Source organism: Mercenaria mercenaria, unplaced genomic scaffold, assembly GCF_021730395.1.
Source record: "Mercenaria mercenaria strain notata unplaced genomic scaffold, MADL_Memer_1 contig_802, whole genome shotgun sequence".
In the NCBI taxonomy this organism is placed as follows: Eukaryota; Metazoa; Mollusca; class Bivalvia; order Venerida; family Veneridae; genus Mercenaria; species Mercenaria mercenaria.
In genome coordinates, this window is record NW_026463707.1 from 1 (window position 1) to 72,089 (window position 72,089).

A 72,089-nucleotide genomic window follows, 5' to 3' on the forward strand; every position below is an offset into this window, starting at 1 on the left:
ATGGTGAATAATACTATGTGTGTGTGCAAAGGTCATTTGCTAAATAATCTTGTGAGGTTTGGTGATTCTAGCTGAAATACATTGTGAATTATAATCATTTTCTCAATTTTAGACGTATAGACGGACGCACGGACGGAAGGAACGAACGCACGTACGCAAACATGCACGTACGGACATCTGGACGTACAACGCCGAAACAATATCCCTCCGCCTTTGGCATGAGGGTAACAAACGAGAACACGTAACTTCCTATATTTTGGAAATCAATGAAGCCGTAAAATCAGCCGAGTTTCTGTTTGTCAAAACGTTTTATCCACTCAATATCAAGTTACACTTAAGTAATAATGTCACGTCATTCTTTTGAAATTCGTTTACATTTACATCCTTGTGTAGCTGTAGATAACCATTTTGGTACACAGATCCAGGAAGATAATATAGTTTCTCTTATTTTTAAACTTTAAGTTAGGTGTTAAATTGTTATAAGAGGAACGTTCTTGGATGTATTTACATCATATTTTTTTTCTTATAATAGCTTTCAAAGGTAAGTTTGTAGCATTTCATGAAACGGCTTTACATGACATACTTAAGGATAATGCAACCGAAAAAAAAGTCATTCACTCTGTTTGATCATGATGAAAAAGCTACAGTTATGCCATCACTATAGCGGAAAAAGTGGATAAGTCCTTCTTTAAGTCAATGCAGTTATCCACTTCTTTTGTTGAGGTGACGAGTTACGTGTTATAGTTTATACAGATCATCATGTTTAGCGTGATCATGTCATTGATTTTGTCATATTTATAGGGGCGTTAAAAGATTGATTAGTGGTAGAAGAAATTTTAAAAAATCGAAATTAAGGTTGATTTTCTCTTTTTATATAAATATATTGTGGAGATTTATTATTGTTAATTACAAGCATTTTAGCATTATAAACAGATATTTGAAATGGCGAGATTACTAAATAAGATACCATCGGCACAGAACTATATTTGAACGAGGAAAAATACATACAAACACAATTTTATAGTTAATAAAAAATTTTAGTGCATATTTGTTACCTTAAAAAAGTTTTTTTTACATTTCTTTCATTCACAAAAATAATACTCATGTTATTTAATAATTTTATGAGCTATTTTCTTTCACTTTTGTGTAGCTGTCATTGACACTACGTTATTTAAAATTGGCTGCGGAAACAAAAGCCATACTCATATATATTGGGTTTATATTCTATGCACGAGAAACAAAATGCAACAGCAAGATTTTAATTTACTCGGTTTACGGTCATTTTAGTCTTATCAAAGCCGGTCTCTGCTAACATCCAATCTTCTAGAGCGCCGTAGCTCTTTCTTGACTGGTTGTGACAGCCCCCGTCCTTTTAAATGCTAATCTTTTTTGATTTTCTCCCACCTATATCTATCTGCAACCCACTGCAGATACTAAGCCCGATCAATGCACTGTTTAAGTATGAACAGGTTGTGTATTTATTCAGTATTTTTTTTTGTGATAAAGGCTAAATATTATACATTCATTTCCAGTAGCTAACAAACTATACTAGATTTTATTCCCTCTTTAGTTTCAACAACATTTGGAAGTTACTATGTGTCTTTAACTGTTTCATCTTGGACAGAAAAGGACAGCATTTGCTCAGTTGCCGTACCTCCAATACTGTATACATCTGCTGGAATCACAGTTGATATTAATGAGACTTCTATAGACAGGGACGGAGCCTGGGTGGGATATGTTCAAACTCTTACTGCTTTTGATTATATAGGTGAATAAATTAAATTATTTGGACCAAATAATTTTAACAGTAAATGCTCTACAATAGTTTCTCATAGTAATGTCAAGTATATAGGTTAATCTATTTACATTTATTGTAGCGAAACCATAACGTGTTCTTTGAACACTCTCACGAGTCTCTTCCCATTTCAAAGTTTGAAGTCTGAAACTTTGACTTCTGAAAGTGGAATATCAATATGATTTAAACTTGGAAAATATAGCAGTTCCAAATCTAAGACTTAAAATTGCTGAATAAGGAATAATTACAGTTGTATAATATCGTATTTTTTTCATTTTTGTTGTTGTTGTTGTTTATGTTTATTTTGTTGTGATTTTTGTTGTTGTATTCCCGATAGCACACAATCAAAAGCTGGAAAGTCGCCAAATGATCTATAATAGTGTTAGTGTAAAGTTACCACTCCACTCCCCTCCCACTCCAAAAAAAAATATGGCCAATTCATACTTCACTGATAGTATAATTTTCTTTTATGAATGGAATATAGAAATACCTTAAAGTAATTTTAACAAAAAGGATTTCAATTTCTTCACATTTTTTCTCAATTTTGAATGACTCAAATTTTTTTAATTGTTTGAAGATGTCGTTGTTTAATGGTTAGACACAGTTTAGATATGTAAATTAAAGTGTTTATTTTTGTTCAGGATGTCTAAAGAATGTCACTGTTCATAGTTCCGGTATGATCCTGTCCCAGACAAGCAGAATTGGTAGTCCTGGACAATGCTTCGATGCATGGTTTTGGATCATTCATCGGAATTTCTGAAAATGAGGTACGACTCAATATAGTCATGGTATTCAGATTTACCGCATATGTTTTCAGTAGGTACCAATACATAGACATATACACAGTAATGTGCAAAGTTGATGTCAGCCTCAAACTAAGTGGGTTGTTAACCCGTTTTTTTTTTCGTTTTTTTTTTTTTGTTTTTGTTTTTTCTTTTGATAATGTTAACTCTTAAGTCTTTCGCGGCACTTGTAGGAAAGTTTTATATGGTTTAGATAAATTCCGAGATATATGAATGAGTTCAATAGTGTTATTATGCGACTGTAGGAGTGCATCGGTACTCTGTGTAAGAACGGGTGCACATTTTTAGATACAAAGCTAATTATAATTTGGGTCATTCCCATAAAATGCGAATGAACATTGAGTTCAACAGAGAGTTCTGCTCTGTGTAGATTGCGTCAAATCTGCGTGATACAGATACTAAACAGCGACATTTTGCATAACTCATTTAGCTCATGGAAACCTTATTTGTTAGCCTTGTTGTCTGTGAAAACAAATCTAAGCAGAGTTTAATATTTCAGCTGAAAACTATACGCCGCTTTTCAGTGAATTGCACTCTGTGTATCATTGAAGGTTCCATGTCCACCGCCATATGAATACATCAGTGGTTGTCTCTAATTTTTATTCTGGTATTTATCACATTTGTAAAAGTCGAGTTCTGCTAAACCCGGGGCTAGAGGGCATGGGCGGTATCCTATATTGCACCACCGTCTACGAACAGGCTCGATCAAACTTAGTCTGCAGCATTTTTATTTATGTCGTGTTGCGCGACCTGTGGTTTTCCACGTTTTTATTTCAAAAGAAAAGAACGGGTTGTTTTTCTTTCGGACTGTTTAAATAATCAAAACCTTTTTCGTGTTTACTTTCTTTACTAATCTTGTTAGATGTGAAAGACAATAGTAAGATAGTATGTTAAAGCCAGATCACGTTTTGCATGAACATCGTCCAAGCTTTATTAAGCTTAAATGTCATCTGTTTCCATGCCAGCAGATTAGAACAGAAGTCCCAACATATAGTTCTTATGCATTAACGTTTTTAAACTGAGAATAATTAACAACAATATTTGCCATCCTCGGATAGTTTTACCATGGATTCGACAGATTCAGCCTTTCAGTTGCGCTCAGTGCACTGCGATAACACTTATTCTGTAGCTGTATTTTTAAAACATCATACTAATTTACACTGATCGAAATTGTAATTTGTCAAATGGCTTCATTAATGCATCATAACGTAAACATTTGCTTCTCCATGTGATGGGCTTGTTTTTCTGTTAGAATGAACATATTTGAATATAGTCCTTGCCAAATTGAGTTCTTTTATCTTTACGAACAATAACTTTACGTATTAATTTATAATAAGGATGAAAGAAGTTTATACAAATAAACGTTTTACTGTCTAATATGTTTTCAATCATTTTTATAGTTTATTTCCAGACAAATACCAAAATTAAGCAATAAATTATTATATGATCAATACATATTTTTATCTTTCACAACTAGTTCATCGTAATAATTGTCTCTAATTCTACCTTCTAGGATTTTTATAGTCAAGTGATTAAGTACGTTATATTCGTGAATTCAAAATTATATTATATAACATGAAATATGTTTGCATATTTACAATATATAGGAGCATACAACAATATGAAAGAGAAAAATAATATAAGCTTTCTAGAACACATGTATGCCCTACTTTTATGAGGAGATACTTTACTCTAACTATAATATTGTACTTCAAAAATGATCACCTTATAAAACTGAAACAATATTAGTAATTTTACGACACTCCGGTTCCGTTGTAAGTAACGAATATGTTATAACTTCTGTATTAGAACCTATTTCATGTTATTTGTTCGCACTACTTTCATGTATAGGCATAGAAATGAATTAAAATTTTATGACCTCTCAATTTGGTTTTTTATTTAGTGTTTGTGCTTAAAAGAAGGTCGTACTTTGAACAGTCTGCGATCAAACTATACGGAGTGCACCGCAGATTGTGATCATCAACCAGGAGTTACATGTGGAGGACTAACAGAAAATGGAACTCGTTATATACCGGTATATAATTTGAATCCTAAAGGTATGCCTTAAACTAAATTTGTACTTCATAAAATCCTTCAGAATAAAGCACTCTTTCTTAAGTCATTATTTATTGTGACATGTTACTGGTTTGTTTCTTATCAGCACTTGGCCAAAATGCAATAATTATTAGTTCAATTTACTGTTTTTAAAACAGTTCATTATTGCTTGCCATACAGAAACAAAGGACAAAAATAATTTGGTATGCATGTATGTTGATAGAATCGACAGGTAAAAGTGATCAAACTTTGGTAGAATATTATATTTTTCGTAGCGCAAATATGTACATTGTATAAGGTAGAGATATAGCAGAAAGTTTCGGGTGCAGATCTAAACATTTATCATTATTATTACGCCACAATTTTCTTTGTTTATACAGTTCAATATTTTGCGGTTATCCATCTCTTGGACACTCAGTGAGTATAGAAGGAGAAAACCTACTTTTCAAATCCTCTGTCAGTGAATATCTATCTTCCAGCACCGCAAATAATAGAATTGTTCACGCAGTCATGAACATCTTTGGTTTTGATAGAATTTTGATTAAGAAAATATAAATGACGTTGGACTAAATAGGCTACAATATCATGTAATTGTTTCTATTCAGTGACAAACCATACCGATAACAGTGAAACAGAAATGTCCTGTCTAGAACTTGAACCGGTCAAACAGCAATTTATATGGGAAAACTGTTCAACAAATCTTCTCGTTGTGTGTGGTTTTTGTAAGTTGAAAAAATTAGATCCACAATAACAAGCATGTTAAGATTTTTATTTCATTTTATTGGTATATTTGTAATGTACATATATGTTGGTAAATTAAGGATACCATTGACAAGTGCCAACTTGAATTCAACGTTGCCGTTTGATATACCACTTTTCACACATCGCAAATAAATTCACCGCTTAAAACACCTTATTTTGAATTTTTTCAAGATTGGTCTGTTAAAAATGTGCAAATGAAGATACATTGTTGTTTATTGCCTTGCAGACGAGAAATATATGCAAACATCTTCAAACGGAGAGAATAGAACCTGGATTAGGAATGCAAACAAATGTTTTTCTCATGGAGGCTTTCCGATTCGTTTCCGAAACTACAGTGATGCTGAATTTGGTCTTGTATCCATGACTCAAATGTGGACCAATGTACTCAGAAGTGCTGTTATCAGTTCTGAAAAGCAAAGCATTAAACTAAAAGCGTTAGGTATGTGTGAATTTGAGGTATCCTTCTGAAGACAAGCGAACAGAGAAAAAAAATGTTTCTCGTAACTTTCATTTGGTGTAAAATAACTTTTTATCGGACGGAATTTCAAAGAATATATACTCAGATGGTAGCAGTTTGAACTTCTTATACTTTTAAATATCTCAATGAATTTCGTAATCATCATGAAAACGATTGGGATATGGATTAACATTCAACTATACGCTTTGGCTAAACAGGCATTTTATTAAATTTTGTTAGAAACCTAAAAACACGTTTGTAAAGAGGTTTTGCTGTTGTAACTTTGCGTTGACTGCATTTAATGCCTTTCTTAAATGTACAGCATTCCACGGTTGTTTTACTTGCAATGTACTTATCGAATATACCAATATATGTTTGTTGCGCTAAGAAATCAGAGATCGATGCTTGTCAGATATAAACTGAATTTGCCGGTGACGGCAAAAATGTATGCATAAAAAGAATAGACAGAATACAAAACAACACACTTTGTAGTTCTACTTTCATTTAAATTCTTTCAAGCCCTTTTCCTGCATAGAAAGTTTAAGCATTATTTTTACAGTATATTCACAAATCTTGTTATATAGATATTGATTGCGACAAAATGTTTCAGGTGATGTCAGAATGCGTTATGGATTTGTACGGAAGCAAAATGAGTACATAGTACTTGACTTTGCCATAAACAATTTTGAGCGTAAAAGAGTTGTCTGTGACAGTGACGAAGATCAAGACAAATCCCAAGAAAATCAAAGTAAATCTTCATGTATGTGTCGTTTATTTTAGTTATATTTTACCAGTATATAGTTAGGAAAACAATGTATCAGCATATTTGCCGTGTTTGCACTTAAAAGCAAACAGATGAGAAACTATAAGCATTTATATATAACATATCGTATCAAATTAAACAACTGAACGGTTCTGAACACTCGAATCATTTTGAGATTCTGCTATTTAAATATACCTAGTATGAAAAATATTACGATAACTTTTAGATCGAAGTCATATATACATCAATTGGACAAAAAGAAAGATAAGTAGACAATAATCCAGTTTGAAAGCCGTGTAGTGATAATGTCGTTTCGACATAAAATAATTTCTCCATGCTTAATGTAACTGGAAATTTAAGCAATAAATTAAACCTTAGCAAAGTCTTTCGTCAATACAATAGGGTTATTATAACAGTAGCTTGATCTGGGATGCAGTATTCGGCTCGAGTGGATTTTGCCAGATCGGATCCGACCTTGCAAAATCCACGAGAGCCGAATACAAAGTCCCAGATCTAGCTACTGTTATAATGACCCTTTTATTATATATACCTTTGCCATTTTGATTCTTGTTTTGTTCTTGCACGAAATCTTCAATGTTTATCGATATTAAATGGAACTTAGTGAAGTTTTTATGTGCGCTATTTATAGAAATGTGTCGGGTCATGCATATTAATGAAAATAGTCCGGCCGCATACAATACGGAAGGTACAATACGAAATTTAAAAGGTACAATACGGAATGTTTGTCTGTCTGTTATTTATACATATTAAACTGTGAAATACAAGCCGATTTTTACAGAATTTATATAAGTATATAATAAATATGTGTCTCTGACATTCTTTCAAAATATTTTTCTTCTTTTTTTGTAATCTGGATGTTCGGTTAGTTTCAGATATCATTGTGCCTGTAGGTGTTTCTTCTGCTGCGGTTTTGGTGACTGCTGCAGTTGTGATTTTCTTTGTTTTTCACAGGCGGAGGTAAACATGTTCTCCTGTCAAAAAAGCATTGTTGAGCAAGGTGTTTGCAAAACGTGCAATTCAAAATAAGCTTTAAAGTTCAAAGATAGATATTTTTATATATTACATAACATATACTTATAAATGCAAGGATTCCATTGTCACTATATGTTTGTGAACGTTTGAATGATATCATGTGTTTGATTTCCATAATTCTATAGTAATTCAATTTTCTATGATTAAAACATTTACTTCAGTGGCAAAATAATTAATTTCTGACGAATCCGTGCAATGAACGTTTAAAACACATTTCGTGAAATTAGTTATAAAAATATGTTTCATCAAGCTAGATTATCATTTGTGAGAAATGACAGAATACAATAAATGTATTAAAAAAGTATCTTTATTATATAAAAACTTGAAGGTAATTTACCTTCAAATAATGCAGTTGAAACTCAGCATCTCGAATTTTAAGGGATCAAGCGCTTAATTTCCAGATAAGCGAAAATCGGCACAAAAATTTATTTTGTGCACATAAATTTTAGAACGGGACTTGAAAATGTTTTCAAAATAGCCGGAATTCTGAGATGAGCGAGTTTTAGATATCCTGTTTCAACTGTGTATGTTTTCAGGGGGACAGCTATAGCACTATGCAGACGTAAGAACGTGAGGAAGAGCTCGGGTCATGATCATTCTTATAGTCAGACATTTGAACCTTCTGGACGACTTGAAACCGACAATCATGCATACGATAGCATTGACGAAATAGTTCGTCATAAAGAGTCCGAACAGAATGCTGCAAACGAAACAAGTAATAGCAATTACATACACAATTACTTTGTGCTGGAGAAACGCGAAAAGGAATCTAAAGTTTCAGCATATGACACAACTAGGTCTGATCAAGAAAATTCTTCCGCAAAAGGTACCAATGTCTATAACAGGTTAAACTCTGACAAAACATATGGCCATGTGTTTACAGCGAAACGTAATGTGATGACTACCTACGATAACCCATATAACACAACAGAGAAAGCTGCTGTACGGCATTCATCTAAGAGTATCAGTGATAAACAAGCAAATGACAACAGCATGAAGGATGAAGATAGCTCAATTGTACAGAGAGCGAGTCGGAAAATACTTTGGCAGTACCAGTTGTTATTCAACGAAATTTTCTGCCTGAATAGCAATCTTGGTCTGTACTGCCTGCAAAAGCAGAAGCATTTGCCGCCAGCAGGCTAAAGGTTGTTTAAAGCATGTATTAAGCGAAATGATAAGTTTGAATATGAAAGAATGTATATTTCTGCATCTTGAAATGTGTTATCGCTCTAAAATAGAACCTTCAACCGAAATTAAATGGCATACTTACGAACAACAGACACTCAAACTTATCCAGATGAAGCCGCAGAAAATGTAGATGTTGCAAAGTAGTTGATTGATAGGCTATGAGTTATGTGTAAATCTAGTTCAGAAATACAACTGATAGCTCACCAGTATATACAACAATAAAAATCCTCCATTGCACTCGTTTCCTGATTGTCTTTAAGCATTATTATTGTAGAGAAGTTACGTAAACACAAATTATTGAGGGATGATAAATTTATGACAAAATCTTAGTTCAACATTCAGGAGAATAGAAATACTTCCAAATGTCGAAGCAATTACGACACTTTTATCAGGTCCTAACATAGCGGTAACAGAACCTTCGCCGGTAGCAGAATCTTCTTCAAAAAGATTAATTATGTTGACCGATAGAATAGTATTACTCCAGGAATCTGTATGTCAAATTATCAAAATATTCAAAACAATATATTGTTATACCAAAATGAACAGTATCTTATGCGTAAGCTAAATAATAGTAAACTAAATTCCTACCATAATATCAGCACCACAACTAGAGTTAAGAGCTCCTGTGTCTAATTTACAGACTCTATATGTGTTTTATATATAACGGCATACTTCCAAAAATATTCATATATACTTATATTACAAGTGAAATAACATTACATTTGAAAAAAGTCATAAAGCTGAAGGCTTTGCATCATATTTCTTCAAGTTAATTGATCAAACAATTATAATTATAGTAAAAGTGCCTTTCTAAAATTAACACGTCTTGGGGAATAAAAGAGCCAGTCTAACGAACATTTACAACAGTGAAGACCATTTCAAATTATAAATCCATAGTGGTTGATTTGTACAGAGTACTTGATTTTGTGGTTAGAATATCAATTCCCAATTTATACATGCACCAATTGAAGAAGGAAGCATCATAATCGTACATGTTTATAATATTGATGTTCAACTCCTTCGCTCCTATGTGAATTTAGTCATCAGATAAAAGGACAGAATATTTGGCCATACCTGATGACATACATGAGGTTTCACTTTTGATGAACATTTCAGTCCCTTTAGTTCTCATTTTGGCTTGTTCAGTTCTTGCATAATCTGTCATTTGCGTTTACACATTGTGCACTAAACATAAATAAATAAAATACTTTCATTGGCAGTTGCGCGCGTCACAAAACTGAACAAAATGTACAGAAGAAAATATCTGAGCAACTTGCAAAGGAGTAGAACTGAAATATATGCATGGTATTCTGAATTGGAGCATTGGTTCGTTGTAAAAAGATTCATTTTGGATTTCGGATCCACATTTACAATATTGTTTTCCCATGACTGTTGAGTATAGCTTAATACAAATTATTTCATATCATCCGTGATTGGGAGTTGAAAGAACTAAAGACCATAGAAAAGTTCTGTGTTTAAGAAATTATTGGACACCATTTCAACTTGTATGTGAATTCAGCTTTCACACAAAACATTTATATATTGAAAATTAATTGAATCAGAGGGTTTCGTAGCTTCAGTGACATTCCTCATATACGGTAGAAACATGCACAAAAGTCATTACTTTATAATATCGTGTTTGTTGTTGCTATAATCCGTGAAGCGTTTACAATTCTTTAAATTGTGAAATTCGTTTCGTCTTGTAAAACACATAATCTATATCTCAACATAGGTATTTTTCAGATGGATATTTCAGTACCATGCAGACGTAAGGAATGGGGGAAGAAATTTTATTACGATCATCCATACAATCCGTTTTCCGATATCTTAATTGGAAGAATTGAAACCAACAATCATATATATGACAACTTGATGATATTATTCATTGGACGAAAGCCGATCGGAATAGTACAAACCAGACAAGCGAAAGCAACAGCGTACTCAAATTTTTGTTATGGTAAGATGAGGAAAACTCATCCTGGAAAAGTACCGCTGTCTGTAACAAATTAAATCTCACAAAATATAACCATTAACTCAAGCGCAAAAGAATATGATGAATACGTGTGACAACGCATATAACAAAATAGAGGAAGCTGATGTGCGATAGAATAACGACAAGATAAACAACGAGCAAAGGGGAACAACAAGATAGCAAAAGATCCGCTCACTAATGCAGACCGTAAGCCATTTACCCTTTAGACAATTTCTTTAATTTCCTTTCTTCTTAGATATACCTGTAATGAATATACTCATGTTACGACTAAATAGATTCCCTATCCTGTGTAAATAATGGTTTAGCTATAAAGCTTAATGGGAAAAGACACATTGTTCTCTTCAATTACCGAAACAGGACGTACAAGTCCTCTTTTCTGAACATAGTAAAGACACAAAAACGTTTAGCACGATCTTTATAAGACAGCACATAAGTATTTCTCAGTTTCGTGAAAAATCATACTACAAATAAAACGTGTTCATACATAAGGTTCATAAACAGGCATGATCAAACCATGTCTCCTATTATTTTTGTTTTGTTTTATTCTATGCTTCAAGAGCATCTTATGAATTTCATTCACTTAAGATTAAATCAAAAGATGGTTTGGTTTCTCACCATGGTCGTGTCAATAATTTCTTACACTTACTGTAGCTTCAATACACAAAGATTCACTTGAAGTGAATTTAAAGTATTATATCTTAATACTTCCTGAATTAAAGGATTTCATATCATTTTATTTGTACTTATTACTTAGAATTTGAATATAATACATGTCCCTTTTGCACATAAAACTACTTTGTACATTGCTCATTTCAAACACAATCTGGTCTTTTTTGTTTGATATTGTATTTTCCTCTTGTACATATCTTGAAATATGTCAAACCTAACAAAGCATTTACTTAAACAACATTATACACATTTAAATCATTTCAACAAGGTAAAGTCAGGCTACACTATACCAAATGTCGCTGAGCTGCTAAATAGAGGTTTTCTTTGGGTAACTTGTAGGGGGTGGGAGTGCGAGTTTCTCAAATGACGACGTGAGGTATGTAAACAGTCGTAACACAGCAAGCGTTGTGACCTCTGGAATGCTCCGCTTTCGGCACAAAATGATTTATAGGAATTTGTATTGGTATATAGCTTGTATTGTAAGTAGGAAAAGTTCGAAGGAAGGTACAAAAGAAGTTCATCTTTATCATCATTACATCCATTTTTACTTTTGCGTGTCTATTCGTGTATTTTTTTTTATATGACGCTTTCTGAAACTACAATGCTTGCGCCTAGTGATACTCGTATGGATATTGATGTTAGCGTACTTTCATTTATTTGATCATAAACACATGTACCTTTTATCCTTAATTAATAATATTAATATATTATCAGCAATAATAATTATTTTAAACATTATCCCTGTACATAGATGAGCAGGTATATAGGCAATGCTCAAAGACATAGATATATCAAAGGTACGGTGTTCCGTTAGGGCCAGCGCCTCCCCTGTGAACGCCAAGCGCCAAGGTGCGACGATACGATGGCGAAGCGCGGTAGTACGATGTTGATATCACGATAGTACGATGACGAAACGCAACAGTACAATGGCGACAGTCCGTCGTACTGTCGTGCTTTGCCATCATACTGTCGTGCTTCACCGTCGTTATGTCACGCTTCGTCATTCCACTGTCGAGCTTCACCATCGTAGTGTTACCATCGTACTGTCGCGCTTCGTCATCGCACCTTCCCGTTTCTCCATCGTACTGTCGCCTTCCTGTCAAGCATACAATTTTTTCCAATATGTTTCTTAGATTAAAACTTAAGAGTAAATGGTAAAAATCTAGGGTCGGTCGGGTAAGCGGACACAAACAACTGTATTCTAGACTTAATGTTATTTCAAACTGACAATGTTTACTTTTAACGTTTCATGGCTTCAAATTTAAGAGCTGATTAAAAAACATTTTCTCACAAAACAATTAATTACATGTAAATACATTATTATTTATTTTTCTACAGAGAGGTTAACTTTGAACCTTTGATATTCTGTTCATAAAAGCACTTGGTCGGGTGATATTCGTTTAAACAACACCCTACCGGTTGATATTCATTCTTATTATCCCTCATGTAAACAACATTAAATAACCATAGACCAAGGAGACAATTTTTAAATAGTACATTTCAAACAATATTTAGGTATGATATTTTTTATTTCATCATGCCAGATGATATTCATTAAAGTGAAACTCTGCCGGAGGGTTTTCATTTGAACAACACCCGAGCGATATTCATTTGAATAACAACTGCCGAATGATATTCATTTCAATAATACCCTTGCCGAAAAGCGTTGCAAATATTTGATCATTGAACAGAAATGACAATACTATACATTTCAGAGTTTAATTAAAGTCGGACCATACGTTAACAGAGAAAAGATAATGAAGCGCGAAATACGATGGCGAAGCGCAACAGTACGATAGTGACACTACGATGGCGAAGCGCGACAGTACGATGGCGAAGCGCGCGACAGTACGATGGTGTTGCGCGACAGTGCGATGGCGAAGCACAACTCTGCGATGCTCTAGCGCAACAGTACGATGGCGCAGCATGACAGTACGGCGGACTGCCACCATTGTACTGTTGCGCATCACCATCGTACTGTCGTGTTATCACCTTTGTACTGTTGCGCTTCGTCATCTTACTGTCGCGCTTCGCCATAGTACTGTCGTATATTTGCGCTTTGCGTTCACATGGAGAAGGCGCTGGCGCGAGCCGAACACCATACAAAAGTTTTCTTTGTTTTGTTTTGTAGTACTAAACAGATTTTTTTATGTGATCTGAGATAAACGCAGAGAAGTATATGGACATTTAACGCCACAAGTAAGCAAGGTTAGAAACATATAATGCAAGCATTATTAATTTAAAGCAGTGTGTAAAAACGCAGTGTATCAATGTAATTAATTCAATAAAATCCGCGTTTACTAAATGCAAACCGAAATAAAGCTATGTATAAAAGTATTGACATTCCAGGCCGAAACTGATAATTTAGATATATGTTAATTAAGATACGTTCATTGAATAGATAAGAAGATTCGCACTACCCTAAGTATTTAACATATTCCCAAAGTAAGTATTTCAAGTTCCCCAAAAACGCAACGACCGTACTGTGACTACTGGAGAAAGACATATTGATTAAAAGGAATAACTTTCATGTCGATATTGAAACTTCCAGTTATTTCACGCTGATAACATAAAACACTGATAAAAACCTATATCAAAATGTTAGCTCACGCGAAGAAGTCAAATTTTACAGTCAAATGAAGCGAAAAAAACAGTCTAAATGGATAATAATGCTTTAAGCATCACCAAACGTATAGCGCATAGCTCGCCCTACTTGAATTGATAAGCATAATAATATATATTTATATTAATCAGACTTGTTGTGCGTTAAGCTTTGATACTTTACTTAAAACTGCCCAATTACTACAACAGTGATAAATTGATTGGTCTTTATTTAATTTAATACCTTTTTGTTACATTTGTTTATTTTGTTTTATTGTTTCAACTAACAATGAATTATTAGACTGTGTTTCAAATTAATCAAGTTATGTGTCGCTTCAAACCGACTTTAATTCAGTGTCCCCGCATAATCATTCATAGTTTTGTTCGAGTCTCAATTGAATTTATCGGGACTAGATCAAATTAAAGAAATCCATACATCATTTTTTAGTCTGTATTACCTATACTCACATTCTATGACATTGAGATAATCTTTCTTTGCTTTGATTCAAAATGCATTGAATTAATTGATATTGCATTAAACCGATCAAATTGCTTTATTAAAGTATGCACAGTGTTAAATTGAGCTAAATCAGTCATAGCTTTTTTTTTTGAATGCATTATTTAAACTTGCATTGTATTGAAATATTTCGTTTGAAACACTGTGTTGATTTAATTTCCTTTTTATCAATCGTGCATGATTTAGATTGTATCTAATGTTACAGATTTTGTCGTCTGGCTGCCAAAACAAGAGAGAACAATACCCTGAGTTCAGACAAGAATGGGATATTGGAAGGGCAGTACAGCTCACAAAGCCAAGCTCCATGCAAGGTCTGCTCCTGTAGTTCTATAAAACATATCTTTAATTTGGTTTAAAACTTTTAATTTTTAAGTTTGCCTTACTTGTATATGCAATCAAATTACATCCTATGCAAGTTACATGGGGGTATATCTACATAAATACCTTATACGCAATATGAGAATTCGGACTTTTCCAGAAGTGCCCTGCTCATTTTAAGAATACCAATAATGTCCATCAATGTTGGAATTCAAGAATAGTTCGTGCACATTTAAGAAGTTAGAATTGCCTCTGATACAGTGAAATAGGAAAACTGTTTATATACAGTAGACGTGGAGTCAACATGACCGATTGGATAAGGCCGCCGGACTCGAATCACTTGCCCTTCACCGATGTATCGTTGAATTCTTCATGTCAGGAGGCCATCCTGTTGACTGACGGAAGGTCGGTGGTTCTACCCAGGTTGCCGCTCATAATGAAATAATGCGCGGAGGGGCACCTGGGTCTTCCCCCAACATCAAAGCTGGAAAGTCGCCATATGACCTGTAATATTGTGTTGATGCAACGTTAATAACCAACAAAAAGAAGATATGACTGGACGTAATCATAATAACTGGTAGAAATAACTGTATGCTAGCTGGCGTCCATTTTCTAAATATAACTTTTTGCATTTGGTTTGTAATGGTAATTGATTACAAATACAACCAACTGATTGTGTTGAACCGGTATTTTGATAAATAAATGACTGCCATATTTATGTTGCACAACATGATATTTTTGTTAATCTTAATCTAATGTTTTCTTGTAAATTATTTGCACGGTAAAACAATGGTGTTGTATATGTTCTAAATAAGACAATTTTCGACTGTTTATTGAAGTAACAGGAAGTAAATATTCCGAAAACAGTGCATGTTTATATCTCATTGTAATTTCAATTTACCAATACAGAGAAGTGTAATGCATTAAATGGTCTTATCTCAGATACTTCAAATACGTGTATTTACATTCGTTTGTAACTAAATAAGTTAAAATTTATATCAGTATGACTCCCATTTGCTATCGATAAACGATATTTGATACAGAAGATCAAAAATGTTTCTACTTATTTGGGATATTTTCTTGATTTTTTGTCAGTTTCAAGAGATCAAAGGTTTGCAAGGTAAGTACAAGTTATTCACAAAAAAAAAACGCATTCATTTAAATTTCAAAAGAGTCCATTTAAAATTAAAAGAAAACTAGTGCCTATATTCCAAAGACTCCATTTTCAATAAAGAGAAATCTAGTCTAAATATGTGTCTATTTTCTTTATATAAATCCTTTTCACTTGAATATTCTCAACATAAAAAAATATCAAATTGAGTTGTTCTTATTTAATAGGCATTTTCAGTCTATCCCGATGACGAGTTGTATACCGGATTAAGGACGTATTTACCTGTTTACCTGTGTAAGGGGACATCTCAAAATACCCAAGTGATATAGCATTAATGCCACGACTTTATTTATTATTTCATACCATTCTGGTGGTTAATATCTTATTCTGGGTATGTCATCGCTTAGGTTTTTTTAACGTTTTATAGTGAAGCTGTACACGTATATGAATTTCCCGTCAGGAAGTCGTTTTGAATCAAGACTTTTGTAACCATGTTTTCAATAAAGATAATTGTAAAAAAATCAAACATACATGTAAAATAATGGATAAACGTAGAATAAATAGATAAACTATAGAATTTTAGGCGTACTGAAAAGGCTACATTGTACGAAACGAAAGAGCATTAATGCCAGCTACGTGCTATTTGATAAAGTATGTAACGCTTAATTTCGAGTTACGTACCTTTCTAGCCCTATATTTTTAATGTTTTATATACCTTACTAGAAATTTCGATTTACTACATTGACATTTCGAATTAAATAACAAAATTCTAAACCAATGCAAAGCCCAAAAACGTCCATAATTCAACCAAAATACTTGCCAGCTTGACAGTGAAAAAAGGGCAAAATTCATGAAATATTGGTGTATGAGTTATGAACCTTGTGTTGTATGACGTTGGTGATGATGTAGATTAATTTCTTCTTTTTTTTAGACTGAATCAAATCCATTTAGTAATTACAAAGACTGAGTGGAAATGCATCAAAACTTTATTTGATAAAAAAAAAATGGAAAAATTGGATTTTCTAATACCTAATACTCCAAATTTCGACTTAGTATCTCGAGATTTCGTCTAAACAATTCTATGATAAAACTGAATTGCGATAGCAAGCATTGCAAGTTCCATCTCCAGATTTCGCACTGTCCACGCAAAATGCCACTTACGTAGCCATATGGTGGCCGCACGATACTTTGGTCGTAGTATTTTTTGAAAGCCATATGGCTGATCGACCGACAGTCTGTATTTTGATTTTATGGAAGTCACATGACAGGCCGATCGAGCGACATTCGCAAATTATATAGCTCCAACCCATGCTAAATATTTCGTATCACGCGATGACCGCATATCCGTATCCGCACATAAGAAAATTGGAATCACTGTATCACAGTATATCACTGTATTTTCTGCTACCATTCTTTTTGTATGGTGTTTGCTCTGTCGCAGCAACATAACAACAAACGGCGCCATGCCAAAGATCGCCCCGCAGAACATCGTTATGGCGCACAGTCTAATGTCGCCTCTCCGAACGTCTCGTCCCGCCAAATATGCCCCGCTGAATGTTCCACTACAGACCGTCGCCCCGCCTTACGTCACCTGGCTAAACATCGTTATAGCGCCCCGTCGACTGTAACCCCGCCGAATGACCCACTGCCGAAAGTCGCCCTACTAAACGTCGCCCGCCTTGACTTCAGTGCCTTTGTTTTGCATAGCACTAGCGTATCATTGAGGAAGTAATACAGATTTCAGTATTAAAGTTACTGCTCGAATAATACTTGCCATAATTTTTGCTACACCCACCCACTCAATCAAGTGTAGCATTGACCTTTCGGAGAGGGGCCTGGTGCTTGCACGACAATTCATCTGGCTGAGGTAAGAGTAAGGTGCATTTACGATGTTAGACAATTTTATAATCTGAATAAAGATAACACGGTCGGACGGACGCACGCACGCATGTACGTGCGAAAATTGCCCTTTATCTATATTTCAAGAAAATTCGGGTAATTTAAGATTGTAGGGTGAGAAAGTTAACGCAGGGGAATGGTGGTGAGATTGAGCAATATTCTTTGGTAACACTTCATAAAGTCTCAATGTACAAGTCTTCAGCAAAAAGTAAGTTGCGCCCTTATGAAAGTATGTCGTTATATCATTGATATATATTTAATTTAATATGGACAGCTAAAAACGAGAAGTACTACACTACAAATCAATAAACGGGCATATTTTGAGGATTTCAGGAGTTCTGATATCATATTACTTTCTAGCTCGGCTCTTATTGTATTAAAAAATGAATTGTCGAATTTGGTAACATTTGTAGATTATAAACTCGAAAATTATCTTGAATAAGAAATAGTATGTCGTCCTTAAATCTTTATATCCACTACCTGAGGATGTTCATTATTGCTATAAATTTATCAGTTTTTGAAGTAGCTGGAGTATCATTTCTCTGCGGTATTGATATTTCATAGATCTAAGCGGTGTTTATTCACGTATTATAATAAGATGATAGTGTCACATATGATGTAACAAAAGTATTATACAAAGTCGTCTGTAATACCAGGAAATCACGCTCTCGTTTTGATCTCGCGAGATATAGGTTGGTGGTGCTGTGCGAACTTACTGATTTGTAAAGTATATCATAATACTTTGTCTTGTATTCTACGATTTAGAATAAATTTAAAATGCTTGAGAAGGCCATTAGTAATTCAAAATACCGTATCAGTATTATATATATATTAAACTAGTATATATATCAAATTGTCACTTATATTTCGGTATAGAAAAGCGTATGCATTTTAAGATATTTGAATAATGTACTATTTTATCATGCTGCACGTATGAAAAAAAAGACATACATAAACTATTTGACTTTAATTATCTAATTTAATAAGGACGAAGTGCAGCAAGCTAAAACATTTCTTTTCAGCTAAGCAACTTTATCACCATGAATGAGTTGTCATACTGGATGCATTCTTTTTTCTCCGTATCAAATTTTAAGTCCATTTATCCTCTTTTTGAAAGAGTTTATTAGAAACGGTGTAAATAGCGCATTGTAATGATTAAAATGTTCGAGCCTTGTTCCGGGCTTAGCTAAAAAATGCGTTTTCATTTTCTTTTTTCTTTTTTCGAATAAATAAGTTTTGAAAGCTATGGTTCGAGAATGTATGACTGCAATCAAGGACGTTAATAAATACGCCAATTTTTGTCTTTGCGATTTTGTTATATCCCACAAAGTAATAAAAAGGTATCGTTCAAAAAACCAAACCAGTTCCTTTATTAACCTTTTAACATAGTCATGAATATTATTGTGTGATCGAATCTTGCTATATAGTTAATATAATGTTGGAAAACGGCGTTCAACTCCAAACAATGATGTGATAAATATGTTGCAGCAAATATGGCATATATTTTACACATAGATAACTATTCAATAAATCATATTTTCGCTTTTGTTTAGTATATTAACATAAAAAAATATTCAACATACATTGCACAATTTGCATACAATGTGAAGTCAGACCCCTGCCATGATCAGTGGGCCAGAACCGTCTCTAACTTGTCATTTGTCTAAATGTTTAAAGGGCGGGTACTAACCCCCAGTATCCTATAAGAATATTGATTTTCTATAGTGGGCGGGCTTAAGAGCTACCAATATTTATCGATTTGCGTATAATTTATCAGATATTAGAGGTACCGAAATAGTTTCAATTGTCATAGTTTTAATCGCTATATTTTTAAATAAGATCAATCTTAAGGATATATTTCTGTTTAGAAATATTTTACGGCTTTTATATACGTTATATACTGTAACGAAAATTCATAATTTATGTATTAAATTAACTTCTAAGTTCTCTTTTAACATTTTTAATAATAATAGTAACTAATATTACTAGTAGTAGTAGTAGTAGTAGTAGTAGTAGTAATGATGATGATGATGATGATGATAATAATAATAATAATGATAATAATAATAATAATAATAATAAAATAATAATAACAATCACAATAATAATAATAATAATAATAATAATAATAATAATAATTATCATCATCATAATATCTTTATTTATAGATGGTAGCACATGAAGATATAAATAAGTACAAAGTACAAATCATACATCTTATTTTTAAATATGGCCGTCTGAATAATGACAACAACCCAATACAATTTATATATCACATAACCTAATTAAAATCACATTCATTCTTAGATAAATACCGCTTAAACTAGATATTGCCTTTAAGTATCCATTTATGCAATTTCCATTTATGCAATCAATAAGTCAGGCATAATTATATTATAATGGCCTAGTTATAATTCAGCTGATATTAACATAGAGGTTCTTTTGACGGTCAACTGTAAAATATACTTTTCATATCTATTTTCTAATGTTGGAGTGAATTACATTTGATATCTAATTCAAAATGTGTATTATTGTTTTACATGGTTTTCAGATGCGATCTTAAAGTTGCACACCGAAATGTCTGCATGGTACTGCCTACTGTTACCAGACTCTCAAGATTCCGGACGACAATGATATTATTTTTGCATTTTAAAATGTGATTCAAATGCAAGTTCAAAGGAGCGAACCCACTGGGAATTCTACGGACTAATACACTATCAGTAAAAATGTTTTTCTGAGTCAATGTTTTAAAAACATATCAATACTGAACATTTTTATACGTACCATTTTGGTATGTAGAGAGTCATATAGGAAAATAAAATATCTGTGTCAATTCGCTGAACTATTAAGAAAGAAAAAACATGTAAAATGACAGGTTTATATACAGCTGATGTGACGATAGTTTAGCATTTCAGATACTGAAATAGACTGCTATGGTATTGATGTAAAGGGTAGCTGTAAACGTTAATTTACTTTTTATAGCTTGAAAATTAAGAATATATTTATCGATTATCGACCTGCAGTTACATAAGTATCACTCAAAATGAATACGATGTACTACCACACATGCTGGGAATCAAATACTGACACTAAAACGTTAAGGAAAGACTCATTTTATAGGATGCTTTCCAGGTCCGGTTCTAGGAAAATTAAGGGCGCCAGCATATCATCGGCGTGATATGGAAGGGTACCCCAACGGCCAACTCCCTCCTGAATTTATTTGAAATTAAGTATGAAATGGTTGCTTCTGGTGCATCTGGATCTCAATTTTAAGTGCAACACTAATGATTATACTTACATCCCAAAACGACTGGGTAAGTGGGAGGACACGAGCCTTCTGGGACCGGCCCTGGATCCGAATCTGTTTTCAATGATTGCCATTTTTCATAAACTCGGCTCATTACTTTTTACGTCTATGCCTTTTCTCAAATCTCTTTAGAATGTCATTCTGTAGATCTAAATGACATTATATAAATATCATATGGCAGCGTGTGTGACATTAATATTGTCAAACCGAGGGCAGAATGTCACCCGAGGCGAAAGCCGAGTGGTGACATTCTGTTTCGAGTGTTGACAATATTAATGTCACACACGCTGTCATATGATATCTATTTTATTATACCAAACAAAATTAAGCGCATAAAAAGTTTTAAAAATGTATTTAATTCATTTAATTAAACAGTTTCATCTTAAGCGCGGTAATCGCCTGTGTACACATTAAGACCAATTCTCTGTAAGAACCAAAAAAAGTTGGAAACTCATAGTCACAGATTTCCTTTAAACCGATTTTTTCTTGAAGAGGGTGCAAAATTAAGAAAATCCTGTTTTTCATTTTTTCAATATATGTCCCGGTTACCATGGAAACGAGGATGCAAATCCCCAACTTGCTTAATTTTCAAAAAAATAGGGGTGCATGCCTATTTTGTCATCTGGAAAGTACTAGAAAGTGTCTTTTATTTTAGTACTTGCAAATTTTAAAGGCAAATGAACAAAGTTTCATACCAAACTAATATTTCCAAATATTTATTTGATTCTTGTATGATCTAGACTTTTATCTGCAAGAAAAAATATATTTATGGAGCAAAACATATGTTTATATTGTGCTCTACATCTTGAAAAGTGCACAGGTCTCAGCAGAAAAGTATATTTGTTTGTATAAAGGGAAGATGATATTTCAAAAAGAAACATAAATCGTAGTGGGTCATTCAGACACATTCTTGTAGATTTGGGCCAAAGTTTATGATTTGGGGCATTTTTTCCTATTTTTATTACCTCCCCTTGATGCTCTTCATTTAGGAAACCACAAAGAGCTTATCTAAGTTTACTTCCTGGATTATGCTGAATTCAGATTTCTGTTTGGATTTTGCAAATTTTTAGTATATAGATACAATGACAGTCAGAGATTTTATGCTAAATGGGCATGTGATGCTTGGATATGTCCCTTCAAACCAAGTCCACGTTTAAAATTTGCTGAATAGCGACATTGTTTGGGAAAAATACTCTGACAGAAAAGAGTCTAAACTGTGGATAGACATCCAAGTCTGTCATCTGTCTGTTTATCTCCATAAGTGAAGTTTGTATCAACTGACAGAAGGACCAGTGTTAAAGGATAACACTACAATACAGGTGAGTCTCATAATATTTTATGTTTGAATATGACATGTAAAAATTTCAAGCTGTGCAAAATATGTGCTTACTTCCTTCAACAGATTCAACATTTCAAAGACCATACAGAGGTTATTTTCTTAAATATTAGACAGACATTTCTTATTATTTTACCAAGATAACACTTTCAGGCATTTTTTCATCATTTTGGGAATACCATGCACCAACACCAGTGGAATCGGGAAAATGCTCTCAGAAATTGTCTAAATTTGGAAATTTTCCAAATTAGAATCTACCAAAATCTATGTAAAGATATTTTTTGTGTAAAATATTAATGGATTACATTTCAGTAATTAAGCAACACTATAAATGTTGTTGTTATAACCTAAATATAGATATATACAAATTTTCAAAACCATTTTAAAACATCAAACACCCATATAAGGTAACACATTTGGGAATTTCATATTCAGACTTGGGAAGAAACATACTTTCTTTGGGATTACCTCCTTTTATTAGAGGTAGATTTATAATGGAAAAATCCCTGATTTTAGTTGTAAATGATCATTAGCATGCTTTTTATGTTATTTGTAAAAAGCAGATAAAGACATATATTTTCATTTCAAAATGTATGTATTTTTGTAAATTTATTTGTTTTGTTTTTCAGCTGTGAGTTGTTTCTTTTGAAAATGACTGCTTGATGATAAAGTTCCAAACAACTATGAAGTGAGTGGATGTTCTAGAGAGGTTATCATAATAAATTTAGACATTTGCAACAGTGTATGTGTTAGCCAAAGTACCTGTAGAAATATGGACTTACTGAAGTAAAAACTCACTGAATGCTGAAAAATAAAAACATTTAATTGCATCCATTGCTTAGGTCAGCATGTTTTATTCTGCACATGCCTGTTTTACTGTTTTACAAGTACATACTGAATGTAAATGGTTTGTGTCAAAGTTGATATGTTTTTTATATATATATTTACACATCAGAGGCCTACATGTATTTAAATAAAGAATAAGCTCCCCCCCCCCCCCACATGCCCATATTCATACATGTATGAAATCTTGACCTCACAATCTATGATACAAGAATAGCTAGTAGGACTTCATAAAACTTAAATTGACATACATTTGTATTGTAACTATAAATATTGATAAGTTTTTGAAATTTTAAAATATACCCTTTTTCAGAAAGGACCCTCTTCACATGTATGAGAAACAGATTTTACCTTTAAAGTGGTCCATATAATGCTGAAAAGGATGACATTCTGTATCTGTCAAAATGTAACAACAGTAACAACCATTTTAGTTTGATTTGTGTTTATTCCAGACTAATTCTTCAAAGAATGAATGATCATCATCATCCTTATATTGGAATACAAGGAAGGAAGGTATCTACATTTTATTTATAGTTTGTCTTAGTGTCTGATCAGGTCTGATTTCAGATCTTTATAAATGCTTGATTGAATGTTATTTTTTGACAAATATTTATGAACTTTGTTTAGAATTTCATGTATCTTAAATTTAATCAAAGTGTAGCAAAATCAAAAGTATTTAATGTATTTCATACAATTGTTCCTTTTAAAATCATTTCAAGGATGGGGAGGTCTATGTGATAAATTATTTTCATTAAAAGAATAAAGGAAAGATGTATATATTATACATTTACTTATACAAAATTTATTAAATGATTGAAATAGTGTATGTAAATTTTATTCATTTACAAATTTGTGAGAGGAAACCCTCCAGCTGGCTTGTAGAAGATCAGTAGTTCTACCCAGTAACATAATGTCACAAATATTTAACTGGAGAGCCCATCCCCATCCCACCACCACCCAAAGGCAAATAAAAGACATTCAGATTGTTATTCTCTCACATCTGTACTTTTCAGTGACAGCTACATGGTAAAAGTAAATGCAGTCAGAAGACCTCTGATATCACCTGAAGAGCCAGCCTTCTCAAGATTCTGTATCAAATAAAAATGTGCAGTCTGTGACATAACTGTCTGATCCAGGTAGTTTAGTGTTGACAAGATGACATTTCATCTCTATAGTAGAGGACACAAGTTTGAAATGCAGTATGTCATTGTGAAGGCAAAATGTTAATGAAAATAGTGTGTGTGTTTTCCAAATAGAGAGGCTGAAAGTGGGGAATCATCAATTAGTGTTTTTGAAATAAGTTATGGACATCTGAATAGTGAAGATCTGTCCATTTTTTGGATTGCCACAGACCAAAATAATGATTGGTGCCTTTGACACAAATAGAAGAACTCACACTGGACACCCTGAAGATGGACTCATGTTGTTTGCATTAATGTTTCTTTTTCAGATTTATGGAAAAGAATTAGAATGTCATTTCCTAAAAATGTTGATAGTTGTTTAACCAAAGGCCCTGTAATTGAAAAAAATCTTTATTCTTGACTTTACATTAAAATTAAAAAAATCTGATATTGTTTGATTACTTTTGCATGTATAACATTAAATTTGTTATATTTAAATTTGATAAAATTTAATGTATTTTGAAAAAGATGCACTTGAACATATCTAAATGGAATAAACGCATGACAGTATTTGAATATTTGTAAAAAAAAGCACATGTTTTGCAGTTCTCATCAGATTTGGATACCAATTTTCAGCATAATAATACATGAAGGCTTATTACTCAAACATATGCAAATCTAATTGTTTATTTTCTACCATAGATAATTTTATTTCATATAGATTTTTTAAATCTTTAAAAAATACTGAGAAAGTATAGCAAAACAATGATTGAATTAGTATACTTGATTTTGTGAGACTGTTGAAATATTACAATTCTTTTTCCCTCTTAGGCCTGTATCATAAAATCATATTTTCTGATGAAATTTATTTTTTAAGAACGCCTGCAATGCAGATTTTGATGAAAATTCATACATTTGTAAAGTTACCTATATTGTATTAGGTAAATAATTAAGCCCATATATACTAATTGGCCAATGATTAAAGAGAACATCTGAGTTTCTAGCTGACTTTCTGACTAATTTAAGACCTCATTCATGTAACAACATCTATTTATCTTCAGAAATCCAATAAAATTGTCATCTGTAAAACAGGTTTCATTCTAAGATATACAAGGCATATATCATCCTATTTTACCATCATGTATTTACTTTAATAAATAAAGTAGATTTAGTTGTGTATTTTGATATATTTTGGAAAAAGCATTAGGAGATATGTCTGCAACTGCAGTTTGTATTAACTGAGTATTTACTGGCCCTGGAATGTGCATGATCAGGGGTTTTCTGAATAAACTTAGTAAAGTCTTAAATCTACATTATCTATAGCTATCCGTAAAAAGTCTGGCCATTGTCTTGATAGTTTGAAAGAATTAAATACATTTGAGCCGCGCCATGAGAAAACCAAAATAGTGGCTTTGCGACCAGCATAGATCCAGAGCAGCCCGCGCAGTCTGGTCAGGATCCATCCTGTTCGCTTTCAAAGCATATTACAATTAGAGAAACTGATGCACAGGCTGGTATGGATCCATGCTGGTCGCAAACGCACTATGTTGGTTTTCTCATGGCGTGGCTCATTTAAAGTTGTATCTAGCAAAATATTGACTAAACTGTTCTGTAGATCATTTGATTTAATTTGATTGTTAAATAAAGAATGTGCATCATGATTGTTGTTACATGAACATACTGTATATTTTTAAATATCATATTTTTCAGTCTTGGATTATACACTGTTATTTGTTCATAATTTTGAATTGTATTTAAAATGTATATATTAAATCAAATGGCGAAGTAGACATGATATTGCTTTTACTGCTATTTGTTTCCATGGCAACAAAATGATTTCCAAAGGTGAAAGGACACTGTCTTTACACAAACACACATAGATATTTTTGTTATTTTATCCAAAAATGTCATTTAATATTAATGGCTTTATAGTAACTGCAGCAAAAGAATAACTATGAGTTAAAGTTCTTTTTTAATGCAAAATGAATGTTGTAACCATGGCAACTTGAAAAAAATATTGGACAATCATGATAAGTAATACCTTAAAGACCAGTATCAGTTGGTTATGAGTATTTCCAACTGCTTTGAAACTCAAAATTAGTTTACCCAAAAGAAAGAAAAGTGCATACAAGGTTGTTGAGAACTGATCTTGTGACAATGCTTTAAGTTTCAAAGATCATTATTATGGTTGTATCCTTCTTAATTCTGCCCAGAATGTGCTTCAGGTGCGTTAGATGCATTGACAGTTTGCAGATGAACTTTTCTTGTTTCATAGAATACAAAATTGATACAGAAAGTGCTTTAAAAAGGTCTGAATTATAATTTTCTTGTACGTAGCCATGGTAACGGAACATTCTCCTTAATTTCTAGACAAAGTGTTGGACAGTATAACTTTGTAAGATGATTTTACATGAAAAACTTATGTTTTGCTATAATTCTGTATCTCTCAATGTATTATTATTTCAGGTTATTCTGTAATTTAGGCATAAATGAGTTTGCTGAAAACTCATTTTTTGTCAATTTACAAAATTCTGTATAAAGCTCAAATATGAATGACCCACTAAAATTCCTCCTTAAATTGAAATGGGTATCATAGCTCTGCTGAATCCATACAAGTATTATATTCAGATGCGTGCACTTTTTTTTCTATTAGAAGTTAAAAAATATACATGCAGACCAATTTTTAAAGATAATGTAAAATCTTAAAAGGGGGTATTTATAAAATTGTTGCTTCTAAAACTGTGAAAATGTTGAAAGGCAATATTTGCTTTAAATAATCACTTCAGGTATGTATTTCAGGCAAATATGAAAATTAGTGCTTTATTTCAGACATAGAGCCCACTATGTGTGAAGAAAATTGTAACATTTTAGTAAAATTTGACTCTCAGAAATTGCCATTTTTCGCAAAAAGTATAATGTACCCGTTTCCATGGTAACCAGAGCTGATTCATATCTTTTCGCCCTTGATTCTTCATATATGGCTTGAATACTAAAAAGGGTACAAATATGAAGTAATTCTGAGACTATGAGTTTCCGACCCCTTCTTTAATTTTTTGGTTCTTACAGAGAATTGGTCTTAAATAGTGACGTCATTACTATATGACATTGTGTACAAGGGAGGCAATCATTTGGCTAAAAACCTGAAGCAGTTATTTGCCCTTATATGACATTCAAAATATCAGTGTGGTCACATGACCTGACAGTGACTTCGGCTTGGTCACGTGTCAAAAATGTTGAAAATGTTTCTGATAGTCAATATAGCTCTTTTTCGGGTAATGGGATTTTACCAATGTAGACAAAACTGAGGTATAATAATATCACTTGCCTCTCGCATCTGTCACGTTCATTAACCTTATGAAAGTGTTATCTGAGTGTTGTTAGAAGAGATTAATACTCACTCATTGGACGTACACATGCATTAAATGCACACTACAAAGTTAGCTTAAACAGAACCCTAACCTTATTCACAGTAGAATATATATCAGGATCTTACATTCGTGCCTTTGTAAGACGGGGTAATGCTCGGTTTTCCATTCCACACTGTCCCGAAGGTTGGGAAAACAGCTATCTTACGAAAACAGACATGTTAGATCATTTTTCTTGCCTTTCATGTTAACTGATATTATTTATATAGCTAATGACGTCATAATCGTGCCAGTGCTATGTGACGTCACCAAAGTGCACGCTATTTTAGACAAGGTGTTTCACTAGGGAAAGACAGGAATAGAATCTATCTATCCCTGGCACGTGCTTGAACAAATATATACTTTCCCTGCTAGGAAGGCAAGAATATAAGAATCTTACATGTCCATCTGTGTAAGACGGGGTTTTCACTACCCGAGGGACAGTGTGGAATGGAAAACCGAGCGTTAGCGAGGTTTTTTATCCAAGCTGTCCCGAAGGTTGGGGAAACAGCTGTCTTATACAGGCAACATGTTAGATCATTTTTCTTGCCTATCACGTTCAAAATAGATCGTGGAGACAAGTGGATTTGGATATTTTCTGATAGCTTTCATTTATATAGTTTTGTGACGTCACAATATTAATAATATAAACTGATATTTTTTATATAGCTTATGACGTCATAATAGTGCCAGTGCTATGTGACGTCACCCTAGTGCACGCTATTTCAGACAAGATTTTTCCCTAGGGAAAGACAGGAATATCTGTCCCCGGCGCGTGCCCGGACAAATTCCCCTCTAGGTAGGCAAGAACACACATTTTATGCGTGCGTACTTACCGTGGTATGTTTAAGATATGTATTTATTTTGTTTATAAATTTAAGCATCGTCAACGTGAAAAAAACAACGCAGATATTCTTGCGTATTTATTAAAATTTAATGACGGTAAGGCAGAGTGTATTCATTTACTAGTTTTTTTTGCGCTTTATGCCAGAATATCGTTAGCGCATGTTCATTTCGTTTTATAATATCTGCAGAATCCCTCGGAAGCAGAAAAATGCTTACATGTGATAAGAATAATCTTCCCGCATAGAATTTATTAAACTCATAAAATTCTTGGCAGAGCTTCTCATCTTATCATTTTATTCAACTCGTGCAATAATATCATGTGACAGGACACTCATGTAATATCCTCTACAATATATATAATTGCACGTGTATTTTGAAATGTGCGCACACGCAAAGCAGATTTCAACCTAGATTGTACACTAAAGTTAAGTATGGGCAGTCTGTTAACTCAGTCATCCTCTCTTGTCGCAAGACAGACTGACAAAATATGATATAATGTGACCTGTATTTCTGGCTCATATGCCTATGTCTTCAACTTCCTTTCAATTTTCACTATTTTTTGTAACTAGTTTTATGAATACAATATGAGTGCACGTATGCTACTGACGAGTACTCCAGAAAAATACAGTTGGGATCATGTATATGTTTATTTAGCGGGAAACATATAAAACTATATTTAAATTCTCCTGTGACAGGTCTTTCATAAAATGAGATAATAATTTCATGAAATCGTCAAAAATGTAGAAATTCTCCATATACCCCTATAGAAAATGTGTATCTTTTAGCGTAAACGATTTGTATCTTTTAGCGAGCCTAAATTGTTGTTTCATTTAGCGTTAGTTTTGTATCTTTTAGCGAGCCTCGATTTTGTATCATTTAGCGTTGATTGTATCATTTAGTGTCAGTTTTGTATCGTTTAACGTCAGTTGTTTCATTTAGCGAAGTTGTATCATTTAGCGTTCCCACACCCCTCTCGTTTAATGTCGATTCCATTGTCCAAAATGAAATTAACAGCAAGTCGAAAGATTTCCTGCTGCCAGAAATTATATAGACATATCCATGTTCACGTGCACCAAAATATTAATGCACGGATGGACAGGTGAACGTATTATTTTTAAGCGTGCACGCACATTCTAGCTGCACTAGATATACGCGTTTACTTATACATTAATAAGTGTACGAGTAAATTTATATCTACACACGCGTATAATTTAACGCGCGCATGCGAAATTCTATGTGCTTATATATATATATATATATATATATATATATATATATATATATATATATATATACGCGTGCGCATATACATGTTCCATAATAGGCTTTTAATTTTATGCATGCACGCTTTATTCTGAGTGCTTGTATATTTACAAATATGCATGCACATATGAACGTGCACGAGTAAATTAATATAGAAGTATGTACCTACATATTTGCAATTACACATACATTTTTATTGATGGTTTGACGTCGTGTGAATGAAATAAAGCCATAAATAAACTAGTGTAATACAGTTCTGACGTTAGCGTCGTTTTAATTCGGATTTACTCGGTCGCTCGCAGATATTCTAGCATAAAACTGCTGTTCTAGTCACTTTTCGGGGATGTTTTAAGAAGAGAGAAAACATGTGTTAACAGAGAGATTCACGTGCTGTTATAAAACATTCTAATATATGCACGTTCCGTAAAGGTATTACGGCCCATAACGGATTTATAATTCAATGGAAATGACGTCAACGTGAAAAAACAACAGATATCCCTGCGCATTTCATTGAAATTAAATGACGTTGAGGTAGAGTTTATTTATTCATTCTGCATTCGTTTATGCGCTTTATCCTTAAATAGTTTTAACTCATGTCCATTTCGTGTAATAACACCTTTAGAACCCCTCGGGATTCTGTATATGTTGTAACACGAAAAACATGCGCTATCCCTACAAAGAAAGAAGAAATTTTGATGTTTCAGCATATCACTGAATTGTAACTTATATGAAGATTTAAGGAAACCCTTAATTTTGAAGGCAATTTCCTGTAACTCAAATTTTGAATCTTTGTCTATTCCTGAAAAGCTTAAATTTGTTAACAAACCCAGCATTATTGAGATTAAGTGCAAAAACCTGCTGTGCAATACTTGATCGAAGATGTCAATTTCTTAGTAAATGACATGTATATAGTAATTTTTAAATGTCAAACTATTTCAGGCCAGCGTAAATTTATCCATTGTTTAAAGGTATTGATGATATTTATCTATCACTCAAAATACTCTCGTTAATCTAACATATGTTTGGTCTGACCAAACATGTTTCATTACTTTAGACCATTTTATAATATTGAGCTTATTGCTATAGTATTAGTAATTCAGTGTTTTAAGTAACTAGATTCTAAGGCAGATTTTAAACTAAGATTAACAAGGGTATTTTGAATTTTATCTGTTTGATACGTATATATCAATTAGTTTCATATTGCAGCTGAAACTCTATAACTCGAAGTCGGTTGGACCAATGTAAACACTTCGGCTTTAAATAGTCGAAGTTCGACTTAAACATTTTCAATTTAAACAAAGTCAGATTGGAATAAATTTAGATTGGGACTGAAAGATATGTTCGACTTAAGCGGAAGTTCAACTTAAGCGAGTTTGGGTTATCGAGTTTGAACTGTATTTGTGTGCTATTTATTGAACTATGTAAAATGTTTCAATAATTGTCTGTTACAAATCTTTAATAGATTGGCTATGCATGTATGTTCCATGTAAATTGATTGTTTTATGTATGTAAACATGTATAGAATGGACAATAAACTTTGAAACTTAACTCAAATCTTGCATGTGATAAAAATTCTTCCCATAGAGCATTTTTATTTTATTATTTTATTCAAATTGTGTAATTAAGGGTGCTATAGTTATCTGAATACATGTTTTATACTTAAAATGACATTAACCAATCTAATGTACTAAACTTGTCGCAGTGATTTAGACTGAACGCCGAACACCATGTCTTTGTTGTAGGTATGGGTTGGATTATAGTATTCAAAACAATAGAATATGATACGTACTAATTGAACTATAATTGCTAATACTCTAAAAAATCATCATGGGTTCGAACCTACACGTTATGCACTGTGCAGTCTTTGTTAGACTTTCTAAAGTGAATCATCAGCCGAGATGATCTGACTACCAGATCAATCTTAGTATATGAACTCGCGCAAAAGGTCATTTTTGAAGGTGAAGTGTATTTTACCTCAATAGAAAATTTATATCTTTAAGCGTCGACGATTTATTTTATTTAGCGAGCCTAAAAAGGATTAAATTTATAACACTTCCGCTTTTAGACACAATGTCTTTAATCAAATCGTCATGGAAAAGATAAAGCGGATGGCGCCTCGCCCGAGGACCGATCTCACGACCACGCGATCTGTAGATTTGCGCTGTCCCTTTTGAACTAAGCAGGCTGGCTACATTTTTTGCATAACCCTTCCCTAGGGAAAAAAATTCATACAGAAAATATTTCCTATTAAAAACGCATTCCCATGGGAAACGCTTCCCTAGGGAACAGTTTCCTACAGGAAAGTATTCCCATGGGAAACTTTTCCCAAGGGAACAATTTCCTATGGGATTCCCAAAGGAATTCTTTCCCATGGGAAAACTAAATAATCTTTTTTTAAATAAATAAACTAGCCAGTGCCATAAAAGTATTTTTATAAAACAGCTATGATGTTTTTCTAGTAGTTTATATGAAAATAAAAAATAAGGTTTTCCCATGGGAAATTCCGATGGGAAAGATTTCCTAAATGTTTCCCATAGGAAAACACCGTCCCATAGGAAAGCCATTTTCCCATGGGAAATGACCGTTTCCCATAGGAAATCGGCCATTTCCCATGGGAAACAGAATATTATAATAGCAATATTTATTAAAATAATAAGACTAGAATAATGAAAGTTGTTGGCTGCTATATGGTAGATATGGGCTATCATTCAGTACCATTTTAAAGTTCAAAGCCTTTGTAGAAGTACTTGACGTTTTTGCCAATTATTGTCCGTGTCAAATTAAAATTGGCGGCCATTATACATAAATCCTTTAATGTCGATAATAATACCAACAACTGAAGTCGTTTAAACATACAGTTGTTCTAATATAATATAATTATAAACGCAAACAATATATGTACAAAAGTATTGGAAAGCACCGAACTTAAAACATGCATTGAGGCAACCCTAGTGAACATGCGTGTGTGTGTCTTTTAACTGTTCACAGAAATGAACGATTAAATGGAGTAAAATAATGCTATATTTTTAATTAGATATATAACAAATCTATCTGATATATTTTCTAAAACAATTCTTATGTTTCCTTGGAAATAAATAACCGCTTGCTACAGCCCTGTATCTTTACATGCGTATATACTTAATGCATTTGAGAAAACCCCAAATATTTAATCGGCATACGACATCCAAGTCAGCATCGTGATAGGCTAGAAATGCCTATTATTCTTATATTGAAACAATATTAAGGACCCATCACGACATAGTGACCTACTTTTGTGCCTACAAAAACTTCATGAAAATCATTCTTATAATACAGGTAATATACAGCTATACTATGTGTACAAGTTGTCAGGTGGACAATTTAGGCCCTACATGAATAAATGTGTTTTTACAACTTTATCTGCAAATTTATTCAGTAAATGTCTTTTCAGCATTGTTTTAGGGATATAGATGAATAACTCCATTACACTGTAGAAACAAAATGTGATTGAAATTTAACTAAATACACTGATTTATGTACTTATAACTACAATAATTCAATAAAATGTTAAGACATTAAACACATTCTCTTGGCCTAATATATGTCAGTGTCAATTTAAATCTAAATTCTTGTATATCTCATATTTTTCATGCAAATCATGTATAATTACTATCATGGAAATACAAAAGAATACAGTTATTTTGTGATGCCTTTTCAAAGCCCTGCTCCGCGGCTATTCAAATTCTTTTGTGTGTATGCAACCCATGATTACAATAGGTAACAGTTAACGGCCACGTGCCACACTTTAGCACGCAAAACCACAGGTATTTCATATAGAATTGTATATAAAATAGACTCTGTTTTAACAAGCGTCACTGTTCATAGTTTTTTCAGTGACAATTCAAGGTTAAAAGGTAGGACGGGAGCAGGGCTTTAAAAGAAATGCATTGTGAACTTTAGTTTGGGTTTACTATATCTGGTAAAACAAATAAATATGGCAGAATAATCTGGAACATTATAAACTAAACGTTAATGTAGTACTTATGTAATAACAGCTTCGATTATACATGTCTCGGTCAACTACTCTCCATTAAGTGATTCTTAAACTTTTGTTTGAATTTAATAAAACATTTCCTAAACTTTAAAAGTGTCTTATATTCTACAAAAGTGTTTTGATATCATTAAGGACTGCATGGTGGAATTACGAAATGTCTATTGTGAACCGTTTTCCTGTACCTTTCAGCTACAAAACCGTATTATGCATCGCAAATCAGTTCTACATGGATGAATTCGACGAGAAAATGCACTCTTGGGACGCCTCAAATAGAGTATACTACAAAATCCGTTAATATTCCACAAGAATATGTTACTGAAGATTTATGGGTAGGATATCATTTAGCGAAGACAACATTTGAGTTTCAAGGTAATGTTACGGTTTACAATAAAAAGTAAAATATTGTTGATAAAACATATGTACCTAAACTTGTAACAGGTTGCATAAATAAAATATTAAAGCTACTTTCCATGGAATCGCAAGCAGTCTCATCATTTGTCTATATTTTATTTATGGTTTCAGACTAGGCAAATAGCAATTATTTTATTCAAATTCCATTTTGTTACTTTGTAATCGCTTATTTTCCTCCGAGTACCGAAACCTATTTTTAGAACGTGAAATTGAAAGTACTAACTGTTGCTTTTATTTTTACATTTGGATTTTCCAGACTGTTCCATTTATTAGATAAGGGTTTGAAATATATTTTAAGAACACTGATATATCGGAATCTTCAAAGCCACGCAAGGAACTGAAGTGTGCCATTAGTAATAAAATATACGCTCCTAATTCTATTTATCGTTCGTTTGTAGAGAGAGTTGAGTGTCATTTTCCTTGCCAAACTGAGTATGGCTATTTTCTCAATGTGGCAAAGTATGTAATATGCAAATGATAAAACAATTTTATCCTCGTGAAAATCGTGCACCCCCGTGCAAGTACACACCATGTTGAATCATTTACAATCAAGAAGATATTCGAAAAACCTATGTTATATGCGGAAATGATGCTAGTAATGCAATTCAAATACATATTAACATTATCATCGTTTTAAAGTGTGTATTAGCAAAATATAAATTGAAAAATAAAAATAAAAATATATATATATTGATCTCCGTTGGAATTCGAACTCACAAAAGTTAGATTCTAGAGCCGTCACACTTATCACTGTACCACGGCGTCTTATTATCGTAAGAAGCAGTCATTTAAATATCTATTATAAAAACAAGTTATAAAAAGGTAGGGTACCCCTCTACTGAAGTGGTTTATTCCAGTAACCTTTCAAATCTATAAATAAAAGTCACAGCTACAGTAATTGCTTTGCTATTTTTAGAACTGCTAAGTGTCGTCGACGACACTTAGTAGTTTACCACTGAAATCTTTGAAAGTACGCCGAATTTAACAATTATCAATGTTTCACTATTGAAACCAGAATTATTTGACCACGTACAAGTAATAGAAAGACCATTGAAACTCGAGGGTAAACGATTTGTACGAGGGGGCGTAGCCCCCGAGTATAAATCGTTTACCCGAGAGTTTGAATGTTCTTTCTGTTTTGTATCATAGTCATCCATATATGGTAGTTGTAGGCGTTCCACATTGCCATATACAGCAGTTCAGTGAGTACTTAAAATCCTTGCTTTACAAATGTGTAAAGCCCAGGTAAAATAAACCAGTGCTAGAGCAGAAAATCAATAAAATACACTTCGCTGTCTACTGTTCCAGACACGCTGGCATACTTTCCTATCCAACAGTGCGGTAACTAGCGTGCGGGTATTAAATACAAGCACATTTTTAGTTACCGCACCCTGTACTCAGTGTATACGAATTACCTGCACCAAATTTGTTAAGAAAAAATACCGAGCTATGATACAAGTATAATTATTTTTTTCTTTAACAAAATTTAATTAGACTGTGGAAAGCACCTTCAAACAATTGCTGTCATTGTGTCATATACTCATTATAAACTAGAACTAACTGGCCAAAGATGTTAGAGATGTATATTGGAAACCTTGCAATTGTTCGCGAATATACAAGTTTCATGTTTTGTTTATAAATGTTTATAATATGTGAGTAATTTCTGTCTTTGTATGCAAATATGCTGACGACGAATTATTACATGTTTTCAATTTCTGAAGTTTGCACACTGTATATGGATTGTTAAAGATAACATTGTCAGTTCTATAAACAATTCATTATGTTAATTATCCATTAAAATGTTTGTATGACCCCTTTAAAGACAACTTTTGTATGACCCTTTTAAAGGCATATTACACATTCGTCTTTGTGTTCGTGATATATGTTACATATCATATAACATCGGAAGATGTTTTAAACTCTTATAAGATAAATTTACATCCAGTGTAAAATCCAAAATCTAAAATATCATGTTAGATATATATATAAACACTTTTGACATCTAAAGATATCTAATAGCCATATTTCATTAATTTAAAAACGTTTTATCTTTAGATATTTACTTCGAATGTAAAAAGTCCTCATCAAATGTATTTAACTTTATTTAACATAGAGATTAAGTTTGCATATTGATTAACATCAATACTTAATATTTGTTTTTATTTTAGAAAAAAAAATCAGGATCGAGCAAAGAGCGAAGAAATATATTTGTCTTGTTTGGCTCTCAATTAACAAATAAAAACCTTAAAATAGAATGTAAAGCCCTTTTATATTAGAAAAAAAAACATCGCCAGGGATTGGGAAAATGTGGACACATTTTGGTTTGGGTACATTTTGACCTCCAGACGCACAACAAAGCGAATTTGTGGAAAAAGGCCATAACATTGGAATATAGTACAGTGTAAGCAAATAATGAATTCTGTTAGAAAATATGTAATATACAACAATGCATAACCTTAAACCGTAATCCTGAAATAGATGTGTGACGTGAATATTTACTGCTATGAAAATGAAGCATTTAAGCTTGACTTTTTCCGATGTTTGAATATTTTGATAGTCATTTTTTCCTTTTACCATAAAAGCCTTTGACTTGAAACTTGAAATAGTTGTTTACTATCAAAGTCTACATCAGAAAAAAACAATTCCCGTGACTCTGATTTGAATTGTTACAGAGTTACCCCACTTTTTAACTTATTTTATTTAGGTTAAATTTTACATATTAACATCCAACATCTCTGTTACTTTCAGAGCTATTGACTGTTATGTCACCTTTACTGGCAAAGTTTAAAATCTGAGTCGAGCATTGAGAAGTCGAGCATTCGGTCTTTTGGACAGCTCATATTAAACTTGTTGAAACAAAGTCTCAGTTAAGGTCTGAGATGGAGATTAACGTGTATTAATATTATTCTATTCGAGGACTGAAAAATTTGAAGATCTAAATTGGTCTAAACACAACTCGTAATGTAAATTTCATACCCTACCCACTTGCGTATAAAAATGCTGATCAATTTTGGCAGGAAAAAAACAGAAAATAGAAAAGTGACATGCACCAATATGTGTTTATACGAGCGGCTAATCCGATGAATAACCTTTTAATTGGTGTGGCCTAATGCATAGTACCTCTAATACACATAAACTTTTTTTTTTTTTTTTTGTAAACGGGATATATTTTAATGATTGAAAGTACAGTCAACTCGCCAATAGAGAATCACTGCCAATAGCGGGTCACTTGAAAATAAAATGTGAATCTCTCTTAAACATATTAGAGTATACAATGCTTAAGTATCCAGTTATATAAACTTATCACTTAGCAATTATTAGACAAAAGAAGATGGATCTAATCTAATGAGTTTGAGTTCCATGAGTAGATAACTCTTTTTTTTTTTTTTTTTTTTTTTTTGTTTGAGGCCCTTGGAGGGTAACCCCGTTTATTTTTTTTTTTTTTACATAAGTCACAAAAACAACAGTGGTACAGAGGTAATTAATGTACATAAATATTTAACGATATGCATATTACTCCCCACTTAAAAGAAATTGTGTGACTAATAACATTTTAAAGTACAAATAATTCTAACTATTTCAGAACCTTTCGAAGTTGTTTAACGAGGCGTTACTTTTGATGAATCTAGAGCCCGTTCTTCCAAAAACTACTATATCCATATTTTTTTGATTACAGAAGATTTTCTTTTCTAGTCTTATTCCAATGCCGAAAAAATCAAAATCCAAAGGAACATGACCAAAAACGTGGGATGTGCTTGATAAGAGAGACAACTCTTGAGACCTTAAGTACTTTGTTAACTAAGGGAGACAAATGCTATTATTTATCCAAAATACCCCTGACTTACAATAAAGTTCAAAAAGAATAAAAGATTAAGATCAGGAGAGTATTGTGCATGTCAAAAAACAGCATATTACAGTTTGAAGTATTATTTCAAAACATGAATGTATCACATTAAAGAGTCATATTGTCAGTGCAGTGCAGTGGAGACCTACCTTAATTGGATAAGAGTACTTAGTCTTCATTGACAAGTAGGGTGGTGTAATTTCCCCAAATTGAATTAAATTTCAACATTTTATTGTCTTTTTTGGCATTATACAGTTCTGTTTTAATTAAGAGTTGTACTTGGCGTTTAAATAGCAAAGTGCTAGGAACTATATTTTTCATTTTACATCTATAAATGGTCCATTTTGCAGCTAGAATTATGTTTGTTATAGCTGTACTAAATGTTGTGTTTCCTAATATAATATCTACATTTGACCAATCTGGTACTATTGCAGGACACTTGGCTGTTAACCACTCTTTTGCATTATGCCAGAAAGTTGAAGTTTCATGACAATTAATAAACAAATGTTTTAAAGTTTCTCTAGATGTGTTACAAAAACTACATAAATCATTTCTTATTCCCATTTTCTGTAATATACAATTAGTACCTAGTATTCTATGGTTAATTCTAAACTGTAGCCACTGTAACATAGGGTCTTTTGTAACAGAAAAGGGCAGTTTATATAAAGATTTCCAGTCAAGATTTGCAGCAGGGTTCAGCTCATCACACCATTTCCTCTTTGAGGTTGGAAAAACACTAGGGTTGCATAAAAAGTCATAAATATTTCTACATCCCTTGATTTGAGAATTTATTATTTTAACGGTCAAAGGTTGCATTGGAGTAGGTTCTTTTGTTGCTAGATGAGTAATGTTTAAAGTACCAATAAAGCTTCTCATTGCTTCTATTATACTTCTATATTCTAAAAAGTTTGTATTTATATTGAATAACCTAACGAAATCTTCAAAAGACAGAAAATTACCATTTCTGTCCAGAAAATCATTAACAAAAACAATACCTTTTCTTACATATCTGGGAAAACAAACACATGTTCCTCCCACCTTAAACATGTTATTGTGCCATACTGGCAGACGGCAAAATTCACCCCAAGACTTTGGATATTTTGCATTCAGTTTAAGAAAACCTGTGAAAACATCTTTCCAGAACTTATTACTATATTCATCTTAATTTGACAAAAGTTGCAACCAAATTTAGTCATATTGTTAATAAACGGGTATAGTTCTTTGACCATGTTAAAATATTTAGTGTTATAGTTCATGTATCTTCTCAGCCATGTGATTTTTAATGAAGACATAAAAGTTTCAAGATTTATCATTCTCAATCCTCCATATTCGTATGAATTCATAACAATGTTACGTTTTATTTTGTCCGGACCAGAAGACCAAAGGAATTTAAAGAAAATAGTTTGAATTTTTTTGATAGTGCCAAGACTTGGATTAGGCAAGCTCATAATAAGGTGATTTATCTTAGAAAGAGCTAGTGTTTTAATCACTACAACATTACCTATTGGACTTATTTGTCTCTTTGACCATTAATTAAATAATTTTTTAATTTCCTCAATTTTTTGTAAGTAATTGGCCTCAATTATATTCTTCATATCCAGTGTGAAGTTAACACCAAGTAATTTAAAACATTTTGATTCCCACTGTAAATCGAGATCTGGACAAATTCTTAAGTTACTATTTTTCATGGACCCTATCCAAATTGCTTTTGTTTTTTCTACATTAATTTTTAACCCAGATATCCTAGCAAAATATTCTAAAGTCTGCATAGTATTTGTTAAAGATTTTTCAGTTCCATCTAGCATTATTGAGGTATCATCAGCATATTGTGACAGAAGAAATTCTGTGTTATTTATTTGTATACCTTTAATATTTTGATTTTTTTTTATTAAAATTGCAAGAATTTCTGCACAGAGAATAAAGATGTAAGGAGAAAGAGGATCGCCTTGACGACAACCGCGTTCTATATTGAACCAATCAGACAGGTGCCCATTGATAATTACACTTGACTTTATATCATTATAAAAAAGCTTAATCCAATTAATAAAGTTTTCACCGAAATTAAAAAATTGAAGCACTCTGTACATGAAAGACCAGGAAATTGAGTCAAATGCTGTTGAAAAATCAATAAGTAACAACATACCAGGTATCTGATCTTCCTCAGTAAATTGCATTATATCATATACAAGTCTAATATTATCCCCTATGTATCGCCCTGATAAAAACCCAGTCTGATCTTCACTGATAAGTTTACCCAAAACAGTTTTTAGGCGTTGAGCTATGCTGGCTGATGCAATTTTATATGATACATTAAGGAGAGAAATGGGGCGCCAGTTCTTTATAAACTTTTTATCCTTTTCACCCTTGGGTATACAGGTTATGACCCCTTGTTTCATAGTAATTGATAATTCTCCATTGTCAAATGACTGATTTATAGACCTTACTAAAAGTGACCAATATTAATCCAGAAAAATTTAAAAAATGCTGCAGTAAAACCACTTGTACCAGGAGAAGAGTCATTACGCATTTTCTTCAAACTTAATAACATTTCACTATAACTTAAATAGCCTTCTAAGCTTATTTTTTCTTGTTCACTTAACTTTGGTATTTCATTGTTTATAAATATGTTATTAAGGTCAGCATTATCTGTATGTCGACATGAATATAATTGCTTATAATGTTTTACAACTTCATTTAAAATATCGTTTTGCTTAGTTAATAATGTACCAGATGATGAGAAGAGAGAATTCATTATTTTTGATGTATAATTTCTATTTTCTAAATGACAAAAATAGTTTGTTGGTTTTTCGCCTTCCGAAACCCATTTTGCTTTTGATCTTATAAAGACACCTTGCATTTTCTTTGACCTTAAATCCGCTAACTGTGTTTTTTTTAATTTCCAATAAATTATAATCTATATTGGGTTGTTTTTCTAAATTACTTATTTCATTTAATAATAGATCTTGTCTTTTTTCTTCTTGCTTTTTTTTTGTATGAAGAGTAGGAAATTGTCTTGCCCCTGATCTCCATTAAAAGAGTTTCAAAAAATAAACAGTCATCAATATTTAGTCGAAAAATTTCATTGTTTATACTCTCCAAAGGCTCTAAAGATGCTTGAGTATTATGGGCATACCTAAATTTAACTTCCTGTATAAGTTGTTTAATTTGATTAACATATGCTGTATCTTTGAGTAAAGAATTATTAAATTTCCAGTAAGAGTTACCTTTTACAAACCTACCAAAGTTAATTCCTAACAAAAGCATTGAATGATCTGTTCTATAGCCAGGTTCAATTAAGACTTTGTCTACATATGTAAAAAGGTTGCTAGAAACAAGAAAAAAATCAAGTCTGGCCTTTTAATAGGGTTTCGCTTGAACCAAGTGAATTGTCTTTCTTCCATATTTAACTCTCTCCAACAATCTATTAAACTATGTTCTTCTATAATTTGAAGTAAAATATCCCGGGCTTTTGGATTATTTATATTAACATAATTAAAACAATCTATATTTGGATCTAAAATTAAATTGTAATCTCCAACCACAACAACTGGATTATCTACTAGAGAAATTTTTTCTTTAATAAATGAGTAAAAATCTGGGTCATCTTTGTTTGGTCCATAAAGACAGATTATACTAAGATCGTTCTGCTCTATTGTGGCATGTAACATAATAAAATTGCCTCTTTGGTCAGTTTCTAAATTTTTAAACTTAAAGTCAAAATTATTATTGATAAGTATGGCTACACCCCTGGACTGGCTATTAAAATTACTGAAAAAGCAATCGTATCCCCACATGGCACGGATATATGCAATTTCTTTATCTGTAAAATGTGTGTCCTGAAGACAATAAATATTAAATTTTTTACCTTTTAAATAATTAAAAACATCTTTTCTCTTTGTGCTATCGCCCAACCCCTGTACATTCATTGAGACTAGTGTAATAGACTCACCCATATTTTACATCAGCGTAAATACTAAACTTTAGAACAAGTATTGAAAAAGTACTGTCATTGTCGTTAAAGTCTAACTGCACTGCACTGCACCCGTATAGAACATAGTATGAAAAAACGTGTAAAGGTAGAATCATTTTCTAAAATTACTGCTGAAGGCTGTGAGATAAACTCGTTAATATATACCATCCAATGTCTACAAATCAAATATTTACAAGTGGACTAATTTGTACATGTTATGTTTCAGCAACTGGTGACAGCTCAATAGATGACGGTCTTAATTGAACATAAACATCCTCTTATAATTACACTTACAAAACACATGTATACGACAATCTGTGTTGCTTATAAACAGCTCTCAATAAAGATAAATAACATTTCATGTATAACAATGTATAACATTTTTTGTGCCAGACCTGTTTCTATATAAATCTAGAACAAGAGTTCAACCCGCGAAACGACGTGTCATTTTTTAATCAAATGTATAAAACCATAATCCTTAATTTTACCTATCAATAATGATTACAAGACGGCTGCATTTGTGTTAAACTGTACAAGACGGCTGCATTTGTGTTAAACTGTTTGTAAACATTTACTCTGTGAAAAAAAGTAGAACAAAGCCGCTTCAACCATCGAAATTAGTTCAAAACCGCTTACATCATCATAAAGTGTTGTTTTTTTTTTTTTCGTAATGTCATTTAAAGCAAATGCTGCAAATACTGCACCTTCAAAGTACATAATACACATAAACTTGTTAAATATATATTTACATAAACTGTATGAAGTAATTGTTTATGCATTTAAATAAGAAAGTTGATTCTAATACACCATTAAATGAAATGACGGCTCGTCGAGTATAATTTATAATCCTATATATAGATAATTTTCCTTTTAACATGTATCATATTGAAGAGATAGTACCTAATATATTTTCAAATCATAGAAATGAAGTTAAAAAGCTCTGCGATGAAGACAAATGTCCATAAATTTCTCAAAAATTCAACGAAAAGCGTACAATTATGAGCATTTAATATCTTCATATAAAAAAATTTTGTGATCAAGGGAATGAACTCTTCTTGAACATGGAGACCAGAAAAATCAAAGGGACGTAATATATTGAATATTTTCTATTTGGGTGCATTTGATTTAACATTCAGCTATGATCTGGATTGCAAAATAATGATCCATGATACTGTTCGCTAAAATATAGAACATCTGGAACAATCTGATATCAGCAAAAACATGCGGTAGCAGAATGCAAACATTTAAGGTCTGACCGGGACTCGAACCTAGGATTCGCTTAAACCTAAGGAAGGCACACTATCACTTCCCTACAACAGCAGTAGCTATAGCTAGGCAGTTTAAGTGCGCTCCTTTTATATTTCCCACTAGATTACGTGAACTGGAGCAATTTTGTGACAATAACATGTCCGATGTACTCCTGGTTATCGGCGCATTCGCTTTGTTACCTTACGGCAACTTTTCAAAGATAAAATATAATCTAATTTTGCCAACAACTTTATTGGTCAAAGCTGCCCAAATTTCTCTGGCGTGTTCCTTAGAGTATGAACTTAATAACTGGTAGTACCAGTGAAATATAACTTAAACTGAATGTTTAATATTTGCGCTTTTAGCAGCTGGCGAACGGCAAAGACAGTGAGTTTTGTCCAAATTCAAGCAATCATTTTACCAGTTTCGAGAAAATTTCATTTGATAGGAAAATACAGTTACAAACTAAATACCTTTCTACAACACACGAAGTCAATAGCATTTACTGTGAAATATAATTACAACTAAGATCGACTATTATTCATTCATCCATTCAAATATTCATTCAGATGATTCATAGACAAAGTGCGTTAGTCAATAGCATTTACTGTGAATTATAATTATAACTAAAATCGACTATTATGCATTCATCCATTCATACATTCATTCATTCAAATGATTCATAGACAAAGTCCTTTTTTTACATTTTTAATCATAACCTGTGCACTTGTAAAAATCCAATATATTTTGAAAAGTCGAAATATGCGAAGAACTCTGGTAGGTCTCTACATATAGGTGCATAGATAAATACCAGGTATAAATATCAATGTGCCGTTAATTTCATTCGGCCACAATAGGACATGTCTGAATGTAGAAACCATGGTAAGAATGCCAATAAATTATTTTAATGCGCATAATTGTGTTGTCATTTTCTGCAGATAATCATAAAGTAGAATTACGTATTTTTGGAATGAATATTTTTGTGGTTTTTGGTGTTAGGTTGGGGTAGGTTCACAGATCCATGGATATACAATATGTCGGTCGTTAATTACAGGTTGTGTCTTTGGCAAGAACACCCATGCCTTTGAAATACATAAACTGTATGGCTACATATCAAATCAGCAAAATATTTATCATTTTTCTCGGGTCCATGCGAAAAAGAAGTTTATACAATAAAAACGCATATATTATCATATGTATGCATATCAGGGTCAAAACTTCTACTTTGGCCATGCCGTAAATGATCAAAAACAGTTTTTCTAACCTATAGATATTACGTAATATAATATACAGTGTACAGAGGTTATGCAGTTAATGATGCAACGGCCTTAATATTTTTTCAGTTTCAGGTGTATTGAAAAGATTTAATTATCGTGCGTCATGTATCCAATAAACACCCCTAAGGTAATTACCATATCAGGGGCTTTTCAATGTGAATTTGTACAAGTTATATTTTCCTACATTGCATCTATTATGTGGATAGTATAAACAATGTTTTGTTACAATGTTCTTTATACCAGAAGACTGGAAAGTTGGGAAATATAGTTAGAAACAAAATAGTTGACTCAAGTAAACACCTGCCTATTAATGCATAATAATTCAGGTACTAGGGACATGCGCGATACATAACAGGTATCCAGCGCATGGAGGTGGTTAATGTGTTAACTCCAGAATTTCCTGTTTTGTAATAAAATGAGGATTAATGATAAAAAGTGCATTTCATAAACATGCTGGAATTATAACAAAACTTGGTCAATAATCTCCATCTATGCTCAGTTTATTTAAAAGTGCTTAACGATATCGTCTAACATTGGCAAAAGCAGAAGAGAGGGTGGGGTCCTAACACCAATAATAAGTATAAACTTAAGCGCAGGCATTACGAATGTTACGTCATTCGTGACATTTTATTGGGTTCTAATCAGCAGAATCACGACTCTTTAGTGTTTATACTTTTTCAGGCTGTTACCACATAGAAAAACACAAAACATCACATTCATACAATGGCAGTGTTCTAGGGCGGTGCTGTTCAGCTTGTGAACATACATTATACATCGGTATAAGCACAGCAGGCGTAAGTATCGTCATAAATCGTCACAATCTGGTCATAACTACTCTGTTATATATAAAATAAAATCACGTAAGTTATATAGCATCAATTCTACCAAAAATTCAATATTCAAGGGTAAAAAGAAATTAATAGACATTAACACTGTGTTTAGAATGCTGACATGGTGGTATTTAAGTATTCTCATTTTTAAGCAATTTCGTTCTGTCGTCCATTTTCTGAATCCTATACCTTAGTACCATGTTTTGCATCAGAAACAAAATCAGCATTATAGCCTTTCTTATTCAATATGTAATGTTTCAAACGGGTATTACAGTGAAGAACTAATTTACAAATTTACGTCTTTAGTTAATCGGTAGTGTAATATATAATCAAAAATATGTAATGCTAGTTTAACATTCAATAAGTAGATACTGTACAAAATACATATCACAGCCATTTAAACCATTTAAACCTGATGGAGCTCTATTATATCAAATAAATGCTATTATGCCAATAACGGCCCTCAATTAGGGGTTTTAGCATGCCTAAATGACAACAGACCAACTTTATGATCTCCGCTGACGTCCTTGATAATCTTAAATGTTATAAAACTTTGCTAGACCCCTCGTCAGAGTTACATGAATGATTGTCTGTCTGAACATTTTGCGAACAGTTTAATAAACCTAACAATTCAAGTTTTCAACGAGTCAGTTGGATATACAGTCCCTGGCTAGCGGATTTTGCTTTTTCCGCGTTACCACCGGCACAAATATTTGCCCTGAGTGGAAAATCGCGATGATTTTCATCATTGAATCACTACTGAAGACTGTGATAAATCACGATGATATTGAAAGACCCCGCGATCTATTATAGATAGAGTGTCCAAGGCGACCCGCGATGAAAAATCTCAGCGTGTCGCGCTAAATTGCGATGGATCGCGGCGAATCACCGACAGTCGCCGCGAAATCCAGGTTAAGTTTGCTAAGGTGCATATTTTTACACTTAACGAATGATAGTTTCGAACTATTTGCAACCGCGTTTATTATAAGTATCTTAAAAACTAATTAATAAACTTTTACTTTTATCGAATACACTTTTAATAACTTAAATGCAACGATATTTAAAATGATAATTTTACTTCAATCTCGAAAACGAAGACTATAATAGAAATTAAAATAAAGCGGCGCCGTTATTTAAAATCTAGTCTGTTTCCTTTAAATTGTTTTGCTGCAATAATACTTGGTATATAAAAGTAGTATTTTTAAATTAATTATTTTCATTTAAATATAAAGAACGGTCTGCGATGTTATTTTTTTAGCTATAATTTAACAAATCACACATTACGGATGAGCATCTGAAATGAGAAATTGTAGTCATTTTACACTAGTATAACTTTACTTAATTTTACACTCATTTGTTAATGAAAACCACAAGTTTTAGAATACAGAATGTAAAATATTATATCTTAGAACTATAACAAAATAATTATCAGTCTGACAGATATTATCAAGAAAATGTCATGACTTTATTATGAAGTGGTAAAACAGTACCAAGACAAGTAATAAAGTCTAAAACCTATGAGTTTTAACAGATGATATATATTTGCATAATATATGTCTTCATACATCTTCATCTTCAGCTAACACTATATTCACATGATCACTTTATGTACATAATGTATACATACTTAATTTCTTTTGAATAGTTTGACACTGTATAAATAGGTAGGCCTACACAATGTACAAGTGTATTTGTGATACTTTAAAATAAAGATAACTCAAGATGAAGTAACCTGAAATTCAGAAATGTAAGTCTGGCAATATGTGTATGCCTACTTCATGTTGATAATTTCATATCAACTTACATTTCCATTGTAACACAGTATGAAAACTGTAAGAGGAGTACATAAAATACAAAAATATTTTTTTGTATTTTAAAAAGGGGCATAACACCCCTAAAACAGATATAGGCCCCGACATTTATGGTAAAGATGTTTAATAGAAATTGAGGTAGGAGCTGAGTACATGAAGGATAAAAGAAACTGTTATATCTAATTCAAAGTCCAAAAAGGTCCATAACTTAAGAAAAGTGTCATGAATGTAAAACTTACTATAGTATGTGTATGCCTGCTGCCTGGCCATGAAGCATACCATGACTGGTTATGAAATATACCAGGATCCATTTGAATCTGGTAGAATCTGCATGAGTTCTTTTAAAGTGCAAGGTATTAATGTAGCTTTGATATAATTTAAAAATAAAAAACGACATATTAACTGAACAAATAATCAAATTTGATCTAGTCCTGACAATATGTGCATGTTCACTTCTTGCTGATGTTGTGTACCAAGTTTCATTTGAACTGATAGTTGGTATATACATGAAAAAATTTAATGAAAGCAGCATTAAACTATTCTGTATTCTATCCTTTTTATGTCTACTGCTCATGTTCTAGCCAAAACTCTATAAAGGCTGCATTGAAGGTTTTTATTCACCATAAATTATCATATTGTAACTGAAATAAATGACCAACTTGCACATTTATATATACATAAATTTTACTTTTCACAATTAACTGTGTTTTCTCTTTAAAATTCAATTGCTGACACTGTATATTAAAACAATTTTGAAAATCAGATATACATAAATCGAAAATAAATTACTTTAGTCTGTTTAATAAATGCTAAATGTCACTTTTTTTTCAAAACACTGACACCTACCTGTATAATAATGGTGTGTAAATATGGCAGTCTTCTTCTTTGTCATTACAGCATTTATTGTCCCATTATTTCTTTTGATCAATTTACATCTTCATTTGAAATAAGTGCAGTCAAAAACACTATAAGGAAATTAACAATATATGGAATCTTTACAAGTGTGTATTTAAATATGCTAAAACCACTATGTAGCTATAAATAATTAAATCTGATGTAATATATGTTATTGTCAAACAACTTGTATACTGGGATGTGTTGATATTTAAGTGCATGACCATGCTTCATTCAGACCCTTGACCTTGTCAGCTATGCAGAGGTATCCTTTCTTCAAGTTCTTGACATACAAAATATTGATATTAACATTTACCTTTCTGTACTGTTGGTCGCCATATTATCTGATCATGCATTCTTGTGAAATAAGAAATTAATGTGCGCGCCGAGCACAGGTTCCAGCAGTAGGAGCCTACTCCCATGGTGCAAGTTTTCCTTCGTCTGAAACAAACACAAGACAAATAAAACACACGGTAATGAATAACATTAGGCCAACTTCACGGCCTTTTTTATTGATAACTCACGTCCAATCATACATGTTGTATGCACAGGTTTTTTTTGGGTCGTCTTCTTTCTAAGTTTCAAATTATGTCAGTTTGAATGCCGAAAGAACATCAAGGGTTTTTGTTTGGCTCTGATTGATTTACTATCTATGAAACAACAGCAACAAGTTACTTCTGCATCTACTGACAAACTCTGGTCACAGTTATACAAGCATGCATATGCTATAGCCTTCAGTATGTTCTCCACCCAGAACATAGATGTACGTTTAAATGGTTTTGACTGGTAAAATCGTTTAAAGGTCTTGAAATACAGAATAATGATTATCACCCTTGTTTTGAACTCGTTGCAAAATAATTTATTTAGTTATATATATATAAACTTGCGCTTATCTTAGTTTCTAATATCTAGCAACTCCACCTGTCAAACTGTGTAAGGAGGCCTTTTGACAGCACAGTCTTGTTAACATCCGAAGAAAATAGTCCAAATTTATTCCAGTTACTTCTATATGCGATACTTTCGTGAATTATATTCATATGCAGAATGTATCGCATGTAGATTTAAGCATAAATTCAATGTTTGTGAATCGTGTCCTTTAGCTGTTACGTTAAGCGCCGAAAATTATGTAATCCGTAATGCCATGTGCTCGGGCCAGATCACAATTCTACGCACAAACACATTTTTGTGTAAAAGAAATATGCTGAAAATTACATTTTATTCTGTCAATTACATTGTGACCGTAAACGTTTCTAATATAAGATTGACACACCTGACATTTATGTGTATTGCCCTTGTAATGATATTATGGTTTTTTGTCATAAATGCACATGTTTATCTCAAATCAATAAAGAAATTATGGGGTCTGTATGAAAAAAAAAAGAGAAAATGAATATTATCTGAACTGATCGACTCTTACAGGCCTTTTTATCAAATATATTTAAAAACTGATTGCTCGCATGAAGAAGATGTTTCATCAAGGTACGTTTTGGTCACAATTTTAGACAGAAAACTGCTTGCATGTAGCAGCTGTCGATTTTGAAAAAGAAATCACCCATTAAATTTTTTTTTCTGGCTTCTGTCCGGATTTTCAGGTAAAAGTTGGCATTTTTAAGGTATATACTTCAAAACAAAGCTTAATTATTTTCAGTGGGCGTTTCATTCATCAAAATGTATAACTCTTCAGACAAAAATCGCATAATGGTTGTAAAGACAAACAATAAAATGTCGATATTTTGGCTATAGAATGTACCTTAATGTAGCAGTATGCACAGTACTTGATATATTTAGTTAAGTTTAGACCACATTTTTTGTTTGGTAGTGTAAAATTATATTAGTTTTTATTTATTTTTAAAATTATACTGAAAAAGATTGAATAAGTTTGCAGATGAAGTTGTGAAAACAAATTAATTCGTAAAAGACCTCTAGTCATCTTGTAGTACAGCTGTATCATACCTGTATTATCAGAGTGTCTTACTTTTTGTGGAGGGAAAAGTAGCTCAATAGGTTATGGTGGGTCTTTAAATACAGTAAAGATGGAAGTTGTACTAGTCTATAAATAAAAATATATTTTCAGTGTTTTTGTACTGATACGAAACCTACAACAGATACTCATCTATCAAAATGTGATCAACAGTGTGATGGGCAACATATACCTTGTGGAAGATATAGCTACATGGCATTGTACAAAGTTACTTTGACTGGTGATAACATTAATTTTGTTTTATTTAGACATTATGTACTTAACATACAGTACATATTACATCAAAATAACGTTTTAACACTAGCCTGGAAAGTCATTGACGATTCATGCTTTTGTCCATAAAACATAATCAAACACACTTCTTATTTGGTGCTAATTAATACTAATCACGTTGATCAAGTTCCTGACAGTAGTTAATGCATGAATATGAAATATAGAATGTGTCAGACCGACTTCCCAGGCAAAGGACAAATTTCATTCTTTTCATAATAGATAAGTATAATTTTGCTTTGTTGCCTTGTATGATAAGAATGGATTGGTGATTTGCTTACTATGTGGCAATCGTTAAAAATATTCACATAATAAGACTCTATGCTGATATTATTTCTGTGTTTTATCAAAGATATTCCTTGATATTTAATAATATAGTTCCACTTATGTTTATGCAAAGAGACTAGGTGGCATTTACTGACCTCTAATGAACATACTCAATCAAACTGAGTAATTTTCTATTGATTTGTTTGATTGTGCGGTCTATACTTCAACGTGATCTTCTTTTAGGGTTCATTCTATTTTATTCATCATATAGTCATACTATGTAACTTTTAATATTTGTAGAAGACTTAATTATTTCAAAGCCACTAAAATTAGAAATATTGTGCATGTTTCCACTTTATTTTAAGATAATGGTATTGAGCGGCTCGGCGAAGAATACGATCGTACATTGAACCTATCTGCGCATACATGTGTGGAACACGACAGTCAAATCACATCGTCTGAAAAATTATCACTGGGGAATGGTACTGGTCTTTGTTGGATAAGGATCACTAGACGCAGAGTCATTGTAAAATATAATGGTAGGAATATTGCTACAATTAATGAAACATTGTCATTTCAACCAGTAAATATGTTCTTTTAAATTTATCTCATGCAATAGTATTTCTCACATGTGACCGAATTTACTTTTGATCAAATAAACTTGTTACTTCCTTAATGCCCGGCACAAATTTAACTATAAAAATGTGACAGTTTTCACTAATGGAATTAGACTTACGTGATGATAAGATGTATTTTTCTGTCGGTACGTTTCAAAATTGTATTCAAATATAATCCAATTCCAATGCATTTAATGCAGATTCTACCTAAATGTGTGAACAGTTACCAAAAGTACTACACATCTTGTACTTACACATATTGTGCTTTGTTTTGATTACCAAACTGTAAGGAACAATTAAAACCGATTATACTCTAGCCCCAGCAATTTAAATAATACCCGTTTAAAGCTTAGCCGACTGAGACAACAGTGATGAAATGCTCTATCAAAGGACACACAGAAATTGCAATAGCAACGATTCGGAAACAATATGAAAGCAAACTAGCGTTTTATCTCTTGTCGCTTTATCTTCTCCAAAGACAGTGATTATGTGCGTACAAATGTCGTATGGTTCTCTGTTTATACTTATTTACCCAAACATTTTATATTTTAAATAACGTGTTTCCAGAATGTTTGTGTAACTTTTATTTATACTGTCCTGTAACCTTGCCACATGGTGTAAATTAAACAGTGAACACTTTATAAAGTTTGTTTTGTTTTTGTTGTCAATTTGTTTCACTTTTTCTTATTCTTTTGTATAAAAATCCATACATAAATTGTAGTGTTACACTTGGAGACACTGCGCTCTTGCATTTTTGCTTCTTTTTAGATATTTGTTGGCGTTTTTGCCTTCTCTACCAAGACGTCGCCACAAAATATAGGTAAACTATTTGACCTCTATAACGGATTTACTTATCTAATATTTTCCTTTGTTTGCACAGTATCTTCTTTTGATCCGACTACCTTAAGTAAAATATCACAGCCAACATTTGGATATATTTACAAAACTTCAGCCGGTCAAGTAAAGCTTGGATTCGCAAATAATGCGCAACAAAAGAGAGCGCTATGTACAGGAGGTACGTATTTTTATGTTTCTTAAACAGTCTTTAAGATGCGCAGCAAACTATTGTGATACTACAGTAACTGATATATTCCAATTAATATCCGTATTGAGAAAACCAACACAGCTTATCAAACTTCTGAAATATTAAAATCAATGCTACCTAAGTTGAACAAAACATTTGTCTGAGGCAAGTAAAACGTCATTTCACAGGTCCTTTAGATAGCTGGTAGCTAGGAGGTTCGTTCTAACCATCTCACACTTCAACTTCAACTTGATAATTTTGTTTTTACCTTTTATCTTTCCGTCGACTTAAAAAAATAAACAAAGAAGAACTCATCATTATTCATATTTTGGTAATTTATTTACTTACTACATAATCTTTCCACAGCCCTCTTCACGTCAACAGATCATTCTACAGACGGGAACCCAGGTTCGACTTAGTTATATTGCCTTTAACCACGAGTTGGCATGTGTTTTACAAATTACTTCGAAAAAATGGTTTGGATGTTTTGTCTCGTACTTGAGACATTTTCAGATTTCTGTTCCTTTATATTTTAGACGTATAACAATAATTACACACATGTTTAACATTTATTTTGTACACTTCATATTTTTATATATGTAAATAGAAATAAATAATACATATGTTAACTGTTTACAAATTGTACATATACAGTACATACAATTAAATTGTCTTGTGGTTAGATTTGCGTAAGTTATTTTTTACTTACAAAATATCATATGCTTTTGTCAAAACAATGATCATTCCTCAAACATATACTAATTTATTCAGCGAAAATGATTATAATCTGTATTAATCTATTTGGTAGTTATATCGAACATCTGTCTTTTCGATGAAATCAGCTAATGAAAAAAATACAATTTCTTATACAAACACTTGTCAATATCAAAACAATTCAAAGACGTGTCAATAGCAAACCAACTAAAACACGTGTCAATAGCAAAACAATTCACAGGAGTGTCAATAGAAATCAATTTAAACTCGTGTCAATGGCAAAACAATTTAAACACATGCCAATAGCAAATCATTGCGAAGTATCTGATGTGAATTTCATTTATTTACTGAGTACTGTTAAGTATAGTATATATATATATGACTTATACTTGAACTATGCAGCGACCATAACTTGATGTTTTGCCTAGTTCTATTGTTCTACTTTTTGTATGATTTGTTTCAAAGCGAACAATTAAAAAGATCATTCTATCAATGGCCTTCGATGTTCGTAAATGCACCTAATGTTTATCTGGTTTAATATTACCCAATCAAACCGAACCTGCTACTATGTTGTTTGTTTGCGCTCTATGCTTTCAAATGATCTTTTTACATATTTCATTTAATACAGCTTATTGTAAACATCTTAAATATTGACGAAACACATTGACTTTGTTTGAATTTTTATAATGTCTTTAAAACTTGACATGCATATGCGCGCATTTGCATAAGATAATTTTGTTGAAATAATCAGCTAAAATGGGTTCAGCCTTCTAAAGAATATAATTATATCCCGCTGTCGATTTTGAGAGAAATATACTGCCATTCAAGTTAGGATATATGTATTTCAGCGTACTGGTGCTAGCAGAGATATTTGTATCAAACCATGCGTACGGCTTACTAACACATATGTACATGTAGGTCTTACCAACTCCTACGTAGGTCACAGTAGCTTGCTCCTACTTAAGACTCATTTCTCTGTACTATACTCCTACAAAGGACATATTACTTCTACACGTGACTTACTTTCTCCAACATAAAACATAATAACTCCTATGTACGACTTAATCGTATATTTCATGTAATTAGAATGCAACGTTGGTGGATATTTGAAGGAACCGTCTACACTATATTTCCACTACAGTTTCTATTGTGGTTGGACAACTTTTAGATGTGTGGCTTTGCTGGGTTCGTTGTGCTAAATGCTTTCAGGGCGTCTACTCTAAAGGCATACCTTTTAAGTTTTTCTTAATCCTACTTTTGATATTACAACTTCTATGACATAATAACTCCAACATATGACTTACTAACTCCTGCGTAGGACATTATTATAATTCCTACGTACCCTTTACTTACACATATGAACTGGAATATTACATTACATTACATTACATTACATTACATTACATTACATTACATCATTACATTACATTATATTATATTATATAGATAACATGATAGTGATAATTGTAAAACGTACATATTTAACTGCATGAATTTCTGTATTTGTTTCGATTATTCAGGTTTCAGTGTTACAGTCAGCATAATAATAGCAATCATCAGTGTAATTGTATTGACCATTATTGTCGCAGTGTTGACAGTATTGCTGATGAAAAAGAGGTATGTCTTTATACTTTAGCTGTGGAAAAGTAAAGATATGTTAGCTTTCTTGTACAAATATCCTGATAACCGCGATATTAAGTATAGCTATAATTGAATCACATATTCTATCATAAACATGTGAGAAGAAATAGCCCCTGCTCTCCTTAAAACATCAAATACTCTCTTTATAACATTTTAAAGGCTATGTTGTCGTTGACCTGTTATTGCAAAGTTGTGCTATAAGTACTAGTATTTTGTAACATATGTTGTCTCGGTAGCCACATTCAAAGAATAATTCATTGCTTGCAACTACTTATCATCAGATGAAGAATAGTTTTATCTTACGTCAGTTGGTAAATAATAGCTGCATATTAACTATCTTGCTTCTAAATGGGCATTACATTCTAAAATACAACTTATTTGGTTTTATTTGAATAATATTAAACGAGGACAGTATTTTTAGTTTGTTACACGCGCCAGTTTTAATGCTAAGGTTGATACTAAAACAAATAGTTTTTTATTACTGTCATTTTAGGGATCAGACAAGAGGAACTAACTTTTAACTATTCCTTTTACAAACAGGCGAACGAATCAAAGAACACATCAGACAGACGTTAGACATGTACCCGAACAAACCAATAACATAACTCATAATTATGATGAAGCAGGAGACGGGGCTTACGCAACAATACAAGACTATGGCACAGGAGGAGCCAGTGAAGAAATAGGAATACAAAATCCTCAAAAGATTGTTTATGAGTCATTGTGTGATAGAAACGATGAGGAACACGGCTATGGAACAGCAAATACACTAAGGAGTGCTTATGAGTCACTGGGTGAAAGAAACGATGAGGAACACACATATAGGATAGCAAATACACAAAGAGGTGCTTATGAGTAATTAGGTGATAGATATAATGAGGAACACAGTTATGGAACACCAAATACACATAGGAGCGCTTATGAGTCATTGGGTGACAGACATCATGAGGAACATGGTTATGGAACACCAAATACCCAAAGGAGTACTTATGAATGATTGGGAGAATGACATGATGAGGAACATCAGCTATGGAGAAATTGCCAAAGGAACAAGCGGATTTTATCCACCATTAGAAAAAGAAAGGGTGGACACATACAACTATAAAATAGCTGGACAGCCCAGGGAATTGGCATATGACTCACAGGAGATAAAATAAAAGAAACACACTGCGATGAAACATCAAACGAAACAGTTAATTTTAGACCTTATGAATGGGTTGCGTAAACCTATAAATGTACGCATGAATGGGATATAATAAACTTATACATAATAAATATTAAGTTATTAAATAAAGCAACTGTATATAGATATCTGTGACAAACATTTTTTTTCAATATTTAGCCATATAGAGATGGAATAGTCAGAATAATTTGTACATTGGATGTATTAACAAGTGACCGAGTATTGCAGTGGCAATATAAAAGTCTCCTACATTTGAAAACAAAAAACAATTGTACTTGACCTTCAATAGTGACCTTAACCTTTGTCCGACAACCATGAGTTATGTGCGGAACACAATAGTCTAATCATGTACATTTTCGTGTAGTACTAAAAAGTTCCTTCAATGCAATTAAAAGTAATGGAACAGAAAAAAATTGACTTGACCTTGAACAGTGACCTTGACATTTAACCAACAAGCATGGATCGTGCGTTGACACGTCATTTCATCATGGGGAACGGAGCAGAAACAATTTTACTTGAACTTCAATAGTGACCTTGACCTTTGACCTATAAGCATATGTCATTATTGTGTATAATACAAATGTATACATATTAGCTTGAGTTTTTTAGTTATCGCAAGATCCAGATTTGCGGAGGGTCAGACGGACGGTATGGGACTCATAACATATCACATAAGCACATGTTGTGGTTGATTACCTTTTCATTCAATTATTACTATAATTTTATAGTTGCATTTCATTTGGGCGATTCATGATTAATTTGGGTTAATCGTTGTCATAAAATTATATTATATGCAATTAGTAAAGGGAACCAACTATTTATTAGAGCCAGAACTCATTGTAAAATGTACGAATTTAGACCAATGAGAAACAACATCTATACTTCTATAAATCACAGCATGCTTCTTTAGATAGCACAAGATTGCTAGTGTATACATAGGTAGACTAATGATTGTGAGACCAGTAAACGCTTGATGTAGGCACATCGAGGATTCAACTAACAATTTATCCCCGTACCTTGATCAGAAAGCTATGCTGTCAGTGCGGATGAATTATTTAAAAGAAGTCATTTGGCCTTCATAGAAGGTGGGCCGGTGATCCAGTGGTAGCACGCCCGGTCCAGGCACTGGAAACATGAGATGCTTTCGAGTGTCTCCCACCTTACTTGGAGGCCTGTACTTGTTCTTCCCAGGAAAGACGGTTTCGCGTGTATCGGTGCTATACACCGGACACGTTAAAGAACCAATCTGTCTATTCGCAAAGAGCAAAGCTAAGTTAGCCGGACAAGTTTGTATCTAAGAAGGATTTCTCTCTCTCTGTTCTTGGGGCTTAATCTCATACTGTCCCTCTGGCCAGATTGCTCTGTGTCTGTGAAAGTAGAGGATGAATTTCGCGCCTTGTGTGGCTGCGTTTGCTATATGTAAAGCGCCTTTGAACGTGTTCATCATGAAAAGCGCGCTATATAAATCTGGTATAATAACAATAATAGAGGAAAGGAGAGTTGCCTATTGTAACTAGGTTTCAATCTTTCGGACCAGTGCATTGAAGTATACCTTTCTTGGGTATAGTCGAATGCTATAGACTACAGCAAATAATTTTGTAGGCCGAGTATCGGAAACCAGAGACAGAGACACATAGTTTGGTTTTAATCGATTGAGAAATGAAACAACTAACACAGAAAGTGAAACTATTGGCATTGCAAAGTCTGAAACGAATCAGTTGGTAGAACATGCTTTGCTTGCTTTCATATTAATGAGAGGCATAAAATAGTATGTCAGATCGTCGGTTACATCAATTTATGTAAAGATAATTGATACAACTCTTCAGTATACCTGCGGGACGAGAACGATATGTCTTTAAACATGTTTAGAAACGTTAAGGTAAATGTACTGCTTTTGAAAGAATGACAATGAAAATATTGCGTAGTTTATATAACACATTATTACTATGTATCTTTAATTATGCATAGATACTATTTTATTGTTATAAGGAAATGCCAACTTATTTAGGCTATACACTGAAAGAGAGCGGCCTTAAACATGTATGGAAGTCAATAAACATGTGTGCAATAAGCAAATATGCTGATGTTTGTAGGACCATGATGGAAAAAGACATTTGTTTCATTTTTTTTTTGGCTTATTTTTTTGTATATTATATTGCTGCTATGCTTCGTAGATTATGCATTTATAGTATATATATCTATTATATTTTCATTATTAGACAGTAAATACTAGCCTACCTAATCTATACACTTAACAAACTTGTTAACCTATCGGTTTAAATTCGCAAATATTGAGTTCACGGTATGCATTCCTCATGTGTTTCTATCATCAGTAGTGATTATCTACAGTTTTAAATCTATAACCTTTAAGACATAAATAATACTCTACACAATCAGTCACAATTAATTAAAAATCTAAAATAAGGGAAATAAAGTCTCTTTTGTTCTACTTGATCTAAAAGAATTTTAACACCAATAGGAAAAATATATAGTAATAAGCACTTCCAAAAATAAATCACCTATTACTGGTCTCCCCACCCCCGAAAAAGAACAATAAAAGAGCTGCAGAATTTATTTTTTAGTTTCTTATGAAATAAAGGTCCAGATAAAATTAAAAGGGAAGTAATAACACAGGATATTGAAAATGGTGTCTCCGCGTTATTAATGTTGAAAATTTTAATATAGCGTTGAAAGTAACATGGTTAAGAAGATTTTATCAACAAAACTCAAAATATTTTGAATAAGTAAACGAGATATGCCCATTTGTATCCAATTTTGGTAAACAAGGAAACGAATATATAATCCAAAATGAGATCTGGAGAGATGTATGGAAGAGGGAATTAACACTTGTCGAAAAGGAAAATATTAATACATGTACATGGTCTGAACCAGTATGGAATAATACAAAATTCCAATTAGGGGGTAAAACTTGAAAATCATCATATATTGGACAAAGGGGCTTTCTTGGTTAACGATTTGATGAAAGTAAATGAAAACTTATACCCTTTTGAAGAATTTCAAGAGGTATACAATACAAGGACCAATTTTCTGGATTATAAAAACATAATTTTCTCTATCCGCTCATATATAGATAGCCCTCGTATTCCGCATCAGGACACTAGCCAAACAAATCCTCTGCAACCCTTGCCTATAGCAATAATAACCTTTGAAGTTAAAGGCTGTAGAAACATTTATGATTCTTTAAATAGCAAAACAAGCCAGCCTTCCTCTCAACATAAGTGGACACAAGAATTAAATCTAACAAACCCAATCTGGAAAAATATCTATTAACTGCCTTTTAAGTGCACAAAGTTTAGGATAAATCACAGAATTTTAGGCACAAATTATGTATTACAAAATGGGTATGGTTAATAGCAATTTATGTTCTTTCTGTGCTCAAGAAGTAGAAACATTAGAAGACTTATATTGGAGTTGTGACATTACACATGTTTTTTTTTTGTTGAATGTGCAGTCATGGATAAATAGATCCTGTGGAATAAAATAGGTCGTGTTTACTAAAAAAAGTTTCGTTAGGTAACATATGTAATCAACCAGTTTTAAATAGTGTTGTTATAACCACCGAATTGTATATTTATCATTGCAAGTTGAATGCTCCTGAATTAAATGTTCTAAAGAAAAAATGCATCACTGCTTCAAACTGAGAGATTCAACGCAGTAAAATTATTTATAATGGATCGATTTAATAAAATGTGGAGACATTTTGCAGTGCTTGCCCGTAAAAATCTGTAAAAATACAGATTCTAAAATTAAGTAAATGTTTTAAAATTCATTGATAATTTTCTCAAAGAAATCACCTTATATGTACAATGTTTCTTTTATTTTTCAATCTAAGGCGTTTTTTTCTCACTCGGGCCCCTTTGATCTTCTAAATTCCCACATATATTTCTTTTCAATGCTCTCTATATTTTAATAAAATGCATCTAAATCAGTGTCAAATGGATGGAGGGAAGTAACTTAAACATGTTTTTTTACACATTTCAGGCAGAATTATTTTTCAGTGGTCGATATTTTAATTTCAATAGGCATTGGCACAGCTGAATCAATGCTTATTCTCATTTAGTTCGTAACTTAGCTTATCTTGATGTGAGCCTGTATTTGGAATTCAGATTCAGTAACAGAATCTCGTGGGTTGTTTTCACAACACAAATTTCCATGATTTTAACTACCTACTAAATGTGCTGATTAAATTCGTGCTGGCAAAAGTTTCCTTTTTTGTTAACATAGAAAATTTGATATCGAGATGGGAATGTTAACAATAACAGCCAACAGTATAGAGCTGGGTTCGACTGCACAGATGAGGAAAAGATTATTGACGATTCATTGTATGCGCTTGGTTAATGTGTGGCAATGTGTATTATCACAACACATGAATGCTTAATGGAGTAGCATTCCTTTGTTATCTTACAGTTTCTAATGTATATTGGCTTGCTATTAATTAATGTCTTGTGAATATTATGTTATTACACACGCTGTGAAATATGAGAACTGATAAAATGATTATAAAAAATACCAGTAATTAGCAGAATTTTATCGATTATGGCATGTTGGGGATCAGTTAAACGAGCATTTTAACACTCAATATTTATTTACCTACTATTCAAGAGAAAATGTTCTAGTACTGTTGTATACCAAATTTGATAATATAACTCTGCTTATTTAATTTCGTCACCCACTCATTTGCAAAAGAAAACGTCATCCCTGAAGAGAAATATTAAATAATTTATTTTCATATGTCTCCTATTGATATGCCAGAATCGTACTTGCCTCATACCATAGACTCCATAAAATAGCCACGTGTCAAGACGGATGGGCGTCCAAAAATATCTAAAAACCAAGATTGAATTTGGAAAACACAAAAAGTAATTGAGTGCTCCGTTGAGTTACACGGAATAAACGAATTTACGGTCACATAAACTAAACTTACACTTGGGAAACACAAAGAGTATGGTATTTCTTCGTCGCTACACGAAATAACCACGTTTCTAGACAGATGGGCGGTTCCAATATCTAAAATACCGAAGCTGAACTTGTAGTTTTATGTGGAGCTACACGAAATTACCACAATGAACGTCGACACCTGAAGTCAATCCGAAGTGGGGAAAATGCCTAAAACTTACTCTAAAACAAAAGACCAAAAACCATTTCGATTTAACAAAGACCTTAATATTATTTAATATATTTCCTCAACAACATATCTGCATGCGTTATAAAAACAATTCCAGCAAATATCAATAAATGAATAGCAAAAACCCCATAAGATATTAATTAAAAATCTGTCAGTGCTATAACAAGTATTAAAGTCTACAACTTGAAGATTACATTGTCTTGAAGACCTTCGGACAGTGTACCATGCATATATATCCCTTAGTCATTCTGGAATGATAAATAATAAAACAAAACTTTAATTCGTATAAAAATAGCAGAATGTTAAAAGGATTGGTATCTAATCAAATAATAGCACGTGACATTCTACTGCAAAAGGGTCGGATACCAAACATGTGGACTCTAACCTTCTTTACAAAACATTAACCCAGTTTTGCTCTAGAACTTTTTTTCAGTTCCTGAAAGATTTTCAGTTGCATCTCATTGCCCTCTTCTTTTGTTCAACCGGCTTTTACAGTTTTCCCACCATTTTCATGTAGATAGCCTCTTCCTTGATTGGAACGAATGTGTTTCTGGAACGAATGTGTTTCCAACTTAATAGAAAAAAAACAACAATTATACTCATTTGTGACATGATTATTAGTTTATGTTATCCAGAAAATGTTCTTCAATAAGCGTCTTTGCTACATTTTTCACAGGTCTAGATCGATTTAGATTTAAACGCTTTCAGCTTTCAATGATTTGTAATTATAGCACATAGCAGAAGCATACAGTACAGTATCTGGTATATATACATTGGCTTACTATTGCCAGCAAACAAGTATCATTTACTTAGATGTCTCTGTTGACTACCTGAGATAGGTGAGCTGGTTCTCAGCTTGCCAATTGCTAAATTCACAGTAAGCAAGTTAAAAATCTGCACGACAGTTCCGGTCCCTTCATTAATTTCAAGCGAAAATCCTATCTGCATTACCATGTTTTACCGTTTTATTCAAAACGAGAACAAATACATGTACTGTCATTTTCCAGTCATATTTCATCTTAGAAACAATAAAGTCTACAAAGAAAAATTTGACTTTTCTCATATTCAAAGTAAACAGGCTGCCAAGTTTCTCGTGTTGGCGTCTGCAAATACTATTTTCAAATATTGAACACAGATGTTAAACAAATTAAAACAACTTTTCAGCAGACTGTTTAATATACCTAACAATATACTAGCCCACCATTTGGATTTAACTGTTTGATATACCTTGATACTGAATAAAACAACTAACCACCATTTACACCATTTGCTACTTTGCCAATTTCTTACTAATAACCGTACAGGTTTTTTTTTCAATTTAGCATATTTGTGCTTTTATATCTACAAAATATCAAATTAAACAGGATATATTATTATCTACGGTTACCGCAATCCATTTGTAAAAATAAGAATATGAGTTAATACCATTTATAAGCACAAATTTTTGAACATACTGATTTTTACTAGAAAATGGTTAAATAGCACACAAATATGAAACTCTCCTTTAGGTTGGAAACGGTTTTGTTGTGAACTCAAGACATCAGGACAGAAGGAGGAATTTGCCATCTCCGTAAAGAACAGTTCCAGGCACTGGCAAATCATGAGGACGGCTCACTGGAGAAGAGGTGGGAACGAGCCAGGAGCACCTTCACAGAGACCTCCGAAGAACTCGGCTTCATAAAAAGAGTTCAAGAGTTGACTGTCAGAAGATACTATCACCATGATAGAAGAGAGAATGGCAATTAGGCAGAGACTTGGACACAGGAAAACCAGAGCACAGAAGCAACAAACCCAACAAGAACACACCCTGAACCGGGCAGTGTTCCTGGATTCTGTACCAGTACAAACCTGTTCTCCGCAAGTAACTGTCAACTTCCCTACATGAATCAGAGGTGGGGGACAAATGATCTCAGACACAATGTCTTATATCAAATCGTCACGGACATACATACGGCCCGCCCGAGGATCGAACTCACGACTCCGCGATCCGTAGAAGAGGACTAAGTCAAGTAAGTCGAGTGCATTTGCTCACTAGACAAAATTATGATTGTGATGTTGAATAGTTTAAAGGGAATTCCTATAGTTTTTTATGCGCATCTTTCTGCGCAGCCGACACTTTCTATGGAAAACTGAGGTGAAGTCAACATTTGTTGAAACATGTAACAGACAATCTTAAATATGAGGAATCTTGAATGAAATAACATTTTTGTTAAGTTTTATCAGTAATCAAATGTTGACATTGGTTTATGTTGTATTGACAAGTATCATGTCTGGCAGTTATCTTGCCATTTTTGTGGTTGTGTTTTCACATCGCATTTTAGTACAAAGACAGTCTTGTTCATATAATGTAAGACAATTGACTTAGTACTGATAAGACAATATCACCTTTCAGATTATTTAGTATTCAAATATAGAAAGAATTAAGAATTTTTAAAACATTTTTTAACTTCTAGCAGATATACATGTAATCAGTTTGGTCAGGTTCGCGCCATTTTTTGTCCGAACAGGACCTGGTGTTGTATTCAAGCGGTCATAACAAAAAATCTAGCCTGGTGATCCATACAGTTTTAGCCATTTTTATGCTCACATTACAATTATTTATACACAAGAAAAACGGAAAAAAAATCTATGAAACAATTTTTTCAAAATTTAAAAAATTATTCTTCACTATGGGTATTTTTCATCGAAAAAAGTTCACGAAAGTGAATATGAAACAAGAATATTTTTCTTTTGTACCAACTATTGTAAGGATATAGTATTACAAATATGACTATGATATCAAATAAGTATATAATAAAATCTGTACAAAGAATAAACCTTATTGTACTGTCTTGATGTATATTTTGGTTGGTATTTATTAAAAAAGCAGAAAATTATGAAAATGTTGAAAAATCGTTGGCAGTTGCAGCACCAGTGGGTGTGTTCAAAACAATTTTTCACAACAACAAACCTGGTGACCTATTGTTTTTATTTGTTCATTGTTTTCAGCACAGATTTTCCTATCATATATGAGAATTTGAAAAAAAAAATCTATGAAAGGAAAAAAAACTATAGAAATTCTCTTTAAGCTATGTTTTAGAAAGTTTTTAGAAATTTCGGCGTCGTATTCTGAAAGTTTTTTTTTTAACGGCAATATTTTGTTCCTGCTTTTGTAATGACGTCAATCTCGCAGAAAGGGCAACCAAGATATTCTTTTTCATATTAAAATATTCGTATCCAAACGAAAATTAGATTCGGAAATCATCATTATAAAGATAATTGTTAGACAGTTATAATTTTCATTGAATTGTTTCAAAGTAAAGAAAATAACTTTTGCTGTAACTACAAATAAATTATTATTGTATCCCCCGACAACAAAGTTGTAAGGGTGGGTATACTGGTTTCAGGTTGTCTGTCTGTCTGTCCGTCCGTCTGTCTGTCTGTCCGTCTGTCTGTCTGTCCGTAGACACAATCTTGTGCGCACCATCTCTCCTCATTCCCTTGACACAATTTAATGAAACTTCACACAAGTGACCAGTAACAACAGTAGTTGTGCATGGGGCATGTTAGGTTCTTTCAGAAAAAAAAACTTGCAGAGTTATGGGACTTTGTTTTTTGTTACTATACTATATACATAGACACAATCTTGTGCGCACCATCTCTCCTCATCCACTTGACACAATTTAATGAAACTTCACACAAGTGATTAGTAACAACAGTAGTTGTGCATGGGGCATGTTAGGTTCTTTCAGAAAAAAAAATTGCAGAGTTATGGGACTTTGTTTTTTGTTACTATACTATATACATAGACACAATCTTGTACACACCATCTCTCCTCATCCACTTGACACAATTTAATGAAACTTCACACAAGTGATCAGTAACAACAGTAGTTGTGCATGGGGCATGCTAGGTTCTTTCAGAAAAAAAAATTGCAGAGTTACGGGACTTTGTTTTTTGTTACTAAACTATATACATAGACACAATCTTGTGCGCACCATCTCTCCTCATCCCCTAGACACAATTTAATGAAACTTCACACAAGTGATCAGTAACAACAGTAGTTGTGCATGGGGCATGTAAGGTTCTTTCAACGACAAAAATTGCAGAGTTATGGGACTTGGTTTCTTGTTAACATACTATGTACATACAGTCTGCATATGCAGTCTTGTGCGCGCCTAATCTTCCGAACACTTGCACACAATTTAATGAAACTTCACACAAGTGATCAGTACCAACCCTAGTTGTGCATGGTGCATGTTACGTTCTTTTAAAATATTCTGCATAGTTATGGGACTTTGTTTTTTGTTACTATACTAAATACATACAGTCTATATACATACAGTCCACATAATTATGCAAGCTTGTGTGCATCAAATTGCAATGTACTGTGTCAGTGCATGCGGGGGATACATTCATCACCTTTAGTGATAGCTCTAGATTTAGTCTGATTTATTACATGAGTAAAGTATTTTGTGTAAGTAAGTCCTTAAACTGAATTCCCTGTGTTGCCAGCATGCACATCGTTTGAATCATCCGTGTTGCTCTTACACAGTGGCTCTCTAACATATTCATTTCTTAAAAATCTCATAAACGTGTAATATTTTTGGAGCATTAAGTTATAACAGAACTGGGTAGCCATTCTGCGGGCATTTCTGGTTATTTTGTTCACATTTAAAAAGACAAAGAAAATATCAATTGTCATGAAACATGTCAAATGACCTGGTATATATGATAATCAGTTTGTTCTCTCTAGGTCAGCAGACTTTCGATGCTGTATATGATAGGGTCATCACAAAACGTGCTTTAAAAAAAGAACAAATTGCCAGCGGCCCTTTTATTATACTCGGCTGTTACGCATAACCGGGATTGAGAGATCTGTCCTAGTTTTGAACAGCCAGACACTAGGCAAGGGCATATAAAACCAGCTGTCACTAAAGTTATACAAACTAACTAATTAGGAATATTGGTTTTGGTTTAGATAATTTTGTTTCACAAACGTCTTTGTAATACTTGTCACAGATCTAGTCTGTTTAACTTTGACTGAACAATGACTTGTAATTGTAACCCATGTCAAAACACATTTGTAGTACCTGCAGAAAGGTATCTTTTGGCTCATTGAGAACTGTTATCTTGTTCTCAGCTTGCCGACAACAGCATTTTGCACAGAAAGCAAGGTAAAACAACGGTATTTGAAATCTTTGGTCTTTCCTCTGTTTTCAACCAAAATACTATCACTATATCGACCTGAAGAGACGAGTGGAAATAAAAACACATCTATTTCCAAAAATACGGCATTGTATCACACATTCTATTGCCTTTTATCGTGAAGTATTCTTAAAACAACTTAAAAAAGGTATCTAAATATTTTTATAACTGCTTATTTTTTATTCTGAAATTGCAGCTATACCATATAAGAACTGGTGGGAATTTCGACACTTAATATAACTCCCAAGTTTAGTGGTCTTTGAAAAAAAAATACATAAAATAGATAGACTGTCCATATTAAAAGGGTATTTGTATGCCTGGAAACAATATATTGTAGAACAATAACATCAAAATGGTCATATTTTTAAGAGTGACTAATATTTTCTTTTGTTGGATTTAACGTCGCACCGACACATGATAGGTCATATGGTCATATGGCGACTTTTCAGCCTTAATGGTGGAGAAAGACCCCAGGTACATGCGTGGAAACAATATATTGTAGAACAATAACATTAAAAAGGTCATATTTTTAAGATTGACTAATATTGCCATTTCTTACAATTAAGTCTTTAAGGCGTTCATTTATTACCAAAGCGAACAGTTTGGCAAAACAGTTGATGAGTGGGACACTGTGATAATTGTTTCGATCATTGCAGTATTCTTTTTTTAGATTCGGACAATGACAACATGTGGCCATGTGGCCAGGTTGGAGGAAATTCAGCCGTGTCAAAAACAATATTTAATAGCTTGATAATTGGCAGCATTAACAGGTCAGATGTTTCAATCAGATACTCATTTATAATTAACGTTTATTTTAATAAAACTTTATGGAAGCAGACATTATGGTTTGGTAGTAGCTGAGACCTATTTAACAAACAAAAGAGAATTATGTATAGAAATTTTGGAAATGACTCCAAAGTACTTAAGGTTGCTTATTGCATTTCATCACCTGTTATTATTTAACTTTTTGTAACGCTTAGTCCCATATTTTTAGACAAAAAGCTAACAAACAACACCAAATCATAGAAATAAAGTGTTGTTTCCTTAAAAATGAGAAGCATTTAAAACATGTATATTAATCTGTTTAAAACAATTGTCAATTTACTTACATATACATTGAATTCTGGAAAAGGTCTACACAAAGTGGCCACACTTTTAGACGGTATAACACATTTAAAAGAATTGTTAACTGACATTGTTTTGACACATTTGCAATAATATCCCAGTGCTGGAATTTCACATAACTAGGTGGAAGTTTTCAGCAATTGTTTCTTTACAAATGACATTCATTTTTAAAGGGGCATAACATTTTAAGTGGAGGACAATTTTTTGAGAATATTTCAAGTATCGAGTTTTACGGGGCACTGCGGTAGAACTTGTAATGGCAATGATGGTGTTTGTTTATCACGTATTTCTGTATTTTGATTAAATACCTCTAAAACTTAAAGGCTGAAAAAGTTATTGCAAAGTTTAAAAAATCAAGTTCAAAATGTGAGATTATTTGAAAACATTCGAAATGGTTTCGGTTATTTTGACCAAAAACGGATATAATTAAAAAGTAGTTTGGATAGAGTTATTGTCCATGTGCACTACACGTCAACACGATGCCAACTAATATTTTGAAAAGTATCTTAAAATTCCTTTCATTATCTGAAAAGTAATTGTTCAGAAAGAAAGTTGAGCACATAAAAGTTAGCTTATTCGAAACCTAGTAAAGAAAGAGATGTGGTTACTTTCACTGCCGTTTAATCAACATGTCAAAGTAAAATTGGTTATTTTGATTTTTCCCATAAATGTACAACTATCATTTTAGCTGTGCTATTTAACTTTTTCTCTGTCGGTAGGTAACTTGAATACAAATACCTATTGTTATCATTAACTTTGTACTTATTTGCATCTCACTTCTATTTCTGTGTGAGAACAACCGTTCAGGTGAAAACAGCCGGAGTCACAATTTAAAAAGGACAAAAGTCAGATTTATGAAACCGCTACGATTATGAGAAGGCGTTTTGACAGGGTCAACGAGGTGGCAACACCTGGCCGGATTTCGTATATCTGAAAACAAATCTAAATAGAATTGAAAGTGTTTTGGCTGAAGCGATGAAGTGTAATAATCTAGGAGAAACAATTAGTTGTCAAGAAAACTATGCATTGATCTTCAAATAGAAATTAAATGAGCTTGCAGCAAATACCTCCACTTGTGTTGATGATATTGAAAATACACGTACAGCGGAACCCCATACATGTTATGGGGAGCAACCGAATGACATGTTGTAATGATGAGCGTCGATAAATATTTCTAGTAAAATCAATCAAATCCTCATATCATAAAATTTCATTTGAACGAACTTTCTAAAAGTTTAAAGCGTGTTAAAGTAACTTTTTCACGACTTAAATCGACAACGGACCGCAAACTAGCGTTTTACAAAGCTAATTACAAAGAGGAATGTAAAGAACGTTTTAAGCTCTTCTTTCCGTAAATTTGCAAAAATTCCGGTGCATAGATATCTAATCTAAAAACTACCGGAGAAAATTTTAGTAACTCCGAGAAGATGATGAAGATTAAAGAGGCATTGGTCGTATCGAGCATTTCTTATATGTATTACAATCCATCTACGATATAGTATCACAACTGTATTTTATTTATAAGATTTATTGTTCACCTTAATTTAAATTTCCACTTTACGAAACTGGCAAAACAATGCTTCTCATTTAAAATTATACAGCGATATATTTATAACAAATATGTAGCATTTGTATCAACTTTTGAAATATTAGAATATTCAGTTTTACGTGCCATGGACTGTAGTCCTCAGTACGAGAGGGGAAAATGATGGAAAATATATCACTGATAAAATGTTTTGCAAGTCTTGATCACAGAAGACCATTCTGTTTGGTTTCATTTATTTTTTTAACGGTATGAGGTAGCGGTAAAAACGCTCTTTTTCAGAAACAAGCATAATTTGACATAATCATTTCAGAAGCATAGTTTTTGTTTACAATAAATCCGAAGTTTGGGAAAATTCCACCTAGCAGTTTTTCTGTTTCTGTTCATGAAGGTTTTAGCAGCTGATTTCTAACATTTTACATGTAGTAGGCTTAACTTGAAGGAAAGCACAAAGTTAATGCCAATGAAACTTGTAAAATTATACTTTCATGCTTTTTATTCAACGTTCATTTTACTGTGATATACGCAATCAAATAGATAGAGAAGTATCAAGATTTGGCTATGTTTTAATAATTATGCATGTTTTATAATAATCAAAATATGGATTTTGTCGCTGTGATTTCAAAAACAAGCACGAGTACAACCACCTAGGAGGTGATTAAATTGGAGCACTGAAGCAATCGCACTCTGTTATATTTGAGGAGAATTCCTCCTGTGACAAAGTAACAATTACCGAAACTATTTTTCAAACTGAAACCTTTCTTAAACAACATACGGATATTACATATCATAATGCACTTGCCAAAAAGTGATTTAAATATTTTATAGCCTTCTCAAGACGTTTGTATGAAAGTAATAGAATAAAAATGCTTCCTTATACAAATTTTACTGCATATGACGACATATAATGTACTTGTTATGAAGCAAATATTTCACAGAATAATGACAATAGCTTGTATTAGACGCCTTGTATATAAAACTAAAATTGGGACTTATTAAGGTATTGGACCCCTAATAGTAATGTTTAAAAAATGGCATTTGCTTTGTATATTCTTAAAGTTGATCATGTTTGACACTGTGTTGCAAATTTTAAACAACTTTTACCGTGCCGTTTTTTGTAAATTTTGTATAATTTATGGTATTTCCTCACGCTCAAGAAGAGACAAAATTCAGTGTGATGGCCACTCTCTAAAACGTTTGCAGAGAATTCATTACATCATTAATTTTGATAAAAGAAACGTCAAACTATTGTTAAACAATTATAAAACACAAAATAAAACTGTAAAAATCATTTTTTTCTAGGGTGCCTCAAGTAAACAGATTTAATGAGACAGAATTCTAACTCCAACATTGAAAAATTAAAGTCGAATCCTGTGGGTCTGTTTTGAATTTTGCTCACTTCATTCAAAAATAACCTTGGGGCAATAGTAAAACCTACCTGCATTTCTTCCACAATATGTAATCTAAAGAACGAAGGCAAAATAGAGGACTTTTACCGCGCGTAACTCAGTATTTTTAAAGATGTCTAACTCTACCCCTCCTGATTCAGAGGTAAATTCACATTGAACAGCAAAACATCGCTTATAAAACGAAAATTTTCCACTTTTGTACAATACATTCATAAATAGTCTTGAAAGAAGTAAAATCTTACTAGAAAAAAAGGAAAACATGGGGGAAAAAATTTAGTCCCAGTGGGGTTTGAACCTACGCCCCCCCTGAAAATTGCAGTCAAAGTAGGTTTATAGTAGGAATTGAATACTCTTCAAAAAGGAGATACTCTATTATGGGTCCAATACCTTAACTACCGACATACGGCACTGTTATGACCTACGTTACAGCCGTTTTTTTTTCATTGGTCTAAACACATCCACATGATTTGAGATATCAAGTCGTATTGATTCGTAGGAGGATACATAAAGACAATTTAGCATTGTCTTCATACCGACCTCATTTAAAAGCAGCATTTGTATATTTGCATTATCATTATTGTTGTTATGCTATTATAATTGTTATTTCTTCTACTATGATACTACTTTTAAAGAGTTCGAAATTCGCCCATTCATATACAAACCATACAAATGGTATTTTGTAACAAAATAATGCAAAACAAAATAATTCAAATGGACAGCAAAAAATTATATGATTTAATATTTTACATACATTTGCAGTTTATTATATAAAGTAAGAAATGCGCAACAGGATTCGATAGTGAAAGGTCATTATCATAGTGATGTTATTTCATTGACAGTTTTAAGAAGTATTAATATTTCAGTGAAAGTGCTGTGCAACGTTTTCAATTTCTTATATTAATTAAATAAGTGATAAAGAAAGTTATAGATAAAATCTGTATTCTGTGAGAAACTAAATTGTTCAAACAAGTAAAGGTCCACATCTGTGGCGGAAAATACATCATGTTTATAAGATAAAGATATAAGTGTTGATGTAATACTTTACACATTTTAAGGTAACCAGTCACAACACTGTGCACATCATACTAAAAGTATTAGTCACATGTTGCTTTCACTTCCGTGTGTGATTTGTATCATGCAAAACGAAGGTTTAATTCGAAAGTCAAAGTGGTACTAAAATGTTTGTATACGTTTTGGATATACTAGTGGTCCTAATTCAAACGCTCGAGATTCAAGGTAATTGATAGTTTTTGTAGCTGTAATGTCATATATCTTACACGTTCATGTCAATTTCATGTCTTTGAATATGGGTAGACTGGCGGGTTTCTTTCTATCTTATTAACACTTTAATATATAACATGAAAATTATATTTCTGAACTATTATTTGTTGATTAGGAGTCTTATTGTGTTTTAAATGCATATTTTTCTATTTTCTTACATAGTTATTAGAAGCTTATATTTCCTTGCACCTCATAGACTATGTCGTGACAGAAATTACATCGTAAGTTATATGTTGATATATATAAGTCCATAATATGCACCAGTAACCAAAGGTAGTA

General features: G+C 32.6%; 2 protein-coding genes and 1 long non-coding RNA gene across 3 annotated transcripts; all 3 read left to right on the forward strand.

The window, feature by feature from the left end:
- The first annotated feature begins 1,574 nt into the window (after nucleotides 1–1,574).
- Nucleotides 1,575–9,102, forward strand: LOC128554849 (uncharacterized). Its single transcript, XM_053536164.1, has 8 exons — nucleotides 1,575–1,768; nucleotides 2,437–2,562; nucleotides 4,502–4,655; nucleotides 5,259–5,375; nucleotides 5,642–5,854; nucleotides 6,483–6,632; nucleotides 7,523–7,613; nucleotides 8,225–9,102. Exons 2-8 carry the CDS (start codon nucleotides 2,521–2,523, stop codon nucleotides 8,829–8,831), a joined length of 1,374 nt encoding a protein of 457 aa, XP_053392139.1. The 5' UTR covers nucleotides 1,575–1,768; nucleotides 2,437–2,520; the 3' UTR covers nucleotides 8,832–9,102.
- Nucleotides 9,103–15,988: 6,886 nt separating this feature from the next.
- LOC128554848 (uncharacterized) lies at nucleotides 15,989–50,745 on the forward strand. Its single transcript, XM_053536163.1, has 4 exons — nucleotides 15,989–16,094; nucleotides 34,327–34,506; nucleotides 45,569–45,681; nucleotides 50,497–50,745. The coding sequence occupies exons 1-4, from the start codon at nucleotides 16,028–16,030 to the stop codon at nucleotides 50,743–50,745; spliced, it is 609 nt and encodes a 202-aa protein (XP_053392138.1). The 5' UTR covers nucleotides 15,989–16,027.
- Nucleotides 21,702–27,668, forward strand: LOC128554850 (uncharacterized). Its single transcript, XR_008369713.1, has 4 exons — nucleotides 21,702–22,610; nucleotides 23,257–23,336; nucleotides 23,923–23,983; nucleotides 24,484–27,668. It is a non-coding gene; the product is annotated as an uncharacterized LOC128554850 (long non-coding RNA).
- Nucleotides 50,746–72,089: the final 21,344 nt, after the last annotated feature.

Excerpts from the sequence above, each read along its gene's own strand:
- LOC128554849 (XM_053536164.1), top strand. The coding sequence starts at position 2,521 with ATGCATGGTTTTGGATCATTCATCGGAATTTCTGAAAATGAG. Across the intron at positions 4,656-5,258 it reads ATATAATTTGAATCCTAAAG|TGACAAACCATACCGATAAC; the intron begins GTATGCCTTAAA and ends GTTTCTATTCAG. Across the intron at positions 6,633-7,522 it reads AAATCAAAGTAAATCTTCAT|TTTCAGATATCATTGTGCCT; the intron begins GTATGTGTCGTT and ends ATGTTCGGTTAG.
- LOC128554848 (XM_053536163.1), top strand. The coding sequence starts at position 16,028 with ATGTTTCTACTTATTTGGGATATTTTCTTGATTTTTTGTCAGTTTCAA. Across the intron at positions 16,095-34,326 it reads AGAGATCAAAGGTTTGCAAG|CTACAAAACCGTATTATGCA; the intron begins GTAAGTACAAGT and ends TGTACCTTTCAG. Across the intron at positions 34,507-45,568 it reads GACAACATTTGAGTTTCAAG|GCTGTTACCACATAGAAAAA; the intron begins GTAATGTTACGG and ends ATACTTTTTCAG.